General features: G+C 40.5%; 1 pseudogene; it reads right to left on the reverse strand.

Annotated features, from left to right (window-relative positions):
• Positions 1–34,901: 34,901 nt before the first annotated feature.
• Positions 34,902–51,886, reverse strand: LOC133775103 (sentrin-specific protease 2-like; annotated as a pseudogene).
• Between the last annotated feature and the right edge of the window lie 20,203 nt (positions 51,887–72,089).

Raw genomic sequence — 72,089 nt, forward strand, 5'->3', positions numbered from 1 at the left:
CAAGATCCCTACCTTTCACCTTACACAAAAATTCACTCAACATGGATTAAAGACTTAAATCTATGACCCAACACCATCAAATTATTAGAGATTATTGGAGAAACCCTGCAAGATATGGGTACTGGCAAAGACTTCTTGCAAAATACCCCAGGAGCACAGGCAGGCAAAGCCAAAATGAACATTTGGGATTGCACCAAATTGAGAAGTTTCTGTACTTCAAAAGAAACAGTCAGGAAAGTGAATAGGAAACCTACAGAATGGGAAAAAATATTTGCAAACTACGCAACAGATAAAGGGTTGATAACCAGAATCTACAAAGAAATCAAGAAACTCCGGCCAGTGCCGTGGCATAACAGGCTAATTCTCTGCCTTGCGGCACCGGCACACCAGGTTCTAGTCCCGGATGGAGTGCTGGATTCTATCCCGGTTGCTCCTCTTCCAGGCCAGCTCCCTGCTATGGCCCAGGAGTGCAGTGGAGTATGGCCCAAGTCCTTGGGCCCTGCACCCGCATGGGAGACCAGGAGAAGCACCTGGCTCCTGGCTTCGGATCAGCGAGATGCACTGGCCGCAGCAGCCATTGGAGGGTGAAGCAATGGCAAAAGGGAAGACCTTTCTCTCTGTCTCTCTATCAACTCTGCCTGTCAAAAAAAAAAAAAAAAATCAAGAAACTCCACAAATCAAAACAAACAACGCACTTAAGAGATGGGCCAAAGACCTCGACAGACATCTTTCCAAAGAGGAAATCCAAATGGCCAACAGACACATGAAAAAATGTTCAAGATCACTAGCCATCAGGGAAATGCAAATCAAAACCACAATGAGGTTTCACCTCACCCCGGTGAGAATGGCTCACATTCAGCAATCTACCAACAATAGATGCTGGAGAGGATGTGGGGAAAAAGGGACACTAACCCACTGTTGGTGGGAATGCAAACTGGTTAAGCCACTATGGAAGTCAGTCTGGAGATTCCTCAGAAACCTGAATATAACCCTACCATACAACCCAGCCATCCCACTCCTTGGAATTTACCCAAAGGAAATTAAATTGGAAAACAAAAAAGCCGTCTGCACCTTAATGTTTGTTGCAGCTCAATTCACAATAGCTAAGACCTGGAACCAACCCAAATGCCCATCAACAGTAGACTGGATAAAGAAACGGGACATGTACTCCATAGAATACTATACAGCAGTCAAAAACAATGAAACCCGGTCATTGGCAACAAGATGGAGGAATCTGGAGAACATCATGCTGAGTGAATTAAGCCAGTCCCAAAGAGACAAATATCATTTGTTTTCCCTGATTGGTGACAACTGAGCACCAAAGGGGAAACCTGTTGAAGTGAAATGGACACTATGAGAAATAGTAACTTGATCAGCTCTTGTCCTGACTGTTGATTGACAATGTAAATCTTTATCCATTTTACTATTTTATTGTTCTAGTACTAGTGGTTTAACTCTGTAATTAACACACAATTATTCTTAGGTGTTTAAATTTTATCTGAAGAGTGATCCCAGTTAAATATAAGAATGAGAAAAAGAGAGGGAGGAGATGTACAATTGGGGACATGCTCAATCGGACTTGCCACAAATGGTGCAGTTAGAAACGTGCCAGGGGATTCCAATACAATCCCATCAAGGTGGCATGTACCAATGCCATCTCACTAGTCCAGGTGATCAATTTCAGTTCACAATTGATCACACTGATAGGTCTAAGAGTTAAAGGGATCACACAAACAAGACTAATGTCTGCTAATACTAACTGATAGAACCAAAAAGGGAGAGAAGGATCCAACATGGTAAGTGGGAGTCACAGCAGACTCATAGAATGGCAGATGTCCTAAATAGCACTCTGGCCTCAGAATCAGCCCTTAAGCCATTCGGATCTGGCTGAAGAGCCCATGAGAGTATTTTAGGCATGGAAAGCCAAGACACTCTGGAAAAAGAAAGAAGACCTAAATGAAAGATCTCAGCGAGTGAGATCCCAGTGGAATGAACGGAGCCATCAAAGTAGGAGGTACCTTTCTCTGATGGGAGGAGAGAACTTCCACTTTGACTATGACCCTGTCTGAATAAGATCGAAGTCAGCGAACTCTAAAGGCTTCCATAGTCTTGGCAACTCATGACTAGAGCCTAGGGAGATTACTGACGCCATAAACAAGAGTGTCAAATTGTTAAGTCAACAACAGGAGTCACTGTGTACTTCTCATGTGGGATCTGTCCTTAATGGGTTGTTCAATGTGAAGCAATTCTATAACTAGTACTCAAACAGTATTTTTACACTTTGTGTTTCTGTGTGGGTGCAAATTGATGAAGTCTTTACTTAGTATATACTGAATTGATCTTCTGTATATAAAGATAATTGAAAATGGAAAAAAAAAACCAACTTGGTGTTAAATTGGAAATTGCATAGACAATCAATTTTTTAAAAAATATCATGTAGGATCTTTGTCCTTAATGTGCTGTACACTGTGATTTAATGCTATAACTAGTACTCCAACAGTATTTTTCACTTTGTGTTGCTATGTGAGGGCAAACTGCTGAAATCTTTACTTTTTATATACAGAAGATCAGTTTAGTATATATAGAGAATCGAAAATGACTCTTGGGCCGGCGTCGCGGCTCACTAGGCTAATCCTCTGCCTTGTGGCGCTGGCACACCGGGTTCTAGTCCCGGTCGGGGCGCCGGATTCTGTCCCGGTTGCCCCCCTTCCAGGCCAGCTCTCTGCTGTGGCCAGGGAAGTGCAGTGGAGGATGGCCAAGTACTTGGGCCCTGCACCCCATGGGAGACCAGGATAAGCACCTGGCTTCTGCCATCGGATCAGCGCGGCCATTGGAGGGTGAACCAACGGCAAAAGGAAGACCTTTCTCTCTGTCTCTCTCTCTCACTATCCACTCTGCCTGTCAAAAAAAAAAAGAAAATGATTCTTGATGTGAATGGAAGAGGAGAGGGAGCGGGAAGGGGAGGGTTGCAGGCGGGAGGGAAGTTATGGGAGGGGGGAAGCCATTGTAATCCATAAGCTGTACTTTGGAAATTTATATTTATTAAATAAAAGCTTTAAAAAAAGGTGTTGTATTTTATCAAATGCTTCCCCTGCATCTATTGAGATAATCATATGGTTTTTGTTCAGCAGTTTGTTAATGTGATGCATCACATTGATTGATTTTACAAATATTGAACCATCCATGCATACCAGGGATAAATCCCACTTGGTCTGGGTAGAAGATCTTTTTGATGTGTTGTTGGATTTGATTGGCTATTATTTTGAGGATTTTTGCATCTATGTTCATCAGGGAAATTAGTCTGTAATTCACTTTCTCTGTTACATCTTTTTCAGGTTTAGGAATTAAAGTGATGCCACCTTTGTAAAAAGAATTTGAGAGGATTCCCTCTCTTTCAGTTGCTTTGATCAACTTGAGAAGAATTGGATTTAATTCTGTAAATGTCTGGTTGAGTTCAGCAGTTAAGCCATCTGATCTCCTGGGCTTTTCTTTGTTGGGAGAGTCTTTATTACTGATTCAATTTCTGTCCTGGTTATGGTTTTGTTCAGGTTTTATGTCTTCATGGTTCAATTTAGGTAGGTTTTATGTATCCAGGAATCTATCCATTTCTTCTAGGTTTCCCTGTTTGTTGGCGTACAGCTCTTTATAGTAATTCATGATGATTCTTTTTATTTCTGTGGTGTCTGTTGTTACAGTCCCTTTTTCAGCTCTATTTTTATTGATTTGGATCTTTTCTTTTTTTTGGTTTATTTGGGTCAGTGATGTGTAAATTTCTTTTATTTTTTCAAAAAACCAGCTCTTTATTTTGCTGATCTTTTGTATTTTTTGGTTTCAATTTTGTTTATTTTTTCTATAATTTTAATTTTTAATTTTATCTTGCTAGTTTTGAGTTTGTTTGCTGTTGTTTTTATAGGTCCTTGAGATGCATTGATAGTTCATTTATTTGGTGCCTTCCCAATTTCTTGATGTAGCCACCAGTTGCTATAAACTTTCCTCTTAACACTGCTTTTGCTGTATCCCATAAATTTTGATATATCGTGTTGTCATGTTCATTTGTTCCCAGAAAGTTTTTGATTTCTCTTGATTTCTTCTATGTCCCACTGTTCATTCTGGAGCATGTTGTTCAGTCTCCATGTGTTTGCATATGTCCTAGAAATTCTTGAGTAGCTGATTTCCAGCTTCATTCCATTGTGGTTTGAGAAAATGCACTGTTTGATTTTAATTTTTTGGAATTTGTTGAGACTTGCTTTATGGCCTATCATGTGGTCTATCTTAGAGATAGTTCCATGCACTGGTGAGAATAATATGTGTTCTGCAACTTTAGGATGAAAAACTGTAGATATCTGTTAGGCACTTTTGTTATATAATGTCAATTACATCTGCTATTTCCTTGCTGATTTTCTGTCTGATCTGTCCATTGCTGAAAGTGGTGTGTTAAAGTCTCTCAGTACCATTGTATTTGAGTCTGTTGTGTCTCCCTTTAGATCTCTTAACATTTGTTTTAAATAGCCTGGTGCCCTGTAATTAGGTGCATATACATTTAAAATAGTCACATCTTCCTGATGAAAAATCCCTTAATCATTGAATGGTACCCCCTTTTTTGTCTCTATTAATAGTTTTTGTGTTAAAGTGTATTTTGTCTGATATTAGGATGGCTACATCAGCTCTTTTTTGATTTCTGTTGGCATGCAATATATTTTTCCATTCTTTCATTTTCAGTCTGTATGCATCTTTTTGTTGGTGAGCTGTATTTCTTATAGGCAGCAAATAGATGTTTTTTTAAATCTATTCAGCCAGTCTGTGTCTTTTGACTGGAGAGTTCAGATCATTTACATTCAAGGTGACTATTGATAAGTAACGACTTTGCTTTGCCATTTTCCCAAAACTATTCCTATTTATTACTTTGAATTTCCTTTGAAGTTTTACTGAGATGTTTTCTTCCTTTACATCTTTCATAGTGATGACCATGTTTCTGTATTCCTTTGTGCAGCATGTCCTTAAGCATCTTCTGTATTGCTGGATGGGTGGTGACAAATTATTTTGATTTCTGTTTGTTATGGAAGGCCTTTATTTCACCTTCATTCCTAAATGAGAGCTTTTCTGGGTATAGTATTCCGGGTTGACAGTTTTTTTCTCTAAAGACTTGGAGTATGTCTCACTATTCTCTCCTAACCTGTAGGGTTTCTGTTGAAGTCTGCTGTGAATTTAATTGGAGATCCTCTGAAAGTAATATGGTATTTCTCTCATATTTTCAGTTTTCTTTATGTTTTACTGTGGTGAGTCATAATGTGTCATGGTGAGGATCTTTTCTGGTCATTTATATTACGAGTTTATGTGCTTCCTGTACTTGGATGTCCTTTTCTTTCTCCAAATTAGGGTGGTTTTCTGTTATTATTTCACTAAAAGGCCTTCTAATCCTTTCTCCATTTCCACACTTTCAGGAACACCTAGAACCCATATGTTGAGTCATTTGATAGCATCCTGAGATCACCAACAGTGTGTTTTAGTTTTCTAGTTTCCTCTTCTTGTTTTTGGTTGATTAAATAATTTCCTGTGCTTTGTCTTCTAAGTTGGATATTTTTTTCTTCTGCTTCACCAATTTTGTTGTCAAGGCTTTCCACTGCATTTTTTATTTTTTACCATTGAATTCTCCATTTCATTTTGATTACTCTTTTTTTTAAACTTTTATTTAATGAACATAAATTTCCAAAGTACAGCTTATGGGTTACAATGGCTCCCCCCCCACCATACCTTCCCTCCCACCTGCAACCCTCCCATCTTCTGCTCCCTCTCCCCTTCCAATCACATCAAGAGTCATTTTCAATTCTCTTTACTTAATATATACTAAACTGATCTTCTGTATATAAAGATTTCATCAGTTTGCACCCACACAGAAACACAGAGTGAAATATACTGTTTGAGTACAAGTTATAGTGTTAAATCACAATGTACAGCACACTGCACAGTGACTCCTGTTGTTGACTTAACAAATTGACACTCTTGTTTATGGTGTCAGTAATCTCCCTAGGCTCTAGTCATGAGTTGCCGAGGCTATGGAAGCCTTTTGAGTTCGCTGACTCTGATCATATTTGGACAAGGTCATAGTCAAAATGGAAGTTCTCTCCTCCCTTCAAAGAAAAGTAACTCCTTCTTTGATAGCCTGTTCTTTCCACTGGGATCTCACTCGCTGAGATCTTTCATTGAGGTCAATTTTTTTTTTTTTTTGCCAGAGTGTCTTGGCTTTCCATGCCTGAAATACTCTCATGGGCTTTTCAGCTGGATCCAAATGCCTTAAGGGCTGATCCTGAGGCCAGAGTGCTGTTTAGGACATCTGCCATTCTATGAGTCTGCTGTGTCTCCCACTTACCATGTTGGATCCTTCTCTCCCTTTTTGGTTCTATCAGTTAGTATTTTCAGACACTAGTCTTGTTTATGTGATCCCTTTGACTCTTGGTCCTATCATTATGATCAATTGTGAACAGCAATTGATCACTTTGACTAGTGAGATGGCATTGGTACATGCCACCTTGATGGGATTGAATTGGAACCCCCTGGTATGTTTCTAACTCTACCATTTGGGGCAAGCATTTTGATTACTCTTTAAGATCTCAGTTTCATAGGGGAGGTTTTCTTTCATGTCCTTATGGATTTCAGTAGTTCATACATTTACTTCTGATAATTTCTATGTAATCTTACTAATTTTTGAATTCCATTTCTGGCATTTCTCCATCTCATCGTCACAATCTAGTATTAAAGTGTTGTATTCTTTTTTGAGTTGTCATTGTCTTCCTTATTCTTGTTTCTTGAATTGGTGCATTTGTTGTTCAGCATTTGTGGAGATACTATGTCTCTGTAGGTAAGTGGAGTGTCTGCTTTCAGTGAATATCTAGAGGCTTGTGTGGGTATAACCAGGGAGCTCTGTCCATTCTCTAGGGTGAAGGTGTCTAAGGTGTCACACCCAGGTCTGGTGTGGTAAATCTCCTTTTTTAATCAGAAGGGAAGTTTATTCTGCTCAGCTGAGCTCTAGTGTTGAGAACAGTGTTGAGCGCTAGCCCCAGTGGGTATAATATTTGTCTGCTCTGCCCTCAGGACCACACAAAGGATCTGTGCTGTTTTCAGTGTAAGCTTAGATTACCCAACAATGTCCCTCACCAGGTAACCAGGAAGTCCTAAGCATGTGTAGTCTCCCACTGTGACTGCCCAAAGTTCCAGCCACACTGTGAATCCTCCCACACAGCCTCAGTTTTTTTTCCACAGTCCTGGGCACAGAAGCCCCCCACGTTCAAGAGCTCCCAGACCCCTGTTAGTTTTCTGAACTAGAGTGAGGAGTCTCCACTTAGCTGGTTTCTGGGCATGGATACGAGCCGGCACAGCTGTTATATGTATCCAAAATGGCACCCACACTATTGACTTGTTACTGGACACTATTGTAAAGTGATTGGGGACAGAGAAATATGTCTCTCCCTTTTTGTCCTCTATTTTGGCAAGTTCACTATCCCCCATGGGGCTCCAAGCCAGGTTCCCTCTAAGCTCTTCTACAGCTTTAGTGCCAATGGTTTGAGCTGCTGTGGTCTGGTCTCGCCTCACTTTCCATTGCTGGTATATAGGCTCTTGGCTCCTGAAGTACCGAGTTGTGGGCATCCATGCCTTCCACATAGGTCCATTGTGTCCCTCTAATTTGCTTAGTTTTCTTTGCCATTTTCCCCCAACTCTTCCCTGAGACTGCACTCTCTCCACTTTTTTAAACTATCTTGTCCTAGACTAGAGCAATAAGCTCCCTCTCTACTCTGCCATCCACCATCATATTTTTTCACTACTCTAAGTTACTTGCATATACATGTTTCCCTCTCCTCCATGAGGAGGGAATGTAAGCCTCAACCATTTAGCCTTTCTTTGAGCATCAATCCTGTGTTGTATGGCTGCCCAAGTAATCTGTCTGTTGTCAGTTTGCCTCAGTCAATTCAATCTGACTCTTCAGAGGGAACATTGGAACTTTCCCACTGTATCTGCCTTAAAGGGAGCATTAGCCTCTGTGCAGTTCTGGAATAGCCCTTGTGGATGGCATTGGTCACTCTTGGTCACCACCCATTAGCAGCAGGGTTCTTTGCATCCAGTTTCTAAAGTGGCCAGCTTAGATAGACAGTACCTGTCTCCTCCTCTCCTTCTGTCTTGATCCCTATACCTGAGAGGATTCTCAGACCCAGCACCAGGGATCAACTGGCTTCTTTAGACCTTGAGTCTTTCCATTTATGTCAATGCAGCAGTTATCTGAGTATGAAGTATTCCACTTTCCTGTGTGGTTCCTCTTTATAGCACAACACATTTTTTTTTCCTCCTTGTGTGTGGAGACAGTGCCCTCTGGAGGGAGGCCAAGGAAGGAGCAAATGAGGAATTGCCCAAGTCCATCTTGCTCATAGGCTGGTGGCTGAATGGGAGGCTGTGCGGTATTCCTTTTCTCACCTTCCCAATAGAAGCTCCCAGAGCTCAGTGTTGCTGCCTTGTTTCTGGTTTAGATTCAGTCTTGGCATGTCCTGATGCTCAACATTTATGCTTGATTAAATCAGACTGCTTCCCTGTTAAACTATTACCTCTGCAGAGACAAATCTTCCTTGTGGCTAAATGAAATAGCCTCCTTACTGTATATTAAGTGTAATTTTCTGCTCTGTGTGCCTGGGGACTCTGTGGGAAATGCCACTTCTTGAACCTCTTCTAGTACCTGTGGGCAGATATTGTTACCTTCAAATTCTATTTCTCTGGATTAAAAAGCCACAACACAGTCAATATCCCCTTATTGTGATTCTGTGATCCAACAATTAAAATCATTTTGTTCTTCCTTGGACCTTCTCCAATTGCTTCTCGTCCATCTTTAGATGTGGAGCCAAAAATTGTGAGCCAAGCTTACAGGAAGGATTTCGCACTGACACTTTCATATCCTTATCTCTCAGTTCAGTCCCTCATCTTAATTTCACACAAGTTCTACACTCATCCCATTTACTGTCCATTGTGGTCCCTGTGGGCTTTTTTTGTATGTCTTAGTAGGTCATTGACTCTCTTGTATCATGGGTTTTATTTGTTTTGGCTATAGTCTAATATCTTATAATAATTAAAATATATTAAGCAACATTCTTTAATTTTTGTGGTTTGTTGGTTGCAAAGTTAACTGGACATGTTATATTATCGAGTTTTGAAAGTCTGTCCAAATCTTTAGAAGCTACAGTGATTTTACCACTAGTAACCAATTATTACAGGTTTTGCACTATTTTCTAGAACTGCACTATTCAATGTTAGCCACTAGTCTGAAAATTAAAATGAAATAAAAACTTAGTTTTTAGTCATCCTAGCCACATTTCATATACTCAAAAGCCACATATGGACAGGGGCTACCATATAGCACAGCAAACATATGGAATATTTCTTTTTAAAGCAATGTTTTTCTTTTTTTTTTTGACAGGCAGAATGGACAGTGAGAGAGACAGAGAGAAAGGTCCTCCTTTTTGCCGTTGGTTCACCCTCCAATGGCCGCTGCGGCCGGCGCATCTCGCTGATCCGAAGCCAGGAGCCAGGTGCTTCTCCTGGTCTCCCATGGGGTGCAGGGCCCAAGCACTTGGGCCATTCTCCACTGCACTCCCGGGCCATAGCAGAGAGCTGGCCTGGAAGAGGGGCAACCGGGATAGAATCCGGCGCCCCAACCGGGACTAGAATACGATGTGCCGGCGTCGCAAGGCGGAGGATTAGCCTGTTAAGCCACGGCGCCGGCCCATATGGAATATTTCTGTCATCAGATGTAACGTTCTATTAGACTTACTGATTCAGAACGTTTTCCAATTTGAAGAGTAGTTTCAGAGAAGCAAAGTGGCCACCTTGTTTACCTCAAATCGTAGCATTAGAGGTCTCCTCATTTAGTAATTTTTAATATTTTCTTAGAACTTGCATTTGTATTTTTCCCATTACAGGTGTTTTGTCTTGTAAGATTCTTATTAAATAATAGGTATCTTTCCCCACTTGTTCATTTAAAGTATAAATAAATACAATGCCTTCCATCTGTTAGGAGACAGATGTGACATAATTCTAGCCAAAATTAAAAAAAAAATATTTTTAGTTTGGGTAGTCTTATCACAGGTTTATTTTTCCAGTGTAAGTCTTGACACTCTCATAAAGTCTTTCCAATCCTTACTACTTTTCCTCTTTCTAATTCTTTATACCAGCCTTATCCACCTCCTCCAGAGCAGTGTGCGGGCCAGCCACACCAGTCGAATGGAACCTGAAGGAGAGAGTGGGAATGAAAAGGGGGATAAGGGTGCAGAGAATGGAGCCAAGGCAACAAGGCTGATCAAGGCTCATTTATTCCAGTGTCTCAGATATTTATGTATAACTAGCTGTAGCTCAAGGCAACACAGAAGTTAACAACACATGCAAGCAATTTATCGGGCTTTCTGCAACACAGTCATAACATAGTTAATTTTAGCAGAGTGCATCCTCCATCAACACGGGAGTACATGACTTTCTCATCCCAGGAATTCCACAAGCCAAGATTGACCTTGACTTGTCTATGACTTGTTTATGGGCTGCCTACAGAGCAGTAAGTTCCCACTGTTTGCTGCCTTCTCATCTGGTTCCCTTCTTGCTTGTGTGTCATCTCTTTCTTTCATTTCTGTATCGGTGGCCTTCAAAGTGGAATGCATTTCTTGCTGAGTTAGAAAGTATAGATGCTTGCTGGTGCAGTGGCTCACTAGGCTAATCCTCTGCCTTGCGGCGCCGGCACACTGGGTTCTAGTCCCGGTCAGGGCACCAGATTCTGTCCCGGTTGCCCCTCTTCCAGGCCAGCTCTCTGCTGTGGCCAGGGAGTGCAGTGGAGGATGGCCCAAGTCCTTGGGCCCTGCACCCCATGGGAGACCAGGAGAAGCACCTGGCTCCTGCCATCGGATCAGCGTGGTGTGCCGGCTGCAGCGCGCCTACCGCGGCGGCCATTGGAGGGTGAACCAACGGCAAAAGAAGACCTTTCTCTCTCTCTCTCTCTCTCTGTCCACTCTGCCTATCCAAAAAAAAAAAAAGTATAGATGCTTTATTTTTCTCCCTGGTTAAAACTTATGCTCTTTGTGTGTATTTCATGTACATAATTCATAAGTACACTTATGTATATAATTTGTATCCAGACCAGGTATATTCTGCACTAACATTTTTCTAGTGATGGGATGCATAAACAATATAGGGAGACTGCTGCCTGTTGCTTGGCATAGGAAGCCTAGCTTCTATTCTGCCTGTGTTCTTCTGGGCTTAGCATCAACATTTTTGTCTTTCTCTAAGGAATGTTAACTCCTGGCCTCATCTGCAGCCCCGTGCTCTCCACTCCCAGGCTTGATCTGTACTCTGAGACTCAAAGCAGCCACACCAGACCTACTTGTTTTTAACAGAGGGATGAGTTGGGCACCCTTTAGGACTTGTGCAAACTTTGAAGGCCAGGGAGGCTATGCTGGAAAATTGGTCCATTTCTGCCACATCATTGTTCATCTTTGTTTACTGAATTATAAGACAAAATTTATTCAAAGTTTATCAAAAGCTAAAGACCCAACTGAATATTGCAGAAAAAAATGACCCATCATTTTACTTATTGTCCAGCCCATCATGGCTTTTCTTGTTCAGGATATTCTTACTCTAGGAACGTGGTGCACTGTGCACAAAGGCTGTTATTTTGGCAAGCCTCTGTTCTTGGTCTCATACCTTGAACCACTCGCCTAGAACTCTTCTGTGGACGTTGTTTTCATCCCACAGGGCCTCTTGGTTTGGTTTTCATTTCTGGTTTTGTTGTTGTTGACCATTTGCTTTTGTATGGTCATGGCGTTCTGAGTATGAACTGGATTTCTGAAGTTTTATTTTTAACTTTTTGGACAAGGCTGTGGCCCTGCTGCTGGCCCCACAGTTAGGCTCCTTGGGAATGCCTTCTTCGGCCATGAACTGCTCAGGCATTTGTACCTTCTCAGCTGCGTGGTAATTATTCTCACCTCGTTTATCTCAGGCCTTGAGGTGGTTTCCAGTATTTCCTCCAGCTCTCACCTTCATCTCCATTAGGTTTTCTTAGGTTCATTTAATTCATGAGCTGGAACACCCTCAAAGCTCATCTAGCCCAACCCTCATTTTCTAAAAGCATCAACGGAAGGGAACTGACTTGCTGTAAGTTGTACAGTTAATTAAAATAGCAAATCTTGGGCTGATTTGTCATCTGGTAGTCTTTTTTTTAAATTATATATTTATTTGAAAGACAGAGTGAGAGAGAGAGCAAGTGAGAGAGACAGAGAGAGGTCTTCCATCCACTGATTCACTCCCAAAATGGCCAGAACAGCCAGAGCTTGGCTGATCCAAAGCCAGGAGCTTCTTCCAGGTTTCCCATGAGGGTGCAGGGGCTTAAGGACTTGGTCCATCTTCCACTGCTTTCCCAGGCTGTTGCAGAGAGCTGGATTGGAAGTGGAGCAGCCGGGACTCGAACCAGCACCCATATGTGGTACTGATACTGCAGGTGGCAGCTTTACCTGCTATGCCGCAGCACCAGCCCCCTGGTAGCCTTTCTATGTAACCAACATTCCTAAAATGCTGTTGCTCCAAAAAGGATACCATGGTCAAATAAATTTAGGCAACAATGAGTGAACCACCTATCAATAGATGTCAGTGCTGAAATAGTTCTTTGAGCATTTGAAAATCTGGAATGTGAAACTTTAAGGTGGGTAGGGATGTAGTGTATTCAATAATTCTAAACTTATTTGCAAATAGAACTCTATATCTAACCACAATTATGCAAATATGACACTATCTTTTCTTCGAGGCTGGAGGTACTTGACTATTTTCATGGGTAATTAACTACCACTTAAATACATTTTTTCTTCCCCACCAACAATCCTTTTTAGTAACAGACTGATTCTTGGATCATCTTTACTCAATGAGGTCAAAGCGGGAACGGTTTAGTATATGTGCTGCTGAAGCAAGCATGAAAGTGGAAGGGTTAAAAGAGGACACCATCACTCAGCTTCAATTTTCGCCTGCTTAGGGCAAATGTGTAGGATTCTTAGCATTTTACTTTATGTTGAAGTAGGCCCCTATTTGTCAAACCTTTAGATTTGGCTTCCAAATGCCAAGGTTAAACAGAGGTGAAACCAAGCAGTTTTAAGAAAGCCAAGAGGCAAATGCTTGTTAATCTGAGTCTGTTCTTGTGCACTTAGCTTTTCCCAGCCGTCAGCATTCAGACACTGTTATCAGCTCATAGACACGCAATCACTTGTGTGCATTAGCCAAGTTAGACACGTTGATTAAAGATAGAAATTATGTGATGTGTTTATATATCAAAATAAGATTTCAGTTCCATGGGGAAGAATTGCTTTACTATGTGTGTGAGTGGTGGTAGGGGGAAGGTTAGGGACAGACAGACGTGTTAAGTTATCAGAAAAATCTCTATTATGCTATTTTTTTAAAGCCATCTCTGGCAAAAATCTATTTTCCCTGCACTGCCATGGTATAAAAAGGAGATTATTAAAAAAGTTAGTGTGACTACAATGTGAAATTCCTAGTGAGTGTGAAATCGGTTAAAAAATCAAATAACCAAAACCTTTCAAGCAATTGGGACATTGTAGTGTACTGATGAGTACTATAACTCTTCAACTTCTGTGTCACTTGTCACAAAAAGTTTAATTTTTAGCTCAAGCCATGTAACTTTAAGGAACAGTCTCATTTAGTAAGGAATTATCTTTCATGGAATTGGTAAACTATCACCTTTGAAAATACAACCAGACACATGGTGGTCACTTGTTAGATGGAGGACTTAGTTTTCAAGGCTTTTAATGTAACTGCATTATTTTTGTCCTTCGTAAGATTCATAAAACAGGATGGAAGAGGTACAAGATTATCTGATTTGTAAGAATATGAAAATGATAGAGAAGAATCACAGTGAACGTTTCAGTTCAGCCTGCGCCCTTCTTCTCTGATGCTGTACCCGCTAGGATCTTCACACTCGCACTTCATCAGATAATCACGCTGGGCATTGAAAGGTACCAGCTACCTTCTAGGAATCTTATCTGTAATATTTAATTACTTAACCTCTCAAGTCCATTTTCTTGTCAGATCTACCAAAACATGCTACAGTGAATAAAAGTTCATTTTAGGAGCCGGCGCTGTGGCTTAGCAGGTAAAGCTGCTGCCTGTGGTGCCAGCATCCCATATGGGCGCCAGTTTGAGACCCGGCTGCTCCACTTCCGATCCAGCTCTCTGCTATGGCCTGGGAAAGCGGTAGAAGATGGCCCAAGTCCTTGGGCTTTGCACCCACGTGAGAGACCCGGAGGAAGTGGCTGGCTCTTGGCTTCAGATTGGCGCAGCTCTTGCCATTGTGGCCGTCTGGGGAGTGAACCAGTGGATGGAAGACCTTTTCTCTCTCTCTCTCTCTCACTGTGACTTTCAAGTAAAATAAATAAATCTTTAAAAAGTTCATTTTATTGGAATCAAGATCACAAAGCAGATGGCTCGAAAATCCTTAGATTTGTAAAATCCTTAAACATCTAGCCTGCACTTTCTCTATTTCCTCCAAGGAAGAAATGTATACACAATAATTTTCTTTGACCCTTTTACCTTATATCTTCAAACTTAAAACCCCATGGATTATAAGATACATCATTATTTTATGTGCGTGGAGAAAAAAAGATGTTTCTCTCTAAACTATGATATGCCATTATTTATGATATATCATAAGCATGAAATTTGAAAACATACACATCTTATGGATATGCAGAGCATAACCTTTTTTTAAAAAAATATGTATTTTATTTATTTGAAAGACAGAGTTACAGAGCGAGGTAGAGACAGAGAGGTCTCCCACCTGCTAGTTTACTTCCCAAATGACTGCAATGGCTGGAGCTGAGCTGACCTGAAGCCAGGAGCCAGGAGCTTCTTCTAGGTATCCTCTGTGGGTGCAGAGGCCCAAGGACTTGGGTCATCTTCCACTGCTTTCCCAGGCACATCAGCAGGGAGCTGGATCAGAAGCAGAACAGCTGGAACTCGTTTCGGTGCCCACATGGGATGCTGGCACTATAGGCTGGGGCTTTAACCCGCTGCACCACAGAGCTGGCTCTGGAGTAGAACCTTTTTTTAAAAAAAAGATGTATTTATTTGAGAGGCAGAGTTACAGAAAGAGGGAGAGAAAAAGAGAGGGAGAGGGAGAAATTGATCTTCCCTCTACTGGTTCATTCTCCAAATGGCTGCGACAGGCAGAGAAGGGCTAGGCAAAATCTGGGAGTCTAGACCTCCATCGAGATCTCCCATTTGGATGGTAGGGGCCCAAGCACTCAGGACGTCTTCTGTTGCTTTCCCTGTGTACACTAGCAGGGAGCTAGATCAGAAGCAGAGCAACTGGGACTTGAGCCTATGCTCACATGGGATGCTGGTGTTTCAGGCCATGCTTAGCCTACTGTGCCACAACATTGGCCCTTATGGGGTATAATTTCCAAACCTGTGTGAGATGTGTTGTTTTCCATAGCATTTTCAATGCTATTGATGCAGTAACTTAGTTACCCTGATGTTACTGTACATCAGGTACAGGAGGGCTTATTTTCTTCTGGTAATTACCTATGTGTATTTCAGTCCTTTATAGTTATAGTCAGACCTTTGTAACTTCAAGTTTTGTATCCACAGACTCAAGCAACCTCAGATGAAAAATATTCAGGAAAATGCAGATATATTGAAAATGTACAGTTTTCTTCTTATTCCCTAACAATACATTCTAACAACTATTTACATAGCACTTAGGTAGTGTGAGTGATAACATTATGGTATTTAATAAAAGGACTTGAGCATCCTTAGGATTAGGGGTGGGGTGGAGGGTGTACTGGACCCAACCCCTCCAGATTACAAGAAATGACTGCATCTGACTTTATCTACATAGGATTTGTTCTCCTAATTGAGTTGTAAGACTTAAAAAAAATAGGTCTTCCCAATCTAGCCCACCATGGTGACCTTTGTAAACATCAAGTATTGATAAGGCTTTCACTTATTCATTTGCTCATTCATTCAGCCAGTGAGTGTGTTTGTTGAATGCTTCCTATGTTCCACATAAAGTGAAGTCGGGTAACATGGCATGGATTTTCTTGTGAAGAATCTCACTGGATGATGGGAGAAGTAAACAATCTGTCACAATGCAGAATGAGAAAGCTCTGAGCTATAGAGAGCCTGGGTGCATGGCAGCACATGGATGGTCTCTTAGCAGAGGCAACTTGGAGGCAGAGAGGTGGGCAATTTTGGGAGGGATGCCTGTTGGAAATGAAAGTAGTGACCAGGTCATGAAGAGCTTAGTTCTTTATTTAGCCATTTACTTAGTAGTTTATCTTGCTAGTTAGTCAATCAATAAGCCTTTACCCTCTTTTCTGTAGGAGAGAAGTAATCATTATAGTGCACACATGTACATAGCACCAAACACTATTCTAAGTGCTTTGATTAAATCCAGCTATTTGATATTCAAAACAGCCTGTTAGGTGAGTCTTATTGTTATCTCGCCTTTCATATAGGAGAAATGAACCTCAGAGTCATGAGTAAGTTCCTCTGAGGTCCTGCAGGTCCTGCAATTGCTAAGTGGGACTGAAACCACACATTCTGTCTCCACATTCAGCTCACTTAGCAGTTCATCCCCATGGTAAGTGACAGGTCTTGCACTTATCACAGCTATGTGTGTGCCTTATTAGCTGACTGGTATGACAATGAGCAGGAGGGCTATACTTCTTTCTTCTCACTTTGGGGGAGGGGAGGAGGCACTAATCGGAGCTGAAGGCTGCAGTGCTTCTAAAAGGAAGCAGTGACAAAAATAGCTGCTTCCCAATTCCATGGTCTGGATACTCCTGCCCAAGACTTGACCCAACACTAGCCTTTGATTTAGAAAACGTGGAAGGGTTGTATCATATTTATTTAGCACCATCTGCATTGCCATCTTGATTCCAAAAAAATAAACTTTTATTCACTATAGCATGTTTTGGTAGATCTGATGAGGAAATGGACTTGAGGCAAAAATTTCATACTTAATTTGAATCAGGGGTGAGAGCTAGCCTAACTGATAAGACAGGCATTGAGAATCCGTGTTCTATATTGGAGTGCCTGGGTCGAGTGCTGCTTCCAGCTCCTAATTCTAGCTTCCTGCTAATGTAGACTCTGAGAGCCCACACATAATGGCTCAGGGAGTTGGGTCCCTGCCACCCACATGGGAGACCTGGATTGAGTTCCTGGCTCCTGGCTGCACTCTGGCCCAGTCCTGGCTGATGCAGCCATTTGGAGAGTGAAGTAGTAAATGGGAGATTTCTGTGTGTCTGTCTCTGGAATAACACACACACACACACACACAGAAAGAGAAACAAAAGCATGTGGTTTTTCTCTGTGGTGTGTTATTTGATCTCTTGTTTTGATATAGGAAGAAAACCATTACTCCAGTTCACCTTCACTTCTGCTTTTTAGACATTCTATCTGTCAGAAAACATATTTGATAGAATGATAATGTTTTCTAAGTTAGTTGAGGTTTTCATGCCTCAAATACCCTATCATCATTATTAGATGAAAATAAACATGCAAAATAACAATTTGGAGAGTTCCTATTTTGGCACGGGTGAGAAATAGATTTCTTTTTCTGCACTGAATATGATGACTATGGTAAAGGTTCCTGAATTCTCTCCAGCACCATGGGGATGGGGTGCCTTCTCAGGGCAGGTTTGGAGGGCAGAGATCTTTATAGAAGATTTGTTGAATAACAAAATGAATGTTGAATACAAAGAAAAAATAAACTCCAAACTGACTTCATTAAAATTTGTGTTCATCTTGCTTTGCTAACTTCATTTTCTATGTGTCCGTACCTCCGCTGACGTTGCTGGAAGCTTTTCTTTGAGGCTGAGCCAGTAGTTCTATGCATTCTGGGTGCATCTGAAGATTCTCTGATAGAATCTACATCTCACTTCCAAAAGAACTGAGTTTTAACGAGTCAGTTCAGAGTTTCCTTCGAAAGGTTTGGCCAAACATGTATTTTTAAAGTGATCATCTTTGTCTTTGGGGATAAGATATAATTTACATTTTCAACGTATTTCAAACAAGAACAGACTTTATAACAGGCTCCTGAAGTCCTGCTCACTGACATCAAATTCAAGGGGGGAACAAAAACCAGAGACCACATAATCCAGCCATCTTGCTGTTGATATTCAGGGGCCATTGTTAGTGTTTGCAAATGTTTGCAGCCACCAGTAAAAGCAGATTGGCTGCTTCTATGCCATTCCAATGAATGCTTATTAGCTTCTGTTAAAAAATTTAATCTCAATTCTCTGAGATATCTCTAGTGTCTGGGGTTCCTAATGTAAGCTCAGCCCACTGTGAACAGTAAAATGAGACGTAAGCATAACCAGAAACTACCAGCAACATCTAGCTGGGAGCCACCTTCAATCAGAAGACACCTACTAACTTTTTTCTTTAAAATATTTATTTATTTTAAAGTCAGAGTTAACAGATCTACCATCTACTGGTTCACTCCCCAAATGGCCACAGCAGCCAGGGCTGGGCCAGGCTGAAGACAGGAGCCAGGAGCTTCATCCAGGTCTCCCACATGGGTGGCAGGGGCTCAAACACTTGGGCCATCCTTCATCTGCTTTTCCCAGGCCATTAGCAGGGTGCTGGATGGAAAGTGGAGCAGCCAGGACTCGAACCTATGCCAATATGGGATGCCAGCACCACAGTCAGTTGCCTTACTGGCTACAACATAACACTGGCCCCAGGAGCCACCCACTAACTTCTAACTAGGGAATTTCCACTTTAACCAATCAAATATATTTTCTTTGGCTTCCACAAACACCTTATAAAAATTTTGCTCTTGCATGCCTTGGAGCATGGAAGTGTGTGATCTGGTGCCCAATTCATGAATCGCTGAAGGTTCAAATAAACTCATCCACACTGTAATGTGCCTACACTTATATTTTAATGCCTGTAAGTATGTGGACTAAGTGGAGCCTGGAAATTGCTTTCCAAAGTCTAGCTGGAGAGCCTCACTGAGTCTGTGTGCAGACTGTGAGTGGTTGGAGTTGTCACAGAACTTCGATGGTGTCAGGTTTCTCATCTGTACCACGGGTCAACAGCCATGACTGACATACCGGAGGTGGCTCCCACCTTGTGTAATCCCTTCTACTTGAATGGGGGGAAGAGTGGGCTTCGAGCTGCCTGTAACCAATAGAGGCTGGCACAGGTGAGAGCTGTACTCCCTGTGTTAGACTACAAGTAGTCAGACTCTTTCCTAGCAGCCTGAAAGGAGACACTACCTTACCGGCTCTGAGGATGAAAATGATCATGCTATGAGAGTCTGAGGAGAGGGCCACATGGCGAGGAAGTGCGGCAGAAATCTCCAGGAGCGACAGCTGCCCTGGTTGACAGCAAGCAGGTAACAGGGACCCCAGTCACATAGCCCCAGGGAATATAGCCAATGAGCCTGGAAGCGGATTCAGCTGGACTTCAGCCGAAAAGCAGCTTGGCTGACACCTGCTTTCTCTGAGCACAGGACCCAGCTAAGCTTTGCCTGGGTTCCTGGTCCATGGAAACTGAGATAGTAAGTTTGCTGAATATATTTTCTGCAATCAACTTTTTTTTTTTAAAATGGAAAATAGACATAATCCAGACTTCACTATCTTTACTATTTTAAGTGTACGGTGCAGAAGTGTTACGTATTTCACGTTATTGCATAAGCAATCTCCAGAACGTTTTCACCTCCCCAACAGAATCTTGACCCCCATTAAACAGCAACTCTCAGGGCCTGTGTTGTGGCACTGCAGGTGAAGCTGGTGCTTGTGACACTGGCATCCTCTGAGTGCCAGTTCAAGTCTCAGCTGCTCCATTTCTAATCCAGCTTTCTGTTGATGTGCCTGGGAACAGGCACAGTGGATGACAGCTCCAGTATTTGTGTTCCTGCCTCCTGTATGGGAGACCAGGCTCAAGTTCCTGGCTCTTGGCTTTGACCTGGTCCAGAACTGGCTGGTGTGGCCATTTGAGGAGTCAAATAGTGGATGGACGATCTCTGTCTCTGTCTCTCTTTCTCTGTGTGTCACACTGCCTTTTAAATAAAAATAAAACTGGAAAAACAGTAGGTCAGATAGATCTTAAAAAATAAGAACCAAACAGCACCTCTATTATCCTTTATCCTGCCATCCTTGACCACCACTGTTAATTTTTTTTTTTAAGATTTATTTATTTGAGAGGTAGAGTTAGAGAGAGGGACACAGAGAGAAAGGTCTTCCATCTGCTGGTTCGCTCTCCAGATGGCCACAATGACTGGAGCCGAGCCAATCCAGAGCCAGGAGCCAGGAGCCTCCTCCAGGTCGCCCACGTGGGTGTAGGGGCCCAAGCACTTGGGCCATCTTCTACTGCTATCCCAGGTCATAGAGGAGAGCTGGATTAGAAGAGGAGCAGCCGGGACTCGAACGAGCACCCATATGGGATTCTGGTGTCACAGGTGGAGGCTTAACCCACTACACCACAGCGCTGGCCCCTACCACTGTTTTATTGTTTCCATAAATGTGACTACTCTAGGTACTCTAGGTGCATCATGTAGAATCATTGATTGTTTGTGACTAGCTTATTTCACTTAGCATACTGTCTTAAGAGGTTCATCCAGTACTGGCCTATATCAGAATCTGCTTTCTTATGATGGCTGGAAAATATGGCAAAGTTTGTGAATATTATGTTTACCCACTCATTTCTTTTTTTTGCATTTTTTTAAACTTTTATTTAATGAATATAAATTTCCAAAGTACAGTTTATGGATTACAATGGCTCCCCCCCCCCAATAATTTCCCTCCCACCCGCAACCCTCCCCTTTCCTGCTCCCTCTCCCCTTCCATTCACATCGATTCATTTTCAATTCTCTTTATATACAGAAGATCAGTTTAGTATATATTAAGTAAAGATTTCAACAGTTTGCCCTCACATAGCAACACAAAGTGAAAAATACTGTTGGAGTACTAGTTGTAGCATTAAATCACAATGTACAGCACATTAAGGACAGAGATCCTGCATGATATTTTTTAAAAATTAATTTACACAATTTCCAATTTAAAACCAAGTTTTTTTTTCATTTTCAATTATCTTTATATACACAAGATCCATTCAGTATATACTAAGTAAGGATTTCATCAGTTTGCACCCACACAGAAACACAAAGTGTAAAAAGTTTCAGTACTAGTTATAGCATTACTTCACATTGGATTTCCACGTGCAGAATCATGAAGCAAGACCCCTACCTTTCACCTTACACAAAAATTCGCTCAACATGGATTAAAGACTTAAATCTATGACCCGAAACCATCAAATTATTAGAGAACATTGGAGAAACCCAGCAAGATATAGGTACTGGCAAAGACTTCTTGGAAAAGACCCCAGAAGCACAGGCAGGCAAAGCCAAAATGAACATTTGGGATTGCATCAAATTGAGAAGTTTCTGCACTTCAAAAGCAACAGGAAAGTGAAGAGGCAACCGACAGAATGGGAAAAAATATTTGCACACTATGCAACATATAAAGGGTTGATAACCAGAATCTACAAAGAAATCAAGAAACTCCACAACATCAAAACAAACAACGCACTTAAGAGATGGGCCAAAGACCTCGACAGACATCTTTCCAAAGAGGAAATCCAAATGGCCAACAGACACATGAAAAAATGTTCAAGATCACTAGCCATCAGAGAAATGCAAATCAAAACCACAATGAGGTTTCACCTCACCCCGGTGAGAATGGCTCACATTCAGAAATCTACCAACAACAGATGCTGGAGAGGATGTGGGGAGAAAGGGACACTAACCCACTGTTGGTGGGAATGCAAACTGGTTAAGCCACTATGGAAGTCAGTTTGGAGATTCCTCAGAAACCTGAACATAACCCTACCATACAACCCAGCCATCCCACTCCTTGGAATTTACCCAAAGGAAATTAAATTGGAAAACAAAAAAGCCATCTGCACCTTAATGTTTGTTGCAGCTCAATTCACAATAGCTAAGACCTGGAACCAACTCAAATGCCCATCAACAGTAGACTGGATAAAGAAATTATGGGACATGTACTCCATAGAATACTATACAGCAGTCAAAAACAATGAAACCCGGTCATTTGCAACAAGATGGAGCAATCTGGAAAACATCATGCTGAGTGAATTAAGCCAGTCCCAAAGAGACAAATATCATTTGTTTTCCCTGGTCAGCAACAACTAACTGAGCACCAAAGGGGAAACCTGTTGAAGTGAAATGGACACTATGAGAAACAGTGACTTGATCAGCCCTTGTCCTGACTGTTGATGAACAACTTAATACCTTATCCCTTTTAGTATTTTTTTGTTCTAGAACTGGTGGTTGAACTCTGTAATTATCACACAATTATTCTTAGGTGTTTAAATTTTAACTGAAAAGTGATCCCTGTTAAATATAAGAGTGGGAAAAAGAGAGGGAGAAGATGTACAATTGGGGACATGCTCAATCGGACTTGCCCCAAATGGTGGAGTTAGAATGTGCCAGGGGATTCCAATACAATCCCATCAAGGTGGCATGTACCAATGGCATCTCACTAGTCCAAGTGATCAATTTCAGTTCACAATTGATCACACTGATAGGTCTAAGAGTCGAAGGGATCACACAAACAAGACTAGTGCCTGCTAATACTAACTGATAGAATCAAAAAGGGAGAGAACGATCCAACATGGGAAGCAGGAGACAATAGCACTCTGGCCTCAGAATCGGCCCTTAAGGCATTCGGATCTGGCTGAAGAGCCCATGAGAGTATTTTAGGCATGGAAAGCCAAGACACTCTGTCAAAAAAAAAAAAAAAAAGACCTAAATGAAAGATCTCAGTGAATGTGATCCCAGTGGAAAGAACGGGCCATCAGGCCATCAAAGAAGGAGGTACCTTTCTCTGAAGGGAGGAGAGAACTTCCACTTGGACTATGACCCTGTCGGAATAAGAGTGAAGTCGGCGAGCCCAAAAGGCTTCCATAGCCTTGGCAACTCATGACTAGAGCCTAGGGAGATTACTGATGCCATAAACAAGAGTGTCAAATTGTTAAATCAACAACAGGAGTCACTGTGTACTTACTTCTCATGTAGGATCTGTCCTTAATGTGTTATCCGATGTGAAGTAGTGCTATCCACTCATTTCTTGATGGACACTTTGGATACTTCTACCTGTTGTCTCTTTTGGATAGATGTATGTGTTTTTTAAGCATGTAAACTTGTGGTAATTTGTTATTTAGCAATAGAACACAGATACAATAACAATGCCACTCAAAGATATGGTAAAGCTTAAGACATAAACTTTATAAAATTTAATATGATTTATGATATTTATATATGTATATATAATGTAATTATATGATGTATGGGTGTGAGACCACATAATTACACACTTGAATAAACAAAACTTAAGGATTCAATAAAACAAATTGAAATAACATTTAAAGAAGTGTGAGTGATTCTGTCAGTTATTTTTCAGTGTGACTAGTGATGCCCTGGTGTTACAAAGGGGGGAAGTGTGAGTTGATTTCTTCATATCCCGGCTCAATAGCAGGAGTCAGGTTCCAGTGTTTCCAGGTATCCAATGGGTCTTAAAACATTCATGGAAAATGCATGTTATGAAAACTATACATAGATTTCAAATCGTTTCTGCATCAAAATAAACTTACCTTTTCATTCCATTTTCCCATGAATTTCTGAAGTACCTGTATTGTGTTTTTACGCATCATAACAAGTTATCTTACATTTAACAGCTTAAAATTACACATACAAGTTCTGTCTCGTAATGTCTGTGGGTCAGGAGTCCAGGCATGCCTTGAGCCGGTTTCTCTTCTCCAGGCTCTCCTGCAGCTACCATTGAGGTGTGAGACAGGCTGCAGCCTTTTCTGTAGACTCTGCTGGAGAGGGATGAGCTTCCAAATTCACTCATCCTGTTGGCCATGCTCATCTCCTTGTGCTGCAGGACTGAGACCTCCAGCCTCTGGCTGGCTGTTGGCGAGAGGCTGCTTTTAGTCCTAGGTGCCTCCCCTGGTTCTCTCCCTGATGCCCTCTGGAAGCAGTTCACGACAAGGTAGCAAGTTGGCCAGCAAGATGTCGTCACACAGTGTAGGAGAACCATGGGCGTGACAGTCCATCATCTTTGCTGTGTTCCACTGATTAGATGCAAGTTACTATGGATACAAAACTGACAACATGCCTTAAAGAGAAAACCGTTCAGTTCTTCAGCAGCCTTATCTATATGTAAGAATCACTTATGGAGTTAAAAGAAGGAAGACCCTGAAAGTCTCTTGTAAGCCCTCAGAATAATCCTCTGCAGCTGGTGGAATCCAGGCAGTGAAAAGACAAACCCTAGTAGTTCAAATGTGCAGCTGTTGTGGGCTAGGTTGGTTCTAAATTTCTATTCCAGACCCTTTCTTTTTTAGTTGGAGAATTCTAAGTACAGGCACAAACACAATGTGCAGCATGATAAGGTTTATTTACGGAGTGAGAAGAATACACAGGCACATGCGGGCTTTATTTAGGGAGAGTGGGCCAGGAAAGGTCAAAAGGGATTTTCATATCCTCTCACTGCAGGTCCATGAGGAGAGACAGCCCGTGCTGTTTTACCTGACTTCTTCTGAGCTTAGAAAACAGAAGTGTTTATGTGGTAGATTTATGAAATGCCTCCAAGTTCCAGTAAAGGGAAGGGCTTCCTGGGGAAGGGGTCATCTGATTGACAAGTAGATGGATATGATAACTCGGAGTGGGGGAGGTGTGGCTTCCAGCCCATGAACTTAAACTATCTGACTTATCCCATATCATAGCCATGGTTGAAAGCTGTGAATCTACTCCTAATCCCTCCTTGCAGTTGTGAAATTAGGCCTTCGCGTGGGACCCATGACAGCCCAAGATCTACATCAGTGGCACACTTAAGCCTAAAACTTAGGGAACCTAATTCTCATTTTGTACTTTTGTCTTATACCATGCTCCCTTCTTAATTTGGAATTTGTAGACTAAGTTTTGCCTCTTCAGAAACTGGGCCAGCGAGGAAAAAACACATGAGTGGCAAATTTCTTTTAACAGTGCACTGGAGCTGGCTCTCACTGGCTTGCAAGAGCTGACTGGTGCGAGCACCTCTTTCCAGCTCCTTGTTTCACTGTGGGAGTGGGAAACTGGTCAAGGGAAACAGCCCGTGGTGATGGGCAAAGCTGTGCATGAGACTTCCGCTCCCACCCACCTGGGAGAGCTGGCAAACCTTCACCAGCCCATCAGTATTCCTAATACTCTTCAGAAAATTCACAGAATATGAATATTTTAAAAAAACCTGTACATAGATTTAAAAATGTTTTCACAAAAATAGTTATGTCTTAATTCTATTTTCCATGAAGTTTTTGAAGTACCTTATATGTTCATATGAACAATATGGGTATGTGCTTTCACAATAAATACTATAATAATTATGGTCACTCTTGGCTAAAATGCAAAATGTAAGTTAACAATGAGTCAGATGTCCGTGTCTTCCTGTCCTCCTCAGGGAATGTTCTGTGGATGGCTGAATGAACTGGCTGGGAGTTCATTCCCCACTTTTTTAAAATTTTTGTCTGCAAAGTCATAGGGGATGGAAAGTTTTCAGGACACAAGTGGTTGATTTCTCCTCAGGGCGACTTTTTCCTCTCATTTTCTTCCCATCCTCAGTTTCTTGCCCAGGGCTCTTTATTGTTGCTGACTCTGTAAGTGCTGGCATTGATTGGCTTCCGGTGTATCTCCACAAGCCAGATTCCTGAGGTACACGCTTAAGGGACCTGCTGCTCTGAACAGAATCTTTGAGATGTAGGCAGGACAAACCAGAATGCTGTTTATAGAACATAAATTCTTCTGTTGGGTTCACAAAGTGAACTTTTCTACGTACTTCTGCTGTGGGGGGTGGGGAGGAGGGGCTGGAGGAAGAGCTGCTGTCAGTTTTGGTTCATGGGGTCGAAGTGTCCCTGTGGGCTTGACTTCCTGGGAATCTCAGAGGCCAGCATGCCTGGGAGGGCGGGGAAACTCCCTGAGAGCAGCTCTAAGGCATGTCCCCCGGAGGAGAGGGGCTGGCGCCTTCTATTGCTCCCCAGTGCCTTTTGACTCAAATTGTGAACCTGAACTTCCATGAGGAACTTTCTGCCTCCCCCTCCTACTTATTGATCTGCTGCTGCTGAGCTCCCCTTTCGTGGTCTTTGAAGGGAGAATGGGAAGAGAGGAGAAGCACAGGTTTGATGTCAGCCCCTCATATCTCCATCATTCACAGCTACGGGACCCCAGGGTCAGTTGCCTTCTGGGCCTCGGTCTTAGAAAATGGAGCCAATAATGTCTATTCTTCAATATTTTTGAAAAGGACCTGTGATGTCCTGAGCCAGTGCCTTGCACTAAGCAAATACTCAATGACCAGTATTGCCCTCTAGTGGGTGTCCCCTCTAATAGCACCAGGAAATAGTGTGTGATTTTCACTCTATTTGGCGTTTTACATGTATTGTTTTTACTTATCTTCACAATGACTCTCTGTAGTTTAGAAGATGAAATTTTATCTCCTCAATAAGACTTTTCTTAGAGATTTTTTTTCTAAGATTATTCCTACATGCCCATTATGATATCCGATGTCCTGGTATATTTTTGCACCTAACATTATCTGCAATTATACTATTTGTTACATATTTACTATATCAAAAGTAATCTCAAGGAAGAAGCTGTTTTGGTCTTAATTGTACAGGCTATGCTGAAAACAGTGCCTGATATGTAATAGATGATTTGTGTGCACGAATGAGTTAAGTACTATTACGTTCTTTATTTTGTATCAAGGAGAAGCATGAGCTAGAAATAACAGCTGAATGATTCTAGAGCTGGAGGTAGAAAGACCCAGGATTGGAATTGGGTTCTTGGACCCTAGAATTCATATTCTTAATAACTATTCTACCCAGACTTTCATTACAGGGTAAACATTTTATAGTGGCTGTGTTTCTTAAAGTCTATGTTAAGCTATGTTAGGGCTTAGCATTGTAGTAGAGGAGATGAGACTTAGAAAAGATGCTTTAAACAAAGATCTTTGTTTTGAAAGATTCTATACCCTAGCTGGGAAAATATGGCATACACTGTGAAATAGACAGTAACACAGAATACTTTTGAATAAATGCTCAACAACTGAGGAGGAAAAAATGTGGCTGTATTTCATCAGAGTAATTAATAATAGGCACAAAAGCCAGAGTTGATTTTGTTTCCAAGATCTCTTCAATTCATCTATTCATTTATGAAACAAACTAATTGCCAGGCACCAGTTTGAATATACATAGAGGTGCTCCACACTTAAGGAGTTCATACTTCATGGGAAAAGCAGGCACTAGCAGAATTTATTATGATGCAGTTTGTTAGCTGTAGTCATAAAGACTTGCATAGGACATTAGGCACACATGGGAAGAGAAAGGCTTGACTAGTAGCCAGCGGCCAGCTGATGAAATGCTATTTTTGCTATGTTAGAGAGTTTTGGCTTTGTTTTCTAGGTCAGTGGTTCTCAAGAGGACATGATTTTGCAGCTACTGTGGGATATTTGGCAGTGTCTGGGGACATTATTGATGATCACAATGCAAGGGGTGCTACAGTTATCTAGTGGGCAGAGGTCAGGGATGTGGTCAGACATCCACCCCATAATGCAAGACACTTGCCCACAAGAAAAATTTCTGGCTGTAAATGTCAGTAAAGCTGAGGTTGAGAAATTATTCTCAGGCAGTAGGGTTATTGCATGGCTTTGAGTAGATGGCACAGCCATGCTCTTTTTAGAAAGTTGTTGGCTGCGTGGAGCTCATATTAGAGGAGGCTAAGACTGGAGACAAAAGGATGATCTGTAGCAGCACAGGTGAGAACTGGCAAGAACAGAGCCTTTGCACCAGAATGAAGAGGAAGAGTGAACTTGAGGACTTAGTAATTGATTGGATCTGTGTGGGAAAGGAGAGGATTGGTCAAGTTTCTGCCTGGTATGATGGGGCATTTAGTGCAGCCATTACCAAGACCAATCCTAGAGGAAGAATAGACAACAGCGAAAGGAATGAGACCAATTTAAGTACACTGGTTTGAGCTACTCATGGTCACGCAGGCAGAGCCATTCAGCAGGTGTTGGGCATGCAAATCTGAAACTTAGGGAAACCTGATTTTGGGGTCACTAGCTTGGAGTAGTGGATTAAAACCAGAAGAGGAAATTGGCTCATTCAGGAAGATTGTGTGGAATGAAAACAGCAGAGCATTGAGAATATTGTTCACTGAAGTAGAGACAGGAGAGGCTGGCGCTGTGGTGTAGTGGGCTAAGCCTCTGCCTGTGGCACTGTGGGCTCCTGTTTGTGTCTCAGCTGTTCCTCTTCTGATGCAGCTCTCTGCTTTGGCATGGGAAAGCAGTAGAAGATGGCCCAAGTGCTTGAACCCCTGCACCTGTGTGGGAGCCCAGAAGAAGCCCTTAGCTCCTGGCTTCAGATTGGCAGGGCTGTTGCAGCCATTTGGGGAGTGAGCCAGCAGATGGAAGACCTTTCTGTCTCTCCGTCTCTCTGTCTGTAACTCTACCTCTCATTTCAATAAAATCTTAAAGTACACACAGGAAAGGGACAGATGGAGGGAGAATAACTGTAAAGATTGAGGCAGAGATTAGAAGGATGCAGCTCCCAGCCAAGGGGGACACTAAGGGAACACCTGGAGGTTCAGAAGAAGTAAGGGAACATTATCATCTTGCAACTTCGGAGGGAGCATGACCCTGCTGACACCTTGGTTTCTATTTTGTAACCTAAGAGAGCTGTGAGAGTAAGTTTCTGTGATTTGAAGCCATCTAAAACACCAGTTTGTGGTACTTTGCCATGGAAACCTTAGAAATGACTATAGCTGGGAGTGTCTCCAAAATACTTAAACCAACTCATATATCTTTTTCAGTATCATCAATTTCACCAAGTAAAGTTTATTTGTAATATCCATGACACTACGTGGCAAAACATTATTTTACCAGATAAAGTTCATTTCTGACCCTCAGGCTGATTCTCAAGGCTTCTGGTGTACACTGAGTGCTATCATTTGTGTACACTCCAAAATTCAATCATTGGCATTGAAGCCCCAAAGTGATGGCGTTAAGGAAGGTGTTCAGCAGCACTGATTTGGTCAGGAGGGCTTTGTCCCCTTGAATGGGATTAGTGTCCTTATAAAAGAGATTGAAGGCAGCCACTGGTTCCTTTTGTATCCTGCTGCCATGTGACAACTGTGTCTCTTCCATCTTGTGAGGACACAGCAAGAAGAGGCAGCAAACAAACCCTCACCAGATACCAAACTGATCTTGGACTTCTCAGAACCTGGTACTTGGAGAAATACATTTCTTTCCTTTATAAGTTACCCAGTCTAAGGTGTTTTGTTATATCATCATGAACAGATTAAGACAGAATGGTAAGGATAAAAGAAGTGCTGGTAGTAGTATCTGCCAAAGTGTGTTTCTTGTTGGTGTTCCTGAGCTGCACACATGCAAACACACACGTGTGATCCTTTCTATGCTGAGCCTTTAAAAGGAAGGGCACCAACAGTTGGGGCTTTTGTAGAGTACAATGGGATAGATGTGGAATTTGGAGAAAAAGGCTTGGGAGATTAGAAGAAATGGGCCAGAGAATCTGGTGTTCATTGATAAAACTTTCCAATCCTCTTAATGTACTTTTGTCCCATGACTGTTCTTAGAAAATCATCTTCCTTCCTCATTTTCAGTAGGGCCATGGATTTTAAAAAATTTTTTTAATTAATTTTTAAAAAAAATTATGTAGGATCTCTGTCTTTAATGTGCTGTACACTCTTATTTAATGCTATAACTAGTACTCCAACAGTATTTTTTTTTTCACTTTGTGTTGCTATATGGGGGCAAACTGTTGAAATTGTTACCTAATATATACTCAACTGATCTTCTGTATATAAAGAAAATTGAAAATGAATCATGATGTGATTGGAAGGGGAGAGGGAGCGGGAAAGGGGAGGGTTGTGGGTGGGAGGGAAGTTTTGGGAGGGGGAAGCCATTGTAACCCATAAGCTGTACTTTGGAAATTTATATTCATTAAGTAAAAGTTTAATAAAAAAAATCATTAACTTGGGAAAAAAAGTTTGTGGCCACAATTCATGTACTACATGGGGTTGTTAACTCATCTTCGTGTGCTTGGCTCTTCCCTGTTTTCAGCAGGATGAGTTCTGCAATCCAGGAAACCCTACCCCAGTCCTGGGCAAATCAGGACAGTTGACCACTATGTCTATCTTTGATCAAAAATAATGCCCTATCATATCTTCTCGCTGGATTCTATCCCGGTTGCCCCTCTTCCAGGCCAGCTCTCTGCTATGGCCCGGGAAGGCAGTGGAGGATGGCCCAAGTCCTTGGGCCCTGCACCCACATGGGAGACCAGGAGAAGCACCTGGCTCCTGGCTTCGGATCAGCGCGATGCGCCGGCCGCAGCGGCCATTGGAAGGTGAACCAACGGCAAAAAGGAGGACCTTTCTCTCTCTTTCTCTCTCTCTCTCTCTCTCACTATCCACTCTGCCTGTCAAAAAAATAATAATAATACCCTATCATATCTTCTTTCCTGTCTCATATTTTTCCAACCAATGAATAAGAATATGTCAGTCCCTGTCTCTTGAGCCAAGGCAGTTCAGCTGTGCAGGGCCTTGGGGACATGGGGAAGGCTGGGATATGATGACCATCTGAGGATTCTTTGGCAACTGGACATCCGTGACTTATATCCTGTGGGTTGCTGCTGCTTATAACTGCTGAGGTTTTGTAAAAGTCATAAAGCTCTTGGGGCCGGCGCCGTGGCTCACTTGGTTAATCCTCTGCCTGCAGCACCAGCATCCCATATGGGCGCCGGGTTCTAGTCCCGGTTGTTCCTCTTCCAGTCCAGCTCTCTGCTGTGGCCCAGGAGGGCAGTGGAGGATGGCCCAAGTGCTTGGGCCTCTGCACCCATGTGGGAGACCAGGAAGAAGCACCTGGCTCCTGGTTTCGGATTGGCACAGCACCGGCCGCAGTGGCCATTTAGGGAGTGAATCAACGGAAGGAAGACCTTTCTCTGTCTCTCTCTCTCACTGTCTGTAACTCTACCTGTGAAATAAAAAAAGTCATAGAGCTCTGGCAGGGTGGGACCATTGATTGGTTTCCTCTACTTGATAAGTTTCTCAAATTTGGGTCCTGGTTACAGAACACTGTTTAGAATTTTTTTACCATATATAATGTAGACAGAATGATCTGTAAACATACATGTGGAGTGAATATCAATAATTTGCACGACAGAGCTTAATTTCTCTTTGGAATATGCACTGTATTGTCTCTGAGAGTTTCAAGAGCAGAGTGGTGACTTGTCACTTAGGATGGACTCCACTACCTGGATGCAGTTGGCAATGAAGCAGTAGGATTAAGGGTTTCTGAGAAATCCAAATAGGGAGCTCCAACCCATGACACTAAATTCATGTCATTTAAGTAACCAAAGGAAGCTTTAGACTCTTTCTCTTTGCCAACAGATTGTTGTTTTATACACAATTTAAAGACCTAGATTTCTTTTAAAACTCTCAGTGATTTAGAAATGGGCAGTGTAGAGGCTACAGGATTGCAGGCAAAAGAAGGCAGAAGAGCCTTTATACCCCAGTCATACACGGAGACAGAAATGTTGTAACATTCAGTCACAGAGCATGCAATGATTTGGGGTACAAATTCTATATCCCCGATGAAACCCAAGAGTATCATAGTGATAATAATGGCAATAATGATCATATGCAATAGATATGCAACACTATAATGGAGAGATTCTAGTCTTGAGCTAACAAATTCATCACACAAGGTCTCTTGGGGCCAGGCAGTTGATATTCCCAAATGGAACTCTTGATTTTGTGTCTTTTTTCATACTTCTGTGGCACCTGTGGGTGAACTGACTTGTATATGAGGAGTCAAGCACTTGAGAAAATGAGGTGAAACTTATATTTTAAGTAACTCTGTAAAAGACAATGGTCTGTGGCGACTAAACAGTAGGAGAGTCCCTGTCTCTCATAGAAAACAATGAAGAATGGCAACACAGTAAGTATGCTTTCAGTTTAGAGAGCAAAAGCTTGTGGATTTTAGTGTTTGGGAATAGGCTAGGACAGCATAACCAAACTCATTTAGGCAGTGGCAGCGAGAGTGACATAATTTGACCAAGAATCTTTTACAAATATCAATATCAGTTTAAAAGTATGGGCTCAATTGCAGATCCTATTATATGCAATAGTTCCCCCAAAGTTTCATGTCTGATCTAATATCACTTAATAAGGGCTTCAAAAATCTCTCCATGTAAAACAGTGTGGAGGACCCTAGCGTTTTGGGAGTTTTTAAAGATTTCCTGGCCAATGAAACCTTCCATATCTCCGTGATTTTTCCACTTTTGACCCCTCCCCTTGTGATATCCTTCTCCTCGTTCCATCTTACATATTTCTGCTTAGCATTAGGACTCAGCGCCCAAGCCTTTTCTGAGCTTCTTCCTCCAGGCTGACTTGTAGTGAATATGTTTGTGCACTCACGCCTTCCTTAGCTCAGAGGCCAGCATGTCTCTTACTGAAAATGCCAGATGGCTAATATCTTAGGCTCTGTGGTCCATGTGGTCTCTGCCCAACCACTCAGTTGTGCTGTTGCAGCACACAGGCAGCCACAGATAACACCTATGTGAATGGGTGTGACTGTCAATAAGATTTTATTTATGGACACTGAAATTTATATTTCATGTAATTTTTATGTGTCACAAGATATTCTTTTGACTTTTGAATATTGGTTTATTTGAAAGGCAGAGTAGTATAGAGAAGAAAGCATAGATAGACTTAGAAAAATCTTCCATTTACTGATCCACTGTCCAAATGCCCATAACCACCAGGGTTGAAGAAAGGGTGGGTGGCAGGGACTGAAGGGCTTGAGTCATCACATGCTGCCTCCCAGGCATGCAGTAGCAGGAAACTGGATCAGAAGCAGAGCAGGATTTAATCCCGGATACTCCAATATGAGAATGTGGGGGTCCCAAGCAGCATCTTAAGTACTGTACCAAATGCCTGCCCATTGAAAAATTATTTGCTTAATTATTTTGTACTTATTTGAAAGCCAGAGAGAGATCTTTTTTTTTTAAAGATTTTTTTTATTTGAAAAGTTACGCAGAGAGAGAGAAAGGTCTTCCATCTGCTGGTTCATTCCCCAACTGGCTGCAATGGCCAGAGCTGCGCCAATCCAAAGCCAGGAGCCAGGAGCTTCTTCTGGGTCTCCCATGTGGGTACAGGGGCCCAAGGACTTGGGCCACCTTCTACTGCTTTCCTAGGCCATAGCAGAGAGCTGGATGGGAAGTAGAGCAGCCGGGACTCAAACCAGTGCCCATATGGGATGCGGGCACTGAAGGCGGCAGCTTTACCAGCTATGCCACAGCACCAGCCCCAAGAGATGACTCTTTTGATATTTTAGCCATTGAATAAAGATCATTCTTCACTTGTAGGTCATATAAAAACTGGCAGTAGGCCACTGCAGTTTGCTGGATATGCATCATCACAAATTCAGTAGCTGAAAACAACACGTAGTTATTATCTCACAGTTTCTGTGAGCCAAGAATCCAGGTATGGCTTAGCTAGGTCCTCTGTGGAGGCTCAGTTTTTTTTTTTTTTTTTTTTTTTTTTTTTTTTAACCAGGCAACCTTTTATTACATCGAAAAAGCAACACTAGGCACTAGACCTTGCAAAATATGTTCTTACCTACTTACCAATTCTAAACTTTCTGAAATTAAAAATGCATAACCACATCTGTAAGGTTTTTCAGAACAAAAAAGTTAAATACAAACTTTCATATGCAAAATAGATTATGTAACTGGCAACCTGAGAGCCAAGTACTAAAATTTCTTCCACAAATGTCAGTGGGAGCAGAGTGGGAGGATGTTAATCTTAATGATTACAAAACTTAATTTTGATTTAGTATTTGGGAGACAAAAAAATTCTGATTTAAATTGAATAATATCTTTTGAAATCAACAGCCCAGGCCAGACCTGACAACTCTGAGGTTTATAATCAACCAGATCTGGGGCTAAAATGAAGATTTAGGGTACCCAGTTACTTTGGATCCAGTTCCAAGAGTAAGCCAAGTCACCTCATTTCCAGAAAGGGAAGTCTCTTTAAGATGACCATGACATTCTTCTGAAGATGCTTGGATGGCCAGAGTCTCTTGGCCATAGTCCCACTTTTCCATGACACTGTGCCAATGCTGTAGTGTCAGACTTCCTCTGAAAAGCAACCAAAGTCCTATACCACAACATTTTATTTCTCCTGGCATTTTTAAGTCTCAATAAAAGAAAAAAAGAAAACAAATCCAACTTCAAGTTGGCAACTACTGTTCCAGGTTGGAGAAGCTATTACCACTCCCTGCCTCCCCCCATTGATTTCTCTCCTGGTCTTCAGCAGGAATGGCAACTTGATTAACATTCCTTTCAGAAAAAAATAGTTTAACAAGTAATTTAGAATTAACTGTAAAAAAGCAGTGTAAAATAGCCACTGCCCATTATATTTGTAAATGAGCGAGCAAATGAATACATGTGAACAAACACAGAAAAAAATTCGTAGAATAAATTCTGCATTTCTCACATTCATAGGGAAATAAATCTTTTTAAAAATCATATTAATTAGCGTTTGTTCTTGTGGGGGTTGAGTAGTCTAGGGCTCTGAGCGGGCTCGGCCCTACAAACAGGCCTATGAGCAGCCCTCTGTACCCCAAGTCAGGATGGTGGCCTTAATGCTCTGACAGTTCAGTACTTGTGTGGGAACAGAAGTAATGCAGGGACCTTTTAACCCACAATGCACCAGGTATATGGAAATGTCCATGAAAGACCACCAGCAGCTATGGGGACCAGGCGGGGCATTCTCCCAGCAACTGCTAATGAAAGATTTCCCACACCATCTTCTTCCAAAAGAGAGGCATCTGGTGCTGAGTAAATGTGATAGGTTTGCCCCTAGAAATATAATCTGCGTATTTACAAGTAAACATTCCACAATCACTCCCATTCAACTGTAGAGGAATCTCATGTGGCTTCATGCTGCGGTAGGTCCACTCTAAAAGATTCAGATCAATGTTCCTTTTGGTCTTACTTTCATGCTGGAAATACTGAAGAAGAATCTCACAGATCTTGTGGCGCTTTTGCCCTAAAGCATGCAGATATTTGCGGCACTTTTTCCTTAGGTCCATTGCCACCAGGCTCCAGTGTACCTTTCAATGAATAAGCACCAGGATAAGTTCTTGTTCAAAGAGATTTACCCTTTTGGTCCATCTTTTTACTGTTTGGTAATCCCCAGACTTTAATTTAGGATAGAATGCATGACGTACTGGATAGCCTTGCTTTTTATTTCTTTCTACCAGAAGATTCACATAGGAATTAATGACTTCATCGTTTCGCCAGTTCCTTAGGTCTGGTTATCTCCTTGAGTAATTCAAAATTTGAAAGTGCTGCTTAGGATCTCAACCTGTGGTCCATGGCCTAGGGCATGACTGATTTCCTTTTCCATGTCCCCTGTAAATTCAAGGAGATCATCCACTCTCCTAGCCCTCTCTTTGCTTGAGCAATTCTTTTCCTTTGTCTCAAGTATTGGCATTCTCCTCCTGAGCAAGCCGTTGCTTCCACTGCCAGGCGGAGTTGAGCCAACACTACTTCTTCTCCTGCTGGTGTCCCCTCCTACCTTCATTATCAAGTCTGATGCCAGCCATCTTTTCTGCCTCAGAAATTTTACCTTTTAAACACCTTTTTTCACTTCTCACTGGACACAGACATCCCCTTGTTTCAGCAACTCTATATTGTTTTGGACCAAGCTGAATTGTTTTGGTTCCGCGATTTTGCTCTCTCCCCCCAGCCTTTGGTGTTTAATGCGTCCATCTGACTTCTTTGAGAACTGCGATGATTTGAAGTTACAGAAGGGACAGAATTTCCATGACTACTTTCTTTAAGTCGTTCTAATAACCTTTGATAGGACACCTCAGACCTTTGCTACCCTCTATAGAAATTGTTTCGGTTACAGCCTGTTCCTGAAGTTTCCATGTTAAGGAACTCTCTGGATTGCCTTTGCTATGACGGCAGCTATCTGGTCTTCTATTATAGCCTTCTGAGTTCAAGGTAAAACCAAAGGAAGGCAGAGCTCTGCGTGGCTGATCTCGGGTTACCGTCACTCTGATCTTTGGATAGTCACTTATTCCATTAGCAGATTTATTAGCCAGTTTCAGTATGTTCCAGGATCCAGAACCTGTCAATTCACAACAAGAAGAGCCTGAAAATACCTCTTATACCTCTTCTGAAGAGGACACATTCCGTGTTCCATTAAACAAGTTACCATGGGCTTTGTGGTCAGTGGGAACGGGAATCCAAATAAGCTGGCAGCTTTGTAGAGACAGTTTTTCACTGGATGAATACAGCAGTCTAATCTTGGTCTTTTGGGTGGTATTTCATCAGTGGCCCCTGTAGAAAACAGAGTGCTATTAGAGCCCCGCCTCTTCAGAAGGGCCCGGGAAGGGGGCGCTGACTGGTTGCAGAAACGGAAAATGGTGCCGAGAATCCTAACCAGCCTTCTGTACGTACATACCAGGGCTGAGCAGCAATGGGGCTGTACAGGCCGAGATGCAAACCCCAGAGCTATTACCACCGCTGCTGGCAAGACCCAGGTGCTGACATGTGATGTGACAACAAGCCCCCTCTGCTGAATCTTAATGGGCTGTCATCAAGGTGTTGGTCAGACTGGGGAAGAATTTACTTCCAAGCTTATTTAGTTTGCTGGCAGGATTTTTTTTTCTTGGGTTCTGTAGCAGAAGGCACTGGTGTTTTGCTGCTGTCAACTGAAGGCTGTGTGCAGGTCATGTACTATGGAGTGCCTCAACATGGCATCTTACTTCATCAAGCCTACGAAAAGGACTTGTATGTGATACACACACATCACATCACATGTGTTATTTTGCACTGATTGGGAACAAGCCATATATCCTGCCTGCACTCTGGGAAGGAGATTGTACAAGGTCATGAGTAGCAGAAGTTGGAAACATAGGGGATCACCTTCTTTAGGGTCTATTTATTACATCAACTCCTGCACTAGATGGTGAGTTCTGGAGACAGGAACTGTAGAAGAGACCATGAATTATTTTGGAACCTTCAGCATGTAACCAAGAATCTGATACAGGCAGAATCAGATATAGAATGCGTGCTTGGTAAATGTTAGCAGATAGAATGAATGTATGGTTTCTTACATACAATTGAAACAGTTGAAAAAGGGAAGATATTTGAAGCAGCTCAGACACCGCTTGGGACACCCAAACCCCTGTATCAAGTGTCTGGGTTTAAGTCCTGGCTCCATTTCCCATTTGATCTTTCTTTTAATGCAGATTGTGGGAGGCAGCAGGTAATGGCTCTCACCCATGTGAGATACTGTGAATTCCTAGCTCTGAGCTTCAGCTGGGCCCAGCCCTGACTCTTGAGGGTGTTTGGGAAATGAACCAGCAAATGGAATATCTTTCTGTGTCTGTGCCTGTTTCTCTTTCTGTCCTGTGAATAAATTAGAAAATAAAATTTAAGAACAGTAAAATAGAGTTCTTGTAGACCTCCCCATAAAACAGTCATAACATTGCTGGTAATAATAGTCCTCATGAAAGGCTGTTGATAACACTAAGATATATTTCTGTGAATGGGTTTTGAAGCAAAAACAGGAAGTTTTATCCACATTCTTGGGTTTGGTTTCATGGAATTCATCAGATATCAAGAGCATTTTCCTGGTGGGACATAAAGAACGATTAAAAACATGTTCCAGTCAATCAACATAAAAACAAAATCAGAATTGGGAATCCATCTTAATGCTCTAACCAGCAAACATGTATAGCAAAAAATTCCCAGAAGCAGTTTTTTGAAGACATGTCAAAGGCAGATTTTCTGATGTTCATCTCCTTAAATGAATGTAGCTAAAAACAAGGTGATTTTTAACATTTCATTGAAGGGTACAAATGTTTCAGCAGTAACTGGAAGGAAGAGCTAGAATGTGAATCTAGAAGGGTGAAACATGATACTGAAGTATATATCTAGGAACTGAATACGACTTTTTAAGAAGTCTCCCCAAAGTCTCAGGTACCAAGCCTCTTCTTGTTGAAACACATGGAGCCCCAGTCTTCACACCTCTGCCATCTGCAATCCTCCAACCAACACCTCCATCTATTGCAATTCCTGCTGTGTTATCCATCTAATTCACTGTCTGTCTCTGCAATTTCTGTTGTATGTTTCTTTCCATTATTTCCTTTCCCCTTCAGAAATGGATGTAGGATGAGAGCTCTCTTTGAGGTGGTTTGTTTTGTAACCTGATTGGAACAGATGTTTCTTTAAATGTACATCTGGTTGTTGACTGTAGCAGAAACCAAACTGGGCTCTATCTGTGTAAAGTGAAACTTGGCTTTCCATTTCTGTTTGGGAAATATCTTCTTTTTAAGAAAAGATATTTGATAAACAGACCCAAAAAGATAGAGCCTGATATTTTAGATTAGCAAAGATCAATGGCCTTTGGTCAGCTTTGAGGTAAGTAGGACGGGCTACAATTGCACCCACTGTGCCCTCAGCATCATCTTCCCAACCCAAGCAGGCGTAGCCTAGATCACATGGACTTCCCAATAAATGGGAAGTCATTCTGAGGTTTTAGTGGGTTAATAGCATAGCATTTCTTACATTCTGGAAGGATTATTCAGGCAGCTCTTATGATAACTGTATGCAAGGGTACTTCAGAACATTCATAGAAAGTAAGTTTATTTTGGTGCAAAAATTTCCTGAAATCCATGCATACTAGGGTTCTTCTGCAAGTTCATGAAAAATATATATTATGGAAAAAGCTGTGCATGAATTTCAAAATTGTTTTGCACCAAAAGTAAATGCATATTTAAATTCCATTTTCAATGAGCTCTTTCAAATACCCTCATGCGTGTTGAGTAGAGGAGGAGGAGGGGAGAGTATCTATCAGTAAGAATGCTAGGAAGGAAAGTATTAAGGAGATGACTGAGGCTGGATGTGCAAGAGATTTTGGGAGCTTGAGTTAGGGTGATGTAGGTGGACAGGTGTAGGTAGATTTGAGATACATTGTGTGAACAGAGGTTGTAGGACTTGTTGATGGACTGAATAAGGGAAATGAGGAAATAATCAGGGATTTTACATTGTTGGATTGAGAAATAGGCATGTGTAGGTTTAGCTCACACTCACTACAGAGGATGTAATCTAGATGGTATGAGTCACCTGAGAGTCAGACAGGGGATATCTGCCTGCCACAGGGTTACAGCATTCAGCCTAACTTGCAGTTGCTTGTGGGCTTGCTTGGTTCATGTCTGACTCCTACTATAGATTGTGCCAAGGGCAGGGCTTGTGTCCAGCTCTACCTACAGGATGTAGTAGGAAGCCTAGTACTTAGTGGGTGCTCTGTAAGCTTTTGTGAATGAGTGGACTGTAGGTTCCTGATCACCCTGCAAGGCACTGGCAGCAGTGGGATGACAAGTTAGGTCTTTTCATCTGTAAGCAAAGTTCTTATGTATTCATTCTAGGCACTCCACCCATGAGTATAAGGAACAGGGTGAGGTATTATTTTGGAAGAAATCACTGTGCTTTTGATGGAAGCCATGGGGACCCTGTGTTGATCAGGATTGTTAAGTTAGAATGTGAAATACTTGGCAGAGCCTCATTTCCTGGGTTGTGGAGAATTTACTTTGGCCACTAATTGTACAATGAATTTTCTTCAGCTTTATTTTCTATGAGGCATCATAATGATTAAAAGAGTATGAACATCTCTTTTTAGGATTTGAAAAAAAATGGATAAATATTTTTATCCTTTCATAAATTTGTAATATTGGAAGATAAAGCTGGTGAAAAAGATTATTATCAACAACATGCAGATCAGTTATATCAGCTAGTGTGTGATTGATTAATGTCCGATGGACAGATTCATATTGTATCTATTTCCAAATTCACTTTGGTATTCCTTACTTGCCTAAATAGATGTGGTTCTTTGAACTCCCCTTTAAATTGATACCATTCCTCATTATTTAATGAATTATATAATTTTTAACATTTTATATTTTTGTGAGTCATGATTATACCTTTAAAAATGTATACTGTAATATGACTAAGATTAAATTCTTTGTTTCATGGTGCAGTGGGGGCACAATTAGTCTCAAGGAACCCTGTGGAGGAGCACACAGCACTTTAGTGGCAGTATTTGTGGCTTTCAGAGAGGGAAACTGAGTGGTTGGGAACAGAGACAGAAGGGAAAATTTCTTTTTTTCTATTAATAATTTTGTATATTTAAAAAAATTTAACTCATACAAGTTTCATGTAACTCATATTTACAGATTTAGGATCATAGTGACTCTTCCCCCTACCCTCCCTCCCACCCATGTTCCATCCCTTCCTCCTCTTCCCTCTCACATTCCCACTCTTAATTTTTACAAAGATCTATTTTCAGTTTACTTAATGATCCTATAGTTAACCCTACACTAAGTAAAATAGTTCAACAAAAAGTATGAAAAAAGAAAAAAACTGTTCCTCAATGGAAGAGACAAGGGCTATAAACAATCATCGAATCTCAAAATGTCTATTTCATTCCAATATATTACATTTCAGGACAATATTAATTATCACAGATCAGAGAAAACATATGATATCTGTCTTTTTGAGACTGGCTTATTTCACTAATTATAATAGTTGTCAGTTGTGTCCATCTTATTGCAAAAGACAGAATTTCTTCTTCTTCTTTTTTTTTTTTTTTTTTACAACTGAGTAGTACTCCATAGTGTAAATATACCATAATTTCTTTATCCAGTCAACAGTTGATGGTCATCTGGGTTGATTCCATATCTTAGCTATTGTGCATCGTGTTGCAATGAATATGGGATTATAGATAACTCTTTCATATGCTGATTTCTTTTGGTTTGGGTAAATACCCAGGAATGGGATGGCTGGATCATATGGTAGGTCTATATTCAGATTTCTGAGGTATCTCCATACCGTCTTCCACAGTGGCTGCATCAGTTTACATTGCCACCAACAGTGGACCAGGGTACCTTTACCCCACATCCTTGTCAGCATTTTTTGTTTCTTGATTTCTATATGAGAATCATTCTAACTGGAGTGATGTGAAACCTCATTGTGGTTTTGATTTGCATTTCCCTGATGGCTAATAATCCTGAGGATTTTCTCAAGTGTCTGTTCAAGTCCTTTGCCCATTTCTTAACTGAGTTGTTTGTTTTGTTATTGGATTCCTTGAGCTTTTTATAGATTCTGGATGTTAAGCCTCTATCAGTTGCATAGTTTGCAAATATTTTCTCCCATTCTTTGGTTGCCTCTTCACTTTGCTGTTTGTTCTGTAGTGCGGTACAGCTTGATGTAATTCCATTTGTCAATTTTGGCTTTGATTGCCTGTGTTCTGGAGTCTTCTAAGAGGTCTTTGCCCGTGTCGATATCTTACAGAGTTTTCCCAATATTCTCTAGTAATTTGATGGTATTGGGTCACAGATTTAGGTCTTCGATCGATTTTTGAGTGAATTTTTTTGTGTAAGATTTAAAGCAGGGGTCTAGCTTTGTACTTCTGCATGTGGAGATCCAGTTTTCCTAGTGCCATTTGTTAATGAGACTGTTTTTGCTCCAAGGATTGATTTTAGCTCCTTTGTCAAAGATAAGTTGGTTGTAGATGTGTAGAGTATCTATTCTATTCCATTAGACTGAATGTCTGTTTTTGTACCAGGCTGTTTTGATTATAACTGCCCTGTAGTCTGTCTTAAAATCAGGAATTGTGATGCCTCTGGCTTTGTTTTTGTTGTATAAGATGGCTGTTTATTCAGGAGCCTGTTGTTCATGTCTCCATGTGTTTGCATATGTTCTAGAGATTCTTGAGTTGTTGATTTATAGCTTCATTCCATTGTGGTCAGAGAAGATACATGGGATGATTTTAATTTTTTTGAATTTGTTGAGACTTGCATGATGGCCTAGCATGTTGTCAGTCCTAGAGAAAGTTCCATGCATTGGTGAGAAGGTATATTCTGCAACTGTGTGAAAAGTTCTGCAGATATCAGTTAGATTCATTTGGTCTACAGTGTCAATTAGCTCTGTTGTTTCTTTGTTGATTTTCTGTCTGGTTGATCTGTCCATTAATGAATGTTGTCTGTGGAAGTCCCCCATTACTATTATATTAGTGTCTATGTCTCCCTTTATGTCCCTTAACATTTCTTTTAAATAGGTGCCCTGTAATTATGTGCATATATATTTGTTATAGTCATATCTTCCTGTTTGATCCCATAATCATTACATAGTGCCTTTCTTCATCTCTTTTAACAGTTTTTATGTTAAAGTCTATTTTGTCTGATAGTAGGATGGCAACACCTGCCTTTTTGCTTTCCATTAGCATGGAATATCTTTTTCCATCCTTTCACTTTCAGCCTTTGAGTATATTTCTTGGTGAGATGTTTCTTATAGGCAGCAAAAACATGGGCTTTTTTAAAAAATCTGTTCAGCCAGTCTGTATTTTTTGATAAGAAACAAACAACTTGGCCCTGCCATTTTTCCATAAATATTTCTATTGTTTACTTTGATTTCTTTTGTACTTTTAGGAAGGGAAATTTCTACATGTAATCTTGCTTTTTTTTTTTTTTGAATTTTAAACCATTACCTGTTTAAACAAAATTATCAAGGAAACTTAAATAAAAATGTGATTTAAAATAAATTAACCACTATATTCTTAAAGTTGTACCTATGAAATTTGCATTCATTAAATAAATGCTTTAGGCCGGTGCAGCAGCTCATTTGGCTAATCCTCCGCCTGTGGCACTGGCATCCTGGGTTCTAGCCCCAGTTGGGGTGCCGGATTCTGTCCCGGTTGCTCCTCTTCCAGTCCAGCTCTCTGCTGTGGCCTGGGGAAGCAGTGGAAGATGGCCCAAGTGCTTGGGCCTTGCACCTGCATGGGAGACCAAGGTGAAGCGCCTGGCTTCTGGCTTTGGATCAGCGCAGCGCCAGCTGCAGCGGCCATTAGGGGGGTGAACCAACAGAAGGAAGATCTTTCTCTCCTCTCTCTCTCACTGTCTAACTCTGCCTGTCCAAAAAAAATGCTTTAAAAATAATAGAGAAAATACAAATTTAAAAATTTAGTAAAAAAATTTTAATATTTGTAATGGTCCATTTGGGCCATAACTTTGCACTGAATCAAAGACAAAATTTTACTTACTTTGGGTGATTAAGATTTCTTCTGTGGAAGCTTTTGAAAGTATTATAGGTGTTGTTAGAAGAAAGAACATTATATACACTTTGGGACAAGCAGTGTCTTTGTAGTTGAACATATACATAGCAGGGCTAAAGTCTCCACAAATGTACAAAAATGTTATTTTATATTCTATCATTTTTCTGTCTTATAACTTTTAAAAAATTTCATTTTTTCTGAGAATACATTCAAATTGTACACAATTCAAATGGTATGAAATTATAGAGTAAAATGAAAACATTAAGATGACAACTTTTTAAATTAAAATTTCATAGTGCAACTCCTTGTTTAAGATTAAATGAAATGTTTTTCTCCCTCATAGTTAGATTGATATTCTCAGAGGTCATTTGTATCTGTGCCCTCTGCTAAGAGCACAGACCACATGGCTCAGAGCCTGTAAGGCGGGATGCACTAGCACAGCTGTCTGACAAGCCATGGCAAATCTCTTTGTAAATGTTTATCATTTCACCTTTGTTAGAAACTAAGTGAGTTAGTGAAAGTCATGTAGGCCTTGTCAGCTGATTAGAAGCGGGAAATAGTTGCTTTCATTTTATTGTAGTTTGAACAATTAACAATAAATTTTTTGGTCAAGGTTTAATAGTTGAATAACTTCTTCATTAGTAGTTTGACTTTTACATCCTGACAATAAAAAACAAATCCCATTCTAGGTGCAACTAATTACTTGTGGAAAGCTTTAAAAATGTAATGTGTTTATATAAATGCTTAGCATCTATAAATGGGTGTTTTTTGACTTCTGTTTTCTTATGGGTAAGGATTCAATTTGCCTTTTGACTAATTAGGTAAAATAAAGTAATGACTTGATCTTTATTATGGGATGTTCACTACCTGATTGAATGTTGTGATACTGAAGCTAAAACAGTGTGTGTAGGTAGAATTCTCCCCAATTCTTATTGATGTGTAGAGGAATTACTGTGTTTACCAGATTCTGGGGCTGAGTTTTAATCAAATACTCATCATTCACCTTTATTTCTAAGTTTTTATACAAATAGCTTTACCTTAAGTTTTTCAGTTCTCTTTAATTGTATCTTCTAGTTCTTTTTCTAGATAATGACATTAGTTTTAAATGTTTTTGAAGAACAATTTATTCATCAGAATAGATAGGTAAAGTTATACTTTTAGTTAGAGCTGAAAGCATACACATATTTATTTAGCTTAAATTTTTGTATAAGTACTCATATTCATAAATATTAATGAACTTCAAAGAATCTGCATTTCAGTTGCTCTATAAAATTGGGATATCATTAGATACCCAGATCTACCTCCTAGATAAAATGATGGCTATGTAACAGGCTTAGACTATCTCCTTGTGCAGTCAGTGCTAAATGTATGTGTTTATTATTATTGGTGATATTAGTCTAATGTGAATTTGTAGAATATATGTTTATTATTAGTAATTAATAACGTTAATATTGGTATTAATAGTAATATTTGAATTTGTAGAGGAGGAAAGGATAATATTTTTCCTCACCTACCAGAGGGTCATGGCTGTCACTCCTATAACAAAAGGCAGATTTTTCAAAGTTTCATTTAATGAAAGTTTTATGTGACATAGAAGTTTTCAGGTTGAAGACCCAATGATACAAGGGAAGCTCTCTGTTTTCATGCTTAGGTTCAACGAAGCAGGAACAGCTGTGTGGCAATGTGGGTAGACAAAAAGGGAATGATCTAATGATAGATGGAGTGGGAAACCCAGCAGGGCCTCTCTGTTGTAGGATTTCTTCCTCCTGGCTAGGAGGCAGGACCTTTCTGGAATGAGGGTCTTAATTTCTTTATGGCCAACTGTCACACAAAAAGGTGGGGGGAAGGTCAGAGTAAGGTTGTCAGGTTTTATGGCTGGTGTTGGGGAAAAGGGGTTCTAGTTTCTCTGATTTGCTTTGGGGGAGAATGAAAGGGCAGAATACAGGAGGGCAACAGAGGGTCAGAGAGACTTTGCTTTCCAAGGCTGCCTCTAAGGACTTCTAACCTCTTTCAGTTCAAAGAACCCAGCATGACTAGCACTGTATTTTCTGAGTCTTAACGAATTACACTGATGAAAGATCAGAATGATGGAAGATTTCTAGCTGCAGGTCATATTTCAGCTAAAATTTGAAGCTGGAGAAAGAAGAGAAAGGATTAGTGGAGTGGAGGAAAGACAAAGAAAGGAAAACATAGCAAAAGTCACAGTGGAAGCGGGTAGAAGTGAAGGCCAAGAGTGGGCTACGGTAGTGCATTGGCTGGGTGGCAGCATGGTGTTGTGGTGTAGTAGGCGGTCACAGCCCATATGAGTGCTGGTTCATGTCCTGGCTGCTCCTATTCTGATACAGCTCTCTGCTTGTGGCCTAGGAAAGCAGAGGAAGATGCCCAAGTACTTGGGCCTATGCACTCACGTGGGAGACTGGAAGAAGCTCCTGGCTTCAGATGGCTCAGCTCCGGCCGCTGCAGCCATTTAGGGAGTGAGCCAGCAGATGGAAGATCTTTCTATCTGTCTCTCTGTCTCTGTCTCAAATAAATAAATAAATAACCAGATACATGTTGACATTTCTTCTACAGATGTAATTAAGCAGGTACCCAAAGATATATGCTCAAGAATGCTCATAAAGCAGTTCCTATAATAAAACAAAATTAGGAACTACACATATATTCAGAAATAGAAAACCCAGTAAGAAGTTTATGATGAAGTCATGATGACGACAATGTGCTTATGTATTAATATGAAAAGGTGTGCATGATGTCTTGTTAAATGCAGAAAACATACAAACTAGTTTTAAAAATAGTTATGGTGTTTTGTAAAAACATCTATGCATATATGTGTTGTTATGCTAGGAGAAGTTAGAAGAATATATATAAATTTGTTAGCAGTAGTTATCTTTTGGTAGTGGAATTCTGCATGATTTTATAACTTTTACTTTTTGCCTATATTTACCAGTCATAAAAATGTTTATCATATTTACCATTCATAATGAGTATGAATAGGTGAATTGGTTATAAAACAAAAGGAAAGTAGTTATAGTCTGTTGTCCTAACATTATTCATAAAGAGAGGGAAATGGTTTTTTTTTTACTTTGGATATCAATTTCAGGAACCTGGTGTTGGGGACAGTGGACTGGACTGAGGGGCCCTGAGTCAGTGGAAACTCAGAAATGCAGTGGCAGCTGGAGGGGGCCATGGGTCAGGGGGATTAGGAGAAGGGTGGGGAGGAGAGAACCTGCAAGCTTAAACCCTACTGTGAAGTCTTCCTGTCCCCCCATCTGCCCTTTCCCTTTCTTGACTAACCTCATTGAGGCAGAGTCTCAAGTGGCCTGCTGCCAGCATATTGTCCACCTTCTCAGGTGTCCTGCCAAATTGTGATCCAAGTGTAAGAGTGTGTTTTTGCTACACTGCAATTACAAGACAAGATCTAAAATGTGGGAGGTGTAACAATCCAATCGAGTTAAGTTCTAGTTTTGTGTTTCTCTTGAATGCTTTCATATGTATGCAATAGCATCACACACTCCACCCTTAAGTAGAGAGATGCAGGGGTGGGTTCCATGTGTGTCATTTATTAGCCTGGTTAAAATTTTGTGCAAGTCCTTGAACCAACAGTAACTTGAATTTCATTAACTTGAAAATGAATGACTGTAAGGGAGAATGCCTTGGGTGAAGGGTAGTTAAGGTTTAAAAGCCATATAATGTCAGAGAAAGTGCTGAGGAAATCGCAGTTCTAATGTTTGTGAAGCAACTGATGCATGCTAAGCATTGTGCTAGGTGCGAAAATTGAAGTGGCCCACAAATATGAGAATGTTGTGCAGTCTGTTAGGTGCCTGATCCTTCCCTGACTAGTATTTCCCCATTACGTTAGACAATAAGATTGTGTGCCTGTGGCATGTGTTTGGAGTTTAAGTTATTGACTTGTTGAGATAGGTCACAATTTGTAGAATGGTGAAATGTTGAGTTGAATGGGGGTGGTGGTGGTGAATTTCACAATTATTTTTTAGAGCAGGATTTTATCAGTGCCATGTGGCTATTTATGGCCCAGACTTCCATATGTCCCTTTGTATGAGGGAGCAGTAGAGGATGATGCTCTGTGAACCAGTTGAATAGGGGAAGGGTTACCACTTATGCAGGGCCTCACACACTGGAATATGCTATTCAGTTACAGCATGGGGGTCTCCTAACCACCACCACCCTCAGGGAATAGCCATCCTTTCTATCAGAAGTAAAACTGATTCTTCTGGGCGACAGAAAGCAGGGTGATGGCTGACAAGACTTCAATAGTGTTCCTTTAAGATCCAGGAATAGCTTGCTGATGCTACAGTTCTGATTTAAAGATTGGACAGGGGGCATTTTTAAAACTTCATTTTGGTTCTAGGAGGATGTCCACACCCAGAAAGTGGACCACTCAGCCACATCCCAGAAAGGATGTAGAGGGGAGAAGAAATGAAGGACCAAGGCCCATATTCATAAAAACTCCTGTCTGACTGCAGGCTGGGCTCTCAATTCTTTACTGATACCTGCCTGGTCTGTCAAGTATACTCTCTTCATTACTTCTTTTCATTAAACTTGGATAGCATGCCTACCGTTAAACATACACACACCACCACCACCACCACCACCACCACACCAAAAAAAGCCACCTTTACTTAATTTTTATTTTTTGAGATGTAGAGAGAGATATATATAGAGAGACCCTCATCTGCTGTTTCAATCTCCAATGCCTACAACAGCTGGAACTGGACTGGATCCAGATGCAGGAGCTAGGGTCTCCCATGTGGGTGGCAGAAATCTAATTACTTGAGCCATCAGCACTGCCTCCCAGGGTCTGCATTAACAAGAAGCTAGAATCAGGAGCCAAAGGTAGGCATTGAAACTCAGCATTCTGATGTGGAAGACAGGCATCTTGACAGCCATGACAGGTTATTTGGAAAGGCTCCAAAAGTGAACTTCTAAACTTACATTGTTTGAAAATGCACAGAAAGTTTATGAATAAAGCTTATCCACAGAACACCAGTATCTTTGGGAAATAATTGTGGCTTTTAAAGTGCTTTTGCATCATAATAGTTACCACTTATGTAAAAGTATACTGCAAAGACCATTCTGAATGCATTGCATATATTAGCCAATTTGCTCCTCATGATAATATTATGGCACAGAATCTTTTTATTTTCTTTTTTCTCCAGAAGAAACCTTTTATTTAAGGAATACAAGCTTCATGCATTTCGTAAATATAACTTTAGGAACCTAGTGATTCTTCCCACCATACCTGCCCTCCCACCCACATTCCCATCCCTCTTCCTCCTCCCTTTCCTATTCCAGTCTTTTTTTTTTTTTTACTAAGATCTATTTTAAATTAACTTTATACACAGAAGATTAACTTTTGATACTAAGTAAGGAGTTCAACAAATTGTGTGAAAAAAATATTCCTTGACAATCAAGACAAGGGCTGTTCAAAGTCATTGCATTTTGAAGTTGATTTTACTTTTTTTTAAGCATTCTTTTTTTTTGAGAAACTTAATTTTAAAGAAGAACCCAAGAATGATACATGTTTTGCAAGCACTTAGATATTCTTATGTCTCATAATATATAGTTCTATACTCTACTTAATACACTAAAACCAAGTAAATCTTTAAAACCAAGTTTTACTATTAACTCATAATACAACTCTTCGAGGACAGAGGTCCTGCATGGGAAGTTAGTGCACAATAATTCTCATTGTTGATTTAGCAATTAACTTTTTTTTTTGACAGAGTGGACAGTGAGAGAGAGAGAGACAGAGAGAAAGGTCTTCCTTTGCCGTTGGTTCACCCTCCAATGGCCGCCACGGCCAGCGCACCGTGCTGATCCGATGGCAGGAGCCAGGTGCTTCTCCTGGTCTCCCATGGGGTGCAAGGCCCAAGCACTTGGACCATCCTCCACTGCACTCCCTGGCCACATCAGAGAGCTGGCCTGGAAGAGGGGCAACCAGGACAGAATCCGGTGCCCCGACCTGGACTAGAACCCGGTGTGAGCAATTAACATTCTTATGTATGATGTCAGTGATCACCCGAGGCTCTTGATATGAGCTGCCTAGGCTATGGAAGCCTTTTGAATACACAAACTCCTTCAATATTTAGACAAGACCATAAGCAAAGTGGAGGTTCTCTCCTCCCTTCAGAGAAAAGAACATACTTCTTTGATGACCACTTCATTCCACTAGGGTCTCACCCACAGAGGTGCTTCATATAGGATACATTTTGCCACAGTGTGTTGGCTTTCCATGCCTGAAATGCTCTCATGGGCTTTTCAGCCAGACCAGAATGTCTTAAGAAGTGATTCTGAGGTCAGAGTGCTATTAAAGTGATTGTCATTCTATGAGTCTGCTAAATGGACTGCTTCCCATGTTGGAGCATTCACATTTTTAAAATTCTATTTATTGGCATAGAATCTTTTCTTTCTCTGTCTTACATATAAGGAATTTGAGGCATAGACAAATTGAATAAGGAAGGAAGGAATGATTGGAGCAAGCTATGCATCTAGTAGGGAGCAGAGATGAAATTTGAACACAGTCAGTCTCCCTCTCGAATCTTAGCTCCTAATCATAATGCAGAGCTGCCTCCCACATTTAATCTGCATGGTGGCCCCTGAAACAATAGGGATAGATGTTATTTACATGTTTTTGGATAAGGAATTCAAGTCTTGGTGAACTTAAGTGACTCAACTCAGTGCAGGTAAGTGTTCCAGGGCCAGCCCATTTCCATGTAAATCTCTCTTCTTTGCATTAGACCTTCTCTCTTAATTGCCATGGATTAGAGGCCAGTCAAAGGGTTATACTTAAATGATGCCAGGCAATATCCAGTTATTAGTTCCTCTCTGGGGTATCATTTCCCCATATCCCTGGTGCTCAGGGGTGGGGACAGGAAGGGGGACATCAGTGAGATCTTGCCTAGAGTTCAACGCCAGGTCCTGGAAGGGACTACCAGGTGAGAGGAGGCACAGCATGGTGACAACTGATTGGAACTTCAAATTTGTCTTTTTGAGAATATGTAAATTTCTTTTTTTAAACTTTTGTTTGACAGAGTTATAGACAACGAGAGAAAGAGAGAGAAAGGTTTTCCTTCCGTTGGTTCACTCCCCTAATGGCCACTAAGGGCGGCTCTGCGCTGATCCGAAGCCAGGAGCAGGGTGCTTCCTCCCGGTCTCCCATGCGAGTGCAGGGACCCAAGCACTTGGGCTGTCCTCCGCTGCCCTCCTGGGCCACAGCAGAGAGCTGGACTGGAAGAGGAGCAACCAGGACTAGTACCCGGTGCCCCAACCGGGACTAGAACCCAGGGTGCCTGCACAACAGGTGGAGGATTAGCCAAGTGAGCTACAGCACGCTGGCCCAAGAATATGTGAATTTCTAAGTAAAGGACTTTATAGGCAGGAAGTTTGCAGATGTTATTTATTTTTCTCTCTTTCTCACTGCAGATAGGCAGCCTGTCTTTCAGGAAGGGACACAGTGACCTTGGCATTCTCTATTTTCAAGATCAGTGGTCACTATCTAGCAGGCCCATCTGTTCCAAGGAGAAGGAAAAGTTAGTGTCATCTGTTATTGTGGGCCATTGGAGGGTTACCCCATAACAGTCTGCAAATGATTAACTGATAGCAATAGGACAGGAGCTGGAGCATTGAACCTGTCTACTGCTGTTTCTGAGAATTCACAATGCCTCTTGCATTTTTGAAAATGAGTTTATGGAGTCCACAGGAGATGGCTCAAGTGATTGCGTCCCTGCCACACATGCGGAAGACCTGGACTGAATTCTCAGCTCCTAACTTCACCCTGGCCTATCCCAGGCTATTGTGGGCATTTGAGGAATGAACTAGCAAATGGGAGAATTCTGTTTGTCTCTCTCTCTCTCTGTTTCTCTGCCTTTCTACATAAATAAATATATAAACTTAAATACACAGAAGAAAATGAGTTTCTGTGTTAATTCTTTGTCGCAATAAAGCCACCTCAGCTGTTTCTCTAGCATTGTACTTTTCAGTGTTTGGTTTTTGACAGTTTCAACCCCTTATTTCTCCATGCTTCCTCTGCAAATTAAAACTTATTTTTGCAGGATTGCTGTGAAGGTAAAGAAGTTATAACATATAAAGCACATAGTAAGTACTCAGAAAATGCCAGCTCTTACTATTGTTTGATTGGAGAAGGGAACTGACATTGAGGTGGTTAACTCTGTGTGTCAACTTGACTAGGGTGGGGAATGCTGGTTAAACACTTGTTCAGGGTATGTTGATGGGTATTTATGTAAGACATTGGAAATCAAATTGATGTAGTCCATAAAGGGAATGACCCTCCTCAATGTGTGTAGGCATGACCCTGTCCGTGATGGGCCTGGATTCAGCAAAGTCAGGGAGGAGTATTGAATTCTCTCTCTGCCTGACTACCTGAACAGGGATATTGATTTCCTGCCCTCTCTGCTCCTGCTCGGGCCTTCAGACTCCAACTGGAATCTTTACCATGTGTGCTGTGGCTCTCAGGCCTTTAAACATCAGTGTTCCTAGGCCTCCAACTTGCAGATGGCACAGGGTGGACTTCTCAGCTTCCATAAGCATGTGAGATAATGCCTTATAATAAATCTCTTTATATATCATCTTGGTCTGTTTCACTGGGAAACCCTGACTAATACAGGCATCTATCAGGTATCCACAGCTACAGGCATTATGCTTGGCATGCATCATTTATTGCTTAGCATTGTCTCCCAAGTTTGGCATAATTGTTGTGATTTAATGAGAGTTGAGTAATCTGAAATTTTGAGAGGTGGCAGATATTCATAAAGGTCATATGGTCCCTGGTCTGTTGGCAAGGGCTGTGTGGTTTTCATTTCTTTGTGCTATTCCTCAAGGTACTGGCTGGAAGGTGGGAACTAGATGGGTTTCATAGGAATCTAGGTTATGATCCAGTTCACAAAAACCGTATGTTAAATATTAATTGTTTGGAGGCAGATAATAATTCTGAGTAACTAGAAGGTGATACACACATCAATATGTTATACATTAAGAGAGAGATTGTAGAATTTACCAATGCTTTTTAAATTCCCATTTGAGATTGAAAGTATTTGGAATTATGTGTTGAGGTTTGACAACAGAAAAGATGTTATTAAAGGGCATGATAGGTGTGATAGGTGTAAAGATGGTGTGAGGCTAAGTAGGTGAGGATATGGTCTGAGGTGAGAAGGCTATAAAATCCCCTCCATTGGCCTTCACCAGAAAGCTTGAGATTTTCATTTTTCCACACCTTCTCGTGTTTCAGGTTTACAAATGATCTTGGCCATGGGAGCCCCATTCTTTGTCATGGGTCTATTGTAACATGTGGATGGAATTTTGCTTAAACACCCCCCCTCAAGTCTAGTTGACCCACAGAGAAGAAAAGACTAGAAGGCATATCCTCAATGAAGCTTAATCCATTGTTTGGTGTTGTGATTTGGATATTTATGTCCCCACACTCATGGGTTGGATGATAAAGTTCTATGTTAATGGTAAGAGGGTGGAAACTTAACTCAATGACAGTGTTTGGAGGGGGTGCCATTAGGAGACAGCTGTATAAAAGAGTATGTAGACACAAACAGCTCCATGCTCCTTGTCTCTTGCACTACAACGAGACTCTGTCAACAAGAGTGCCATCACCAGAGGTTGAACCAATGGTGCCCACTTGATCTTGGACTGTGAACCCCCCAAACTATGAGCTAACATAAACCTTTCTACTTTTTAAAAATGGAACCCCCTTTATTACATCCAAAAAATTAAAAGTATGCTTTTAGGCTTACATGGAGGCACAATCAAACCATCTACAATGAAAGGAAGAGATATATAAACTCAGGATTTTCCTGCCTTAATCATTGAAGATTTCCCTCTTATAAAGTTATATTGCCTCAGGGATTTCATTATAGTAATGGGAAGTTAATTAGTACACCTGGGAGTGATTAGGCTGAAGCCAGCACATCTGGACAAGTGTGACATAGATTTGATGGTCAGAGAAGAGCCTCATGGCTGGTATCCCCAGGGGACTTTCATCAGCTGACCATGTCAGGGTACCCTGCACCATGTAGATTCCTCTCCTTGGTCCCTTTTTGCTGGGATGATTCTCTGAAAAAAACTCAGTTGCTACAGCTCATTCCTCTTACTGGAAGATTCTTGAATTTCCATTCATGCTGGAGTGAGCTTTGTGGGCCCAGTTGATTGTATGGTACCTCATTTCCAAGTGCCTACAGGTAACGGACTATAGTTCTGCATAAAAATAGATGATACATTTTCATTCATTTCCTCATTCTTCACTGCTTCCTCTAGGATGGTGATTTGAGCACCTTTTCTGTGTCTGGTTCTATCCTAAGCACTAGGAACACTAAAATTGCTCACTGGAAGTTGCTTGTACCCACAAAATGCAATATATAATTTCAGGAATGACAGCTGTCAACAATGGGGTATTGTGAAGAAGGGAGCAATCAGAGGGGAAGACCGGGAGGGGATTGCCTCAAGGCCTCTGAGACTCACCAAGGGGTTCAGGCAGAGGGAGCAGGAGAAGGATGCAAGACTAACCCAGCAAGGATCAGTTTGTCCAATGCCAAGTTTACTAAAAATCCAATCTACCATTCCTACTCCTCCAAATTTTTACTTTGAACATTTTCCATCTTGTTTCATTTTCGCCCTCTTGGGTTTTCTTCTAGCTGAGCATTTGAGTGCAAATTGCTGGCACGGTGATAACTCAGTCTGACACTGGTAGGGCCTCCTCTGAAAAAGGACATTTTACTCCATGGCCCAAAAACTATTTGCAAAGCATGATTTTTAAAGTACTTTTACATACTTTTCAGGAAATTATTGTTGAGTTTTCTCAGGATTTAAAAAATAATAAAAATAAGACAAGCGGTTAAATTATCACAACATTGGAAGAGAAGGTGACTAGAGTATTCCAAAGTAGAGGAAATAGAGGGCTAGATGTGTAATGAACAGTAAGGAAAGGCCTTCATTTATGAAATGTTACAAATTGGCTTTGAGAGAACTGAACTGGAAATTCAAATTATGCTGATGTGGTTCAGCTCAGATGCGTCTGCTGCTGGAGGGAGTGTAAGTCCCCATTTCAAATGATACAGGAGGACTGCATTGAAGGCTTTGGTTTCTATTCCAAAGCTAACGTGACAGGACAGTTCTCATGAGCGGAGTGAATTAGGCAAGTGCATGAGCAATGGCTCCCACCTCTTGAGGTGGATAGGCTGAGTGACTGTGGGCGAAAGGGAGGAGAGAATACAAGGAGGCCCTGACCATGACCACAAGGTCTGGTCAGGAACGACATTGCTGATGTGAATCAGAGGAAACCCACCCTCTGCTTCAGGGCCTCTGAACTTCTGGAAAATTACTGAATTGTCTCAAAATTACAAAAACAAACCCTGCCATTATCAGGGATGTCTTACCACTATCATGATGAGGACTGCTAATACTGTTTGGTGGCATGCACTTTATTTTCACATAGGTGATGGTCTTACAGTGTCCCAGGTATAGGGAACCTCTTTGTTTGATATTCTTTCATGGCATTGCTAAAATCAAGCATTTTTTTGCTTGGAGAGTGGGTGCTGCTGAGTTAACAAGTAGGAGTATTACCTACCACATTGTAATTAGCAAATAAATTATGGTGCAGTAAGATATTGACACTTTCTAAAAATCAACCATGAGTCACAAAATATATCATTTGTGGAGATCAGTTACCTTAACAGCTGTTCAGATAACTCCCAAGGTTCTGTTGAACAAGTAAATAAAAAGAATGCCTTGAGGAGCAATGGCTCCATTAAGGATAACATGTATGACTTTGAACCTGAAAATGTGCTGCCAATAGATAAGAAAAGATCCTTCTTCCTTAATTAATGCTACTTTAAAGTAGCAATTGCCATCATTATCAGTGTATTGACTGTGCATGGGAGATGTGTTTGGTGATTACACACACATAGATTCTGTGTTCTGGGAGTTGAGCTGTGTTGAGGACATGTCTGGGAGGGGAGAAAGACCAGGGTTGGGATAGGGGCTGGTATTGGGACTTGCAAGAGTTCACCTGGAGGATCGTGTGGCAGATGGCAGGAGCCTGCAGGTTGAAGACTGGGAAAGAGAGAAGGTGTCCCAGGTACTAGAGCTATAGAAGGTCACAGAATCCCACCAGGATTTACTATGACAGGGGACAGTAGAAGAAATAGGGCAGTCACATCAAGAAAATTGATTCTTTTTAATAATTATATAAGGTGACAAAACTTCATGTTTTCATATATACAGATTTAGGAACACAGGGGTACTTTTCACCCTACCCTCCCTCCTGCCCATGGTCTCGCCCTCCCTTACACTTGTTTCTTATTATTTCAATCTTTTTACAATGACAGACTTTCAGTTTATTTTATAATAACAAGCTTAATCCTCTGCTAAGTAAAGATCTCAACAAATTATAAGAAGGAAAAAATAAAATAAAAAAACCTCCACCATTCCTCAAAAGTAGAGACAAGGGCTGTAAACAATCAAGTCTCAAACATCAATTTCATTAATATAAATTACTTTTTTGTACTCTATTAGTCACTACCTATCAGGGAAAATATATATTTGTCTCTTTAGGACTGGTTTATTTCACTAAGTACAATGGTTTCTAGTTGCATCTATTTTGTTACGAAATACATGATTTTACACTTTCTAATGGCTGGGAGTATTCCATAGCATATATTTACCACATTTTCCTTATCAAGCTATATGTTGATGGACATCTGAATTGATTCCATACCTTAGCTATTGTGCATTAAGCTGTAATAGGTGGGGATTAAGTGGTGGAATAGGAAGGGAGCTTACTGCTGTTGTCTAGAAGATAGGTTTAAAAAAGTGGAGAGAGTGCAGTCTCAGGGAAGAGTTAGGGAGAAAACCTGCAAAGGAAACTCAACACAAATTATATGAACACTGTGGACCTACATGGATAGTGTAGACATGCACAGCTCAGGACCCCAGCAGCCAAGAGCCTCTGTACCAGCTTTGGAGAATGAGGTCAGACCAGTCTGCAGCAACCCAAGCCACCAGTGATAAAGCTGAAGGAAGAGGCTATCAGGAATCTGGCTTGGAGCCCTGTGTGGGACACTGTACCTGTCAAACTAGAGGAGAGAAAAGGGGGATCTTGTTTCTCTCTCCCTGCCCACCCTGCAACTGGTGACCTGTAACAAGCCTATAAAGGGTGGGTACCATTTTGGACACACATTACAGCTGCACCAGCTTGTAGCAGTGCAGCAGGCAACCAGCCGAGCAGAGATGCCTGACTCTGGTGGGGAGAACTAACAGGGGGCTAGGTGCTCATGACAGTGGGAAGCTTGTGTACTGGGATTGTAAAAACACTGTGGTTGTGTGGGAGGGCTCAGGGTATGGCTGGGACTTTGGGCGGTCACTGTGGGAGGCTCCACACCCTCAGGGATCCCTGATTCCCTGGTGAAGGGGTTTGCTATGGAATCTGTGCTTACACCAAGAATTGCACAGATCCTTTGTGTGGTTCTTATGGAAGTACAGATGAATATTATACTCACTGGGGCTAATGCCCAGAAACTGGTCTCCTTTGAGGAAAGGAGGTGAGCCAAGACTATAGCAACAGAACCAAACAAACCTCCCATCTGATTAAAAAAGAGATTTACCACACCCAACATGGGTGTCATCTTGGACACTCCCTTCACCTTGGAGCACTGAACAGAGCTTCCTGTTCACACCCACCACACACTTCTAGGTGTTCACTGAAAAAACAGACATTCCACTAACCCACAGAAGCATAATCCAAAGATTAAAGCCATCACAGGGAAAAAACAAAGAAGAAATCAACAAGTGTCTCCACAAATGCTGAATAATAAATGCGGCAATTCAAGGAACAAGAATAAGGAAGACAACATGACACCCTCAAAAGAACACAACACTTCAATACTAAAATGTGAAGATGAAGAGATTGAAGAAATGCTCGAAATAGATTACCTCTAAATAATCCGACATTAATTTTTTTTGTAATCAGAAGCAAATGCATGAACTAAAATCCATACATGACATGAAAGAAAATTTCTCTCACAAAATTGAGATATTAAAGAGAAATCAAAATGAAATCTTGGAAATGAAGAATTCAATAGAGCAAATAAAAACTGCAGTGGAAAGCCTTAAGAACAGAATTGGTGAAGCAGAAGAAAGAACATCTGACTTAGAAGACAAATCACAGGAAATTTTAGAGTCAGACCAAAAACAAGAAGAAATTAGAAATCTAAAAAACACTATGGGGGATCTATAGAATACTATCAAAGAGCAAACATACGAGTCTTAGGATTTCCTGCAGGCATGGAAATGCAGAAAGGATTGGAAGGCCTTTTAGTGAAATAATAAGAGAAAACTTCCATAATTTGGATAAAGAAAGGGAAAACTGAAAGAGAGGGAATCTTCCCAAATTCTTTCTACAAAGCCAGCATCACTTTAATTCTGAAACCTGAAACAGATGCAAAAAAAAAGAGAATTACAGACCAATTTCCATGATGAACATAGATATAAAAATCCTCAACAAAATTCTAGCCAATCAAATCCAACAACACATCAGAAAGATCATTCACCCAGACCAAGTGGGATTTATCCCTGATATGTAGGGATGTTTCAACATTCGCAAATCAATCAATGTGATACATTAACAAATTGAAGAAAAAAACAGGATTATCTCAAAAGATACAGGGAAAGCGTTTGACAAAATACAACACCCTTTCATAATGAAACCTCTAAGGAAATTGGGTATAGGAGGGGAATATTCTTCAACACAAGGCAATTTATGACAAACCTATAGCCAGCATCTATTGAATGGGGAAAAGTTGGAAGCATTCCTACTGAGATCCAGAACCAGACAAGGATGCTTATTCTCACCATTGCTATTCAATTTCATCCTGAAATTTTAGGCAGAGCCATTAGGCAAGAAAAAGAAATTAAAGAGGTACTAATTGGGAAGGAGGAAATCAAGCTATCCCTATTTTGCAGTTGTCATGATTCAATATATTGGGGATCCAAAAGACTCCAAGAAACTGTTGGGACTCATAGAAGAGTTTGTTGAACTAACAGGGTATAAAATCAACACAAAAAAAATCCAACAAACTTTGTATAAATAGACAGTGCCATGGCTGAGAAAGAACTTCTAAGACCAATCCCATTCACAATAGCTACCAAAAAAATGAAACACCTTGGAGTAAATTTAATCAAGGATGTCAACAATCTCTATAGTGAGAATTACAAATCATTAAAGAAAGAAATAGAAGAGATAAAAAAATGGAAAAATCTTCCATGTTCATGGATTGGAAGATCAATATCATCAAAATGTGCATATTACCAAAAGAAATTTACAGATTCAATGTGATACCAATCAAAATACCAATGACTTTTTTTTCAGATACAGGAAAAACAAAGCTGGAGGCACCACAATACCAGATGTCTATCTTGTCTTTTTTTTTTTTCAGAAAACTTTTATTTAATAAATATAAATTTCAAAAGTACAACTTCTGGATTATAGCTGCTTTCCCCCCTATAACCACCTTCCCACCTACAAACCATCCCATCTCCTCCATTTCCAATCCCATTCATTAAGATACATTTTTAATTATCTTTATATACAGAAGATCAATTTAGTACATATTAAGTAAAGATTTCAACAGTTTGCACCCACACAGACACACAAAGTATAAAGTACTGTTTGAATACTAGTTTTACCATTAATTCACATAGTACAACACATTAAGGACAGAGATCCTACATGGGGAGTAAGTGCACAGTGACTCCTGTTGTTGATGTAACAATTGACAGTATTACTTATGACGTCAGTAATCACCCAAGGTTCTGGTCAAGAGCTGCCAAGGCTATGGAAGCCTGTTGAATTCACAAACTCTGATCTTATTTAGACAAGGCCAAAGTGGAAGTTCCCTCCTCCCTTCAGAGAAAGGTACCTACTTCTTTGATGGCCCGTTCTTTCCTCTGGGATCTCACTCACAGAGATCTTTCATTTTAGGTCTTTTATTTTATTTTATTTTTTGCCAGAGTGTCTTGGCTTTCCATGCCTGAGAAACTCTCATGGGCTTTTTAGCCAGTTCCAAATGCCTTAAGGGCTGATCCTGAGGCCAGAGTGCTGCTTAGGACATCTGCCATTCTATGAGTCTGCTGTGTATCCCGCTTCCCATGTTGGATCGTTCTCTCCTTTTTAATTCTATCAGTTAGTATTAACAGACATTAGTTTGTTTATGTGATCCCTTTGTCTCTTAATCCTATCATTATTAACAATTATGAAATGAAACTGATCACTTTGACTACTGAGATGCCACCTTGATGAGATTGAGTTGGAGTCCCCAGGCACCTATCTAACTCTACCATTTGGGGCAACTCTGAGCATGTGCCAAACTGTACATCTCCTCCCTCTCTTATTCCCACTCTTATATTTAACAGGGGTCACTTTTCAGTTAAATTTCAACACCTAAGAATAATTGTTTGTTAATTACAGAGTTCAACCAATAGTATTAAGTAGAACTAAAAAATACTAAAATGGATAAAGTATTAAGTTGTTCCTGCACAGTCAGGACAAGGGCTGATCAAGTCACTGTTCCTCATACTGTCCATTTCACTTCAACAGGTTTCCCCTTTGGTGCTTGGTTAGTTGTCACCGATCAGGGAGAACATATGATATTTGTCCCTCTGGGACTGGCCTATTTCACTCAGCATGATGTTTTCCAGAATCATCCATCTTGTTGCAAATGACTGGATTTCATTGTTTTTTACTGCTGTATAGTATTCTATAGAGTACATGTCCCATAATTTCTTTATGTAGCCCACTGTTGATGGGCATTTAGGTTGATTCCAGGTCTTAGCTATTGTGAATTGAGCTGCAACAAACATTAAGGTGCAGACAGCTCTTTTATTTTCCAATTTAATTTCCTTTGGGTAAATTCCAAGGAGTGGGATGGCTGGGTTGTATGGTAGGGTTATATTCAGGTTTCTGAGGAATCTCCAGACTGACTTCCATAGAGGCTTTGCCAGTTTGCATTCCCACCAACAGTGGTTTAGTGTCCCTTTTTCCCCACATCCTCGCCAGCATCTGTTGTTGGTAGATTTCTGTATGTGAGCCATTCTAACTGGGATGAGGTGAAACCTCATTGTGGTTTTGATTTGCATTTCCCTGATGGCTAGTGATCCTGAACATTTTTTCATGTGTCTGTTGGCCATTTGGATTTCCTTTTTTGAAAAATGTCTATTGATGTCCTTGGCTCATCTCTTAAGTGGGTTGCTTGTTTTGTTATTGTGGAGTTTCTTGATATCTTTGTATATTCCTGTTATTAATCCTTTATCTGTTGCATATATTGCAAATATTTTTTCCCATTCTGTTGGTTGCCTCTTTACTTTCCTGACTGTTTCTTTTGAAGTACAGAAACTTCTCAACTTGATGCAATCCCAAATGTTAATTTTGGCTTTGACTGCTAGTGCCTTTTGGGTCTTTTCCAAGAAGTCTTTGCCTGTGCCAATATCTTGCAGGGTTTCTCCAATGTTCTCTAATAACTTGGTGGTGTCAGGTCATAGATTTAGATCTTTAATCCATGTTGTGTGGGTTTTTGAGTAAGGTTTAAGGTAGGGGTCTTGCTTCATGCTTCTGCACGTGGAAATCCAATTTTCCCAGCACCATTTATGGAATAGACCATCCTTGCTCGCTCCAGGAATTGGCTTTAGATCCTTGATCAAATATAAGTTGGCTGTAGATGTTTGTATTGATTTCTGGTGTTTCTATTCTGTTCCATTGGTTTTTCCATCTGTTTCTGTACCATTACCATGCTGTTTTGATAACAACTGCCTTGTAGTATGTCCTCTCATCATAGAGATCTTTAACGTCTTTGGTTAAGTTTATTCCAAGGTATTTGATTGTTTTTGTGGCTATGTGAATGAGATTGATCTTAGAAGTTCTTCCTCAGCTGTGGCATTGCCTGTGTATACAAAGGCTGTTGATTTTTTGTGCATTGATTTTATATCCTGCTACTTTGCCAAACTCTTCGATGAGTTCCAGCAGTCTCTTAGTAGAGTTCTTTGGGTCCCCTAAATAATGAATCATATCATCTGCAAAGAGGGATAGATTGAGTTCTTCCTTCCCGATTTGTATCCCTTTAATTTCTTTTTCTTGCCTAATAGCTCTGGCCAAAACTTCCAGAACTATATTGAATAGCAGTGGTGAGAGTGGGCATCCCTGTCTGGTACCAGATCTCAGCGGAAATGCTTTCAACTTTCCCCCATTCAACAGGATGCTGGCTGTGGGTTTTTTAAAAATTGCTTTGATTGTATTGAGGAATGTTCCTTCTATACCCAGTTTGCTTAGAGTTTTCATCATGAAAGGGTGTTGATTTTATCAAATGCTTTCTCTGCATCTATTGAGATAACCATATGGTTTTTCTTTTGCAGTTTGTTAATGTGGTGTATCACATTGATTTTGCGAACACTGAACCATCCCTGCATACCAGGGATAAATCCCACTTGGTCTAGGTGGATGATTTTTCTGATGTGTTGTTGCATTCTATTGGTGAGTATTTTATTGAGGATTTTTGCGTCTATGTTCATGAGGGATATTGGTCTGTAATTTTCTTCCAATGCTGCATCTTTCTCTTTCTTAGGGATTAAGGGTATGCTGGCTTCATAGAATGAATTTGGGAGGATTCCCTCTTTTTCGATTGTTCTGAATATTTTGAGAAGAACTGGAGTTAGTTGTTAGTTTTTCTTTAAATGTCTGGTAGAATTCAGCAGTGAATCCATCTGTTCCTGGGCTTTTCTTTATTGGGGAGGGGCCTTTATTTTTCAATTTCTGTCTCAGTTATGGGTCTGTTTAGGCTTTCTATGTCTTCATGGTTCAATTTAGGTAGGTTGCATGTGTCCAGGAATCTATCCATTTCTGATAGATTTCCCTGTTTGCTGGCATACAACTCTTTGTAGTAATTTCTGATGATTCGTTTTATTTCTGTGGTGTCTGTTGTTACGTTTCTTTTTTAAATCTGATTTTATTGATTTGGGTCTTTTCTTTTTTTTAATTTAACTTTTATTTAATGAATGTAAAGTACAGCTTATGGGTTACAATGGCTTCCCCCTCCCAAAACTTCCCTCCCACCCACAACCCTCCCCTTTCCCGCTCCCTCTCCCCTTCCAATCACATCATGATTCATTTTCAATTCTCTTTATATACAGAAGATCAGTTTAGTATATATTAGGTAACTATTTCAACAGTTTGCCCCCATATAGCAACACAAAGTGAAAAAAAATACTGTTGGAGTACTAGTTATAGCACTAAATCACAATGTACAGCACATTAAAGACAGAGATCCTACATAATATTTTTTTAAAAAAATTAATTAATTTTCTATGCCATTTCCAGTTTAACACCAGGTTTTTTTTTTCAATTCCAATTATCTTGGATCTTTCTCTCCCTTTTTGATTCTATCAGTTAGTATTAGCAGACACTTGTCTTGTTTGTGTGATCCCTATGATTCTTTGACCTATCAGAGCCATCGATTGTGAACTGAAATTGATCACTTGGACTAGTGAAATGGCATTGGTACATGCCACCTTGATGATATTGTATTGGAATCGCCTGGCACATTTCCAACTCCATCATTTGGGGCAAGTCTGATGTGTATGTCCCAAATTGTACATCTCCTCCCTCTCTTTTTCCACTCTTAAATTTAACAGGGATCACTTTTCAGTTAAAATTTAAACACCTAAGAATAATTGTGTGTTAATTACTGAGTTCAACCACTAGTACTAGAACAACAACAACAACAAAAACAACAAGTACTAAAAAGGATAAAGTATTACATTGTACATCTAGAGTCAGGACAAGAGCTGATCAGGTCATTGTTTCTTATAGTGTCCATTTCACTTCAACAGGTTTCCCCTTTGGTGCTCAGTTGTCGCCGATCAGGGAAAACAAATGATATTTCTCTCTTTGGGACTGGCTTAATTCACTCAGCATGATGTTTTCCAGATTCCTCCATCTTGTTGTAAATGACTGGGTTTTATTGTTTCTTACTGCTGTATAGTATTCTATGGAGTACATGTCCCATAATTTCTTTATCCAGTCTACTGTTGATGGGCATTTGGGTTGGTTCCAGGTCTTAGCTATTGTGAATTGAGCTGCAATAAACATTAATGTGCAGATGGCTTTTTTATTAGCCAAATTAAGTTCCTTTGGGTAAATTCCAAGGAGTGGGATGGCTGGGTTGTATGGTAGGGTTATATTCAGGTTTCTGAGGAATCTCCAGACTGACTTCCATAGTGGCTTAACCAGTTTGCATTCCCACCAACAGTGGGTTAGTGTCCCTTTTTCCCCACATCCTCTCCAGCATCTGTTGTTGGTAGGTTTCTGAATGTGAGCCATTCTCACCGGGGTGAGGTGAAACCTCATTGTGGTTTTGATTTGCATTTCCCTGATGGCTAGTGATCTTGAACATTTTTTCATGTGTCTGTTGGCCATTTGGATTTTCTCTTTTGAAAAATGTCTATTGAAGTCCTTGGCCCATCTCTTTAGTGGGTTGTTTGTTCTGTCATTGTGGATTTTCTTGATTTCTTTGTAGATTCTGGTTATCAACCCTTTATCTGTAGTATAGTTTGCAAATATTTTTTTCCCATTCTGTTGGTTGCCTCTTTACTTTCCTGACTGTTTCTTTTGAAGTACAGAAACTTCTCAATTTGATGCAATCCCAAATGTTAATTTTGGTTTTGACTGCCTGTGCTGCTGGGGTCTTTTCCAAGAAGTCTTTGCCTGTACCTATATCTTGCAGGGTTTCTCCAATGCTCTCTAATAATTTGATGGTTTCGGGTCATAGATTTAAGTCTTTAATCCATGTTGAGTGAATTTTTGTGTAAAGTGAAAGGTATGGGTCTTGCTTCAAGCTTCTGCACGTGGAAATCCAATTTTCCCAGCACCATTTATTGAATAGGCTGTCCTTATTCCAGGGATTAGTTTTGGTTCTTTGATCAAATATAAGTTGGCTGTAGATGTTTGGATTGATTTCTGGTGTTTCTATTCTGTTCCATTGGTTTTTCCATCTGTTTCTGTACCAGTACCATGCTGTTTTGATAACAACTGCCCTGTAGTATGTCCTAAAATCAGGTATTGTGATGCCTCCGGCTTTGTTTTTGTTGTACAAGATTGCTTTGGCTATTCGAGGTCTTCTGTGTCTCCATATGAATTTCAGCATCATTTTTTCCAGATCTGAGAAGAAGGTCTTTGGTATCTTGATTGGTATTGCATTGAATGTACAAATTGCTTTTGGGAGAATAGACATTTTGATGATATTGATTCTTCCAATCCATGAGCATGGAAGATTTCTCCATTTTTTGGTATCCTCTTCTATTTCTTTCTGTAAGGTTTTGTAGTTTTCATCGTAGAGATCTTTAACGTCTTTGGTTAAGTTTATTCCAAGGTATTTGATTGTTTTTGTGGCTATGTGAATGGGATTGATCTTAGAAGTTCTTCCTCAGCTGTGGCATTGACTGTGTATACAAAGGCTGTTGATTTTTGTGCATTGATTTCATATCCTGCTACTTTGCCAAACTCTTCGATGAGTTCCAGCAGTCTCTTAGTAGAGTTCTTTGGGTCCCCTAAATAAAGAATCATATCATCTGCAAAGAGGGATAGATTGAGTTCTTCCTTCCCAATTTGTATCCCTTTAATTTCTTTTTCTTGCCTAATAGCTCTGGCCAAAACTTCCAGAACTATATTGAATAGCAGTGGTGAGAGTGGGCATCCCTGTCTGGTACCAGATCTCAGCGGAAATGCTTCCAACTTTTCCCCATTCAATAGGATGTTGGCCGTGGGTTTTTCATATATTGCTTTGATTGTATTGAGGAATGTTCCTTCCATACCCAGCTTGCTTAGAGTTTTCATCATGAAAGGGTGTTGATTTTATCAAATGCTTTCTCTGCGTCTATTGAGAGAATCATATGGTTTTTCTTCTGCAGTCTGTTAATGTAGTGTATTACGTTGATTGTTTTGCGAACGTTGAACCATCCCTGCATACCAGGGATAAATCCCACTTGGTCTGGGTGGATGATCTTTCTGATGTGTTGTTGCATTCTATTGGCCAGAATTTTATTGAGTATTTTTGCATCTATGTTCATCAGGGATATTGGTCTGTAATTCTCTTTCAATGTTGCATCTTTTTCCGGCTTAGGAATTAAGGTGATGGTGGCTTCATAGAAGGAATTGGGGAGGATTCCCTCTTTTTCAATTGTTTTGAATAGTTTGAGAAGAATTGGAGTTAGTTCTTCTCTAAATGTCTGGTAGAACTCAGCAGTGAATCCATCTGGTCCTGGGCTTTTCTTTGTTGGGAGGGCCTTTATTACTGTTTCAATTTCTGTGTCAGTTATGGGTCTGTTTAGATTTTCTATGTCTTCCTGGCTCAATTTAGGTAGGTTGTATGTGTCCAAGAATCTGTCCATTTCTGATAGATTTCCCTGTTTGCTGGTATACAAGTCCTTGTAGTAATTTCTGATGATTCTTTTTATTTCTGTGGTGTCTGTTGTTACGTTTCCCTTTTCATCTCTGATCCTATTGATTTGGGTCTTTTCTTTTTTTTAGTGAGTTGGGTCAATGGGGTGTCAGTTTTGTTTATTTTTTCAAAAAACCGGCTCCTTGTTTGGCTGATTTTTTCTAATGTTTTTTTGGATTCAATCCTGTTGATTTCTTCTTTGATTTTAATTATTTCTCTTCTCCTACTGGGTTTGGGTTTGGTTTGCTGCAGATTTTCTAGATCCTTGAGATGACTTGAAAGCTCATCTATTTGGTGCCTTTCCTATTTCTTGATGTAGGCACCTATTGATATAAACTTTCCTCTTAACACTGCTTTTGTTGTATCCCATAGGCTTTGGTATGTTGTGCTTTTATCCTCATTTACTTCCAGAAAACTTTTGATTTCTCTTTTAATTTCTTCTATGACCCATTGTTCATTCAGGAGCATCTTGTTCAATCTCCATGTGTTTGCACGTGTTCTAGGGATTCCTGAGTTGCTAATTTCCAACTTCATTCCTTTATGGTCTGAGAAGATGCATGGTATGATTCTAATTCTTTTGAATTTGCTGAGACTTGCTTTATGGCCTAGTATGTGGTCAATCCTATAGAAGGTTCCATGTACTGCTGAGAAGAATGTAAAGTCCTTAGATGTAGGGTGAAATGTTCTGTAGATATCTGTTAGATCCATTTGGGCTATAGTGTCATTTCAATCTGCTGTCTCCTTGTTGATCTTCTGTCCTGTTGATCTGTCTATCTCTGAGAGTGGAGTATTGAAGTCCCCCAGTACTATTGTATTGGGGTCTAAGTCTCCCTTTAAGTCCCTTAACAAGTCTTTTAAATAAGCTGGTGCCCTGTAATTAGGTGCATATACATTGATAATCGTATATCTTCCTGTTGAATTGATCGCTTAATCATTAAATAGTGCCCCTCTTTGTCTCTCCTAACAGTTTTTGTGGAAAAGTTTATGTTGTCCGATATTAAGATGGCTACGCCCGCTCTTTTTTCATTTCTGTTGGCATGGTATATCTTTTTCCAGCCTTTCACTTTCAGTCTGTATGCATCATTGTTGGAAAGATGAGTTTCTTGTAAGCAGCAAAAAGATGGGTTTTGTCCCTTAACCCAATCAGCCAATCGGTGTCTTTTAACTGGACAGTTCAAGCCATTAACATTCAATGTGACTATTGAGAAGGAGTAACTTTGCCCTGTCACTTGCCAAAGATTTTTTCTAATATATGGTTTGAGACTCCTGTGATCTTTTGCTGTGAGGTTTTCTTCCTTTACCTTCTTTCATATTGGTGACCGTGTTTCTGTGTTTCTGTATGTAACACATCTTTAAGCATCTTTTGCAGGGCTGGATGAGTGGCGACAAATTCTTTCAATTTCTGTTTGCTGTGAAAGGTCTTTATTTCACTTTCACTCACAAATGAAAGCTTTGCAGGATATAATATTCTGGGCTGGCAGTTTTTCTCTCTTAGTACCTGGGCTATATCTCGCCATTCTCCCCTAGCTTGTAGGGTTTCTGTTGAGAAGTCAGCTGTGAGTCTAATTGGAGATCCTCTGAGAGTAATCTAGCGTTTCTCTCTTGCACATTTTAGGATCTTTTCTTTGTGTTTCACTGTGGTGAGTTTGATTACGACGTGTCGTGGTGAGGATCTCTTTTGATCATGTTTATTAGGGGTTCTATGAACTTCTTGAACTAGGATGTCTCTGTCCTTCTCCAAATCTGGGAAATTTTCTGCTAGTATCTCACTAAAAAGGCCTTCTAATCCTTTCTCCCTCTCCATGCCTTCAGGAACTCCTAGAACCCGAATGTTGGGTTTTTTAATAGTATCCTGTAGATTCCTGACAGTATTTTTTAGATTTCTGATTTCTTCATCTTTTCTTTGATTTGACTGTTTCCTTTCCTGTTCTCTGTCTTCTAATTCCGATATTCTCTCTTCTGCTTCACCCATTCTGTTTTTAAGGCTCTCTAATGTGTTTGTCATTTGATCTATTGAGTTCTTCATTTCATTGTGGTTTTTTGTCACTATCACAGTTTCCTGTTCTACTAGTTGTTTCATTTCATTTTGATTCCTCCTTAATATTTCATTTTCGCGAGAGAGATTTTCTATCTTGTCCATTAAGGATTTCTGTAGTTCAAGAATTTGTTTTTGAGAACTTCTTAATGTTCTTATCAATTTTTGAGATCTGCTTCTTGCATTTCTTCTATCTCATCATCTTCATAATCTTGGATTGGGGTGTCTTGTTCATTTGGGGGCATCATAGTGTCTTCCTTGCTCTTGTTACCTCGGTTTCTATGTTTGTTGTTTGGCATGTTGGAAGTAATTTATGTTTTTTTTTTTGGCTGTGGTGTTTTTTTTTTTTTTCTCGTTATACTATGCCTCTAAGTGGGCTGTCTGTGTTTGATGGATCCTTAGAGGCTGTGATGGGTGTGGCCAGAGAGCTCTGCTTGATTCTTCGGGTTTAAGGCTGTGCAAAAAGCGACTCACCCACATTGTTCTCTCCCTTGCTCCTTGCTGGATTGCGCTCTCTCTCTCTCTCTCTTTTTTTTTGACTCAGTTGGGAAGTTATTTGGTACAGGTGAGTGGAATTGAGTGTAGTTGAAATCTGGCCTCTGTGAGTATTCGTTTGATCTACCCCTGGGACCACACAAAGAGTTTATGCAGCCCTCAATGTGTTCTCAAGTTTCAAGTTACTGAGTTTGTGAACTCCTTGGCGGCACTTTAGATATGTAAAATGGCTCCTGCTTTTTGTTTTGCTCGGTGAGTGAATAGAGAGGCCTCTGCTTTCCCCCCCCAATGTCTCGGGTTTCTGACGCCTTTGTCTTACCTCCCGCTCTGTTCCTGCGCTGGCGAGATTCTGAGGCTGGTCTCCCGCGGTTGGGTTTCCACGCGGTGGGCTCCCTGTAGGTTCTCTGTGTCACATCCACTAGATCCGGAAGCGTTTCCTCTGCATTTTTTTTCTTGAATCTTTTCCTGAGGCTACAGTAATTCCACTTTTATGAAACTTTATTTTCCCAAACTACGGCGCACGTCCTCACTATCCGCCATCTTGGCTCCACCCCCCTACAATTGGGTCTTTTCTTTTTTAGTTCAGCCAATGGTTTGTCAATTTTGTTTATCTTTTAAAAAAACCAGCTCTTTGTTTGGCTGATTTTTTGTAATTTTTTTTTTGGGGGGGGGATTCAGTCCTGTTGATTTCTTCTCTGATTTTAATTATTTCTCTTCTCCTACTAGATTTGGGTCTGGTTTGCTGCAGTTTTTCTAGGTCCTTGCGATGCCTTGAAAGCTCATTTATTTGGTGCCTTTCCAATTTCTTGATGTAGGCACCTATTGCTATAAACTTTCCTCACAACACTGCTTTTGCCATATCCCGTAAGTTCTGATATGTTGTGTTGTTTTCCTCATTTACTTCCAGAAAGTTTTTATCTTTTGATTTCTTCTATGACCCATTGTTCATTCAGGAGCATGTTGTTCAGTCTCCATGTGTTTGCATACTCTCTAAGGATTCCTGAGTTGCTTATTTCCAACTTCATTCCAGTGTGGTCTGAGAAGATGCATGGTATGAGTCTAATTCTTTTGAATTTGCTGAGACTTGCTTTAGGGCCTAGTATGAGGTCAATCCTATAGAAGGTTCTATGCACTGCTGAGAAGAATGTAAATTCTTTAAGTGTAGGATGAAAAGTTCTGTAGATATCTGTTAGATCCACTTGGGCAATAGTGTCAATTAAATCTGCTGTTTCCTTGTTGATCTTCTGTCCTGTTGATCTGTCTATCTCTGAGAGTGGAGTATTGAAGTCCCCTAGCACTATTGTATTGGAATCTAAGTCTCCCTTGAAGTCCCTTAACAAGTCTTTTAAATAAACCAGTGCCCTGTAATTAGGTGCATATACATTGATAAGTTACATCTTCCTGTTGAATTGATCCCTTAATCATTATATAGTGCCCCTCTTTGTCTCTCTTAACAAGTTTATTTTGTCTGATATTAATATGGCTACACCTGCTTTTTTTTTGGTTTCTGTTGGCATGGAATATCTTTTTCCAACCTTTCACTTTCAGTCTGCATGCATCTTTGTTGGAAAGATGTGTTTCTTGAAGACAGCAAATAGATGGGTTTTGTTCCTTAATCTATTCAGCCAGTCAGTGTCTTTTAACTGGAGAGTTGAGGCCATTAATGTTCAATGTGACTATTGATAAGTAGCAACTTTGCCCTGCCATTTTCCCAAAGATATTTTCTAGTATATGCTTTGAGCTTACTATGATCTTTTACTGTGAGGTTTTCTTCCTTTACCTTCTTTCATATTGATGACCATGTTTCTGTGTTTCTGTGTGTAGCACATCTTTAAGCATCTTTTGCAGGGCTGGATGAGTGGCGACAAATTCTTTCAATTTCTGTTTGCTATGAAAGATCTTTATTTCACTTTCACTCACAAATGAGAGCTTTGTAGGATATAATATTCTGGGCTGGCAGTTTTTCTTTCTTAGTACCTGGGCTATATTTCGCCATTCCCTCCTAGCCTGTAGGGTTTCTGATGAGAAGTCAGCTGTGAGTCTAATTGGAGATCCTCTGAGAGTAATCTGACGTTTCTCTCTTGCATATTTTAGGATCTTTTCTTTATGTTTCACTATGGTGAGTTTTTTTCTTTTATAAAAGCTGAATTCCAGCTCCTTTTTATAAATGAGGTTTTTTTTTATTTAATGAATATAAATTTTCAAAGTACAGCTTATGGATTACAATGGCTCCCCCCCCCCCATAACTTCCCACCCGCAACCCTCCCCTTTCCCACTTGCTCTCCCCTTCCATTCACTTCAAGATTCATTTTCAATTCTCTTTATATACAGAAAATCTGTTTAGTATATATAGAGGTTTCAACAGTTTGCCCTCACATAGCAACACAAAGTGAAAAAATACTGTTGGAGTACTAGTTATAGCATTAAATAACAGTGTACAGCAAGCACATTAATGACAGAGATCCTGCATGATATATTTTTTTAAACATTAATTTTCTATGTAATTTCCAATTTAACACCAAGGTTTTTTTTTCATTTTCATTTTCAATTATCTTTATATACAGAAGATCGATTCAGTATATACTAAGTAAAGATTTCATCAGTTTGCACCCACACATAAACACAAAGTGTAAAAATACTGTTTCCGTACTAGCTATATTATTACTTCACATTGGACAACCCCTTAAGGACAGATCCCACATGGGACATAAATACACAGTGACTCTTGATGTTGATTTAATAATAATGCCATCTCACTAGTCCAGGTGATCAATTTCAGTTCACAATTGATCACACTGATAGATCTAAGAGTCAAAGGGATCACACAAACAAGACTAATGTCTGCTCATACTAACTCATAAAACTAAAAAAAAGGAGAGAACGATCCAACATGGGAAGGGTGGGGCACAGCAGACTCATAGAATGGCAGATGTCCTAAATAGCAATCTGGCCTCAGAATCAGCCCTTAAGGCATTTGGATCTGGATGAAGAGCTCATGATAGTATTTTAGGCATGGAAAGCCAAGACACTCTGGAGAAGGAGAAGGAGAAGGAGAAGGAGAAGGAGACCTAAATGAAGGATCTCAGCGAGTGTGATCCCAGTGGAAAGAACAGAGCCATCAAGGTATGAGGTACCTTTCTCTGAAGGGAGGAGAGAACTTCCACTTTGACTATGACCCTGTCAGAATAAGATCAAAATCCGTGAACCCTAAACGCTTCCATAGCCTCGGCAACTCATGACTAGAGCCTAGGGAGATTACTGCCGCCACTATGGTGAGTTTGATTACAATGTGTCGTGGTGAGGATCTCTTTTGGTCAAGTTTACTAGGGGTTCTATGAGCTTCTTGTACTAGGATGTCTCTGTTCTTCTCCAAACCTGGGAAGTTCTCTGCAAGTATCACACTAAAAAGGCCTTCTAATCCTTTTTCCCCTCTGCATGCCTTCAGGAACTCCTAGAACCCAAATGTTAGGTTTTTAAATAGTATCCTGTAGATTCTCAACAATATTTTTTAGATTTCTAATTTCCTCTTCTTTTCTTTTGTTTGACTGTATACTTTCCTGTTCTCTGTCTTCTAAGTCTGATATTCTCTCTTCTGCTTCACTCATTCTGTTTTTAAGGCTCTAATGTGTTTGTCATTTGATCTATTGAATTCTTCATTTCATTGTGATTACTCTTCACTGTCACAGTTTCATGTTCTACTAGTTGCTTCATTTCATTTTAATTCCTCCTTAATATTTCATTTTCATGAGAGAGATTTTCT

Source organism: Lepus europaeus, chromosome 16, assembly GCF_033115175.1.
Source record: "Lepus europaeus isolate LE1 chromosome 16, mLepTim1.pri, whole genome shotgun sequence".
Lineage (NCBI taxonomy): Eukaryota > Metazoa > Chordata > Mammalia > Lagomorpha > Leporidae > Lepus > Lepus europaeus.